We start from the raw sequence: 71,177 nt of genomic DNA, 5'->3' as shown, positions 1-71,177 counted from the left end.
ATCTAAATAAGAATATTAATTATGATTATAAGGAGTAATTAATTAGTTAATTGTGTGTGTTATAGCTGATGGAGCATGCCTGCCTGCCATTACAATAGCAAGTAGAGGTTGATATTTCTTTTGCTCGCATCATGGTAGAGTTTACTGACACCTTTTTAAATGATTTCAATCGCTCATCTACCATCCATAATTGCGTTTTTAAGTTTGCTGACAAGCATTTTAATTAGTGCTGCATCTTGTCTGTATACAATGAACCAAGCTTTATCATCAATGATCTGGTCTTCAAATTAATCTATCTGTTAGATGCTCCATGCTTCTTCCATTGCCGTCAACATCAAGAGTTTGGCTTCGTTTGAGGATGCTCTAGAAGTCGAAGCAAAGTATAGAGCTAGAGAAATTAATGGCTTGTGATCATATATATATATAGAGAGAGAGAGAGAGAGAGAGAGAGAGAGCTTGAGCATATAAATAAACTCTCAAGTAATATATATTACTAATAAGCTTGGAGCTTAGGTTTTTGATTATCCGAGGATAACACCCACTTCATCAAGTTATGTAACGTTATTAGAGCATCATCCCTCCCTCCAACTCCTTGAGATCTTGGGGGTGAATGTGAGGTAAATGAGAAGTTGGGGATTGAAATGCACATATTAAAAACATTAGTGACTTGAATACAAAATTCGTCAAAATATATCTTCAAGTATCGAGAATCACAAGCTTTAACTGCTGATTGAACAGATGCTTTATTTTATGGCAGAGGTGATTATTTTTTATTTGATTCGGTTTTTATTTAAAAATATAATTAAATTGAAGTATTTTTTTAAGAACTTGAAATGGTTCAAACTAATTGTTTTTAGTTTGGTTATTTTAGAATAAAAATCAAAACCCAACCAATCGGTTTTGGTTCGGTTATTTTATATTAAAAACAAAAAATTATATTGTTTTTTCGGGTTTTTCCTTGTAATTTCTAATGGGTTTGGTTTCGGGTTGACTCAGTTTTTTGGTTCAGTTTTTTTATTAATGATTTTTTAGTTTCAGACTTATGAAATCAAACCGATCGGTTTTTTTAATATTCTAATTGGTTTAATCAGTTTTTTTCATGGTTCGGTTTTTGAGTTTTTTTTCCAGGTTTTCCTAGTTTTTTTAGTTTTTTTTGCTCACTTCTACTCCCTTGAAAACACTGAACCCTCATCCTTTCGAACCAAAAAAACTCCTCATATTTTAAAATTATAGTTTAATTAATTAAATTTTAAATTTATTTTCTAGAAGTTATTAATTTCAGTAACATAAATTTCATCACCATTAAAAATTTATCTCATTGTTAACTTTAAAATTTCAAGAATTAGTTAGTGGGCCTAGTTTGAACATCCATAATTATATATATATAAAAAAAAACCCTTCCCATCGCCAGGGAACTGGACCTTTAGACGGCCTTCCACGACTCCAATATAAAAACCCAATTTCATTTTCCTTAATAAAGCACATCAAACGTCAGAATATACCTTTCACACTGCCCTTGGATAATTAAGTATGCGTCCTTCTTTATCTCTTTTCTTTTCTTAAGCATGCATCTACATAACATAGTTTTAAAATCTGAGCTAAAATTCATCATGTAACAAGGCTGAAGTTATGGGTGAGGAGAGTTGATCTACTTTTTAAAAAAAAAAAATTAAAACAATATCATGACTATTTTTTTTTTAAAAAGTTAATGGATTAATAACCGGGATTTGACCATATTAATCCGGGATTGACTAAATTATTATTTTTACAAAATTAATCAGATTTCTTTCTATTTTTTTTTAATGTATATCAATCTAGACCTTGGATTAGCCTCTACTAGCAAAACACAATGCAAATTAATATTGTAAGATTAATTCGCCAATCCCATGTGTTTTGAAGCAAAGGCTCTTCGTTCGTTAATTTGGGATTGGTCTTTTCGAAGTAACGAACTGACCCAAAGCTCCATTTTCCTCAATTCAATATTGTAAGACTACTTGAAACAGAGAAAAGATCACAGAGCCTAAAACCAGAACTCCAATGTTGTAAGATTGACTAGTTTTTTATTTTCTTAAGCATGCGTGATAATATCTGTTTTTTAAATAAATTTTCAATTTTTTTAATAATTTTAATATACTTATATCAAAAATAAAAAACTATTATTTTAACATATTTTTATTTGAAAAACACAGACATCACATTACTAAATACAGTCAAATTCATTCCCCTTCGAAGGATCTAAGATGACAAGTTGTAATATTGTAATTCGTGGAAGCACTAACAGGTCACTAAAAGCCATAGTTTATTTTTTTAATTTTATTGTTTCAGAAACCTCCCTAACATAAACTAAAAACACTTCCAACGTCAGAGATTAATTCTCCATCTAGATTCCGTTCACACCCTTTTTTTTTTTTAAAAAAAAACCATGTAAACCTTCCTATATAGGAGAAGATTATGGCCCTCCCAATTCCCATCAATTTTTACTTGAAAGAGACCTCTCTTTTTCAAGGAATGGATAGGATGGATGATCCAACTGGAAACCCTTTAGCAGCACAGACTAATTTTCAGTTTCAGTTGCAAGATTTCATTGATGAAGCCAACTTCGATCGATACATTGATCTAATTCGAGGAGAGAATGAAATCACTGCTTTCGATTGTGATCTTATCAATGGCTTTTTGGTCGATAACCAATTTGGTCTGTCCACAGGAGATAAATTTGATTGTGATCTCATCAACCATGTTCCTACACACACTTCTAGTGCAATGGAACAGGATCCCAATTACGTCCCCATTGCATTGCCGAGTTTTGACGGGGACATGGGATTAGAGGCTGAAGAAGATACTGATGAGGAAGACTCTTCTGGAACCGCCACAACGACTAAGAAGACGAAGAAGGATCGATCAAGGACATTGATTTCGGAGCGAAGGAGGAGGGGTAGGATGAAGGAGAAGCTCTATGCTTTGCGGTCCTTGGTTCCTAATATAACTAAGGTATGTATTCCTATTTATGTGATCCTGACCTAACTTTAACTTTGACATTACCATTAATGCCAGACAAGCTCGAATGCTCAAGCTCATTATAAGTTAAAAGATTATCAGTTTTCGATTCCGAGCAAGAAATATTTACTTTGTTAAATGTATTCAGGACTGCATTTGCTATTTAAATTGCTGTACTGTAACAGTAGGGATATTCCCAGGTGAATATATATATATATATATATATATATATATATATATATATATATATATATATATATATATATATATATATCATGACACTAATCCTTGGAGAACTACAGATGGACAAGGCCTCCATAATTGGGGATGCCGTATTATTTGTGCAAGAGCTGCAAATGCAAGCCAATAAGCTAAAAGCTGATATTGCCAGCCTTGAATCATCCTTAATAGGATCAGATAGATATCAAGGGTCAAATAGAAATCCAAAGAATCTTCAAAATACAAGTAACAACCATCCAATTCGCAAGAAGATCATCAAGGTTTGTTTAATTATGATACTTTATTTTGACTAGCACAACAAGTAATTATACTATTGAAACTTGTTTAACTTTGCATCTGGGGTTTTAGATGGATGTGTTTCAAGTGGAAGAAAGAGGGTTTTACGTGAGATTGGTGTGCAACAAGGGAGAAGGCGTTGCACCCTCGCTCTATAGGGCTCTCGAGTCCCTTACAAGCTTCAGTGTTCAAAACTCAAACTTGGCTACAACTTCTGAGGGGTTTGTATTAACATTTACTTTAAATGTGAGTTTTCTTCACTATCTTCATTAAGCTTTCTTTGATTACTTCATGCTGTTTATTCATGGATTGATATATAAATTATTATTGCCAAAACAGGTTAAAGAAAGTGAGCAGGACATGAACTTGCCAAATTTGAAGCTATGGGTTACTGGGGCTCTTTTGAATCAAGGATTTGAACTGTTAACGGCTTAATCCATCTGTTTAGCCCTGCCTCTACCCTCTCTCGAGCATATGAAGAGTTAAAAATGAGATTAAGACAATAATCATCATGCTTATTATTTAGAAGCCATGAATCTTGAGACATTTTGTACTTATGGATGGCTTTTAATTTGTTTCTTTGTCCAAGAAACGCAACTCCAATATGAAATATACTAATTTCCCAAGACCTGTATCGTTTAGCCGCAAACAGAATAAAAGTCAAGAACAATTTCAGTTTTTTCTACTCTCTACATGAAGGTGCTGAAAGTCAGCTCATTTAATTTATTAATAAGTTGGTACTTAATTATTTGAGCAACCTTAGAGCCACTGACTTGTCTAAAGAGGCATTATTATATCTGGCCTGGAGATGAATAATCCCATTTTTCAAGAAAAAGAGTTTAATTCTTGTTGTTTATCGTAATCAACTAACTACTTATTATAGTATTAAAAATAATTAAATAGTTATTTGACGAGCATTCACCATTTGCAATTTGGATCCTCTTTTTCCAAAATTATCATCTTTATAAATAGACACATTTTATATAATGATTCTAGATAGTTGTTTCTTAAAATGAGAATTAAATAATAAAAACAAGAATTGATAGAGTGTTTTTTTTTAATCTAAATTGAAAAAATAAAACAATTGAAATAGAAAATGTTGTGCTGGGTTTGAAAGAACATAATTGTAAATTAAGAACAACTTAGAATAATAAATCCTATCTAAATTTTCTAGGCAAGTTCATGGTAGTCCGGGCTTTTTTGGGTGAATGTGACTTGCTTCAAAATAATTTCCTACCTTTTCTACTTATTCTCCCCTCCTATTTATTAACTAAATCTTAGAATTTGAATTTCAAAAAGAAACTGTCTGGCGAGAGTCCTAGGCTGATTTGTATGTTGATCACTTCTCCTATATAAATGGTGTCATTGCTTCGGTTTTGAGGGAAACAAAAATCCTTGCCACATGTCAACCAGAGATGGAAGAGTCTCTTCTAGCCTTCCACGTAAGTCTCCAAATCCATCCAGACCATACACGTGCTAATCTCTTTTATTTCTTGCAAGTTTGCTTGTCTCCCTGCCACTATCTTTTTCATTTTAGAGCATAATGGAGAAAAAAACCTTGCCCTCAAAGTGAGGGTAAACACCTTTTAGTCAGGCCTTTTCAACCAATACTGCATCTTCTCTAGGTTGTCATTCCCACCTTAACAACACCTCTTCTATCATCTTGGCTTCTTTTGTCAAGGATCTCTGTAGGTTTGGGTTAAGTCTTTTGTTTGGGATAAAAAATTGATAGCCTTGGTTCAAGAATGGTACCTTTCCGACCCATTTTTTTAGCAGTAAGACATGAAATGTACTGTGAATATGAGCTTCTTCTAGAAGATCTAACTGGTAAGCCATCTCTCTTACTTTCTTCAAGATTTTGAATGGCCCGAAATATTTATATGCTAATTTTTTATTCTTGCTTCTTGGCATGTTGGATTGTTTGAATGGCTGTAGTTGGTGGTAAACCCATTCGCCCTCTTTAAATTGGATCTCTTTTCTTCCATTGTCTGTCTGTCTCTTTTGCCTCTCTTGTGCCTTAGTTAAGTTGTACTTGATTTCTGCAATTTGTTTTATCCTCTATTGCAATTGTTCCTCTACAACTTGATTGTTGGTAGACCCTGGAATATAATCCGTAAGGCTTGGGGGTAGGTAGCCATAGGTTGCTTTAAATAGGGTGGATTCAAGGGAAATATTATAACTGGTATTATAGTAGTACTCAACCATGGTCAACCAGTTTGACCAAGTCTTGGGATTATCCCTAACAGAACACCTCAAGTAACCTTCCAATGTTTTATTAGTTGCCTCTGACTGACCATCGGTTTGTGGGTGGTACATCGTAGACATCAATAGATTAACCCCTTGAACTTGGAACAACTCTTCCCAGAATTTACTAGTAAAGGTAGGATCCCTGTCAGATACTATATTGTCTGGTAGTCCATGATGTTTCATTACATGCTGTGAAAATAAATTGGCTATTTTTATAGCACTGTAAGGATGAGACACAAAAATAAAGTGAGCATATTTGGTAAACCTATCCACAACCACCAAGATTACTGAATACTAGTATGATTTCAGTAAACCTTCTATGAAATCCATGGATATGGAGGACTATAACCTGGTGGGTATAGGTAAAGGTTGTAAGAGCCTAGAAGGTTTAATATTTTCTCCTTTGGCTCTTTGATAAATTTCACAATGCCTAAAATAAGTCTATATGTTTGTCTTTATTCCCACCCAAAAGAAATCATTCCTTGCCCTTTTAAGTGTTCTCTCAAAACCCGTGTGTCTAAACACTAAGCTATCATGGATATTGTCATAACCCAATTTTTGACCATTTTATTTTAATAATTATTATTTTATTTAATGAAAAGAATAAAAAAATAATAATGATGAGAAAACAAGTAAAATAAAATAAATGAAGAATGAATTAAAATTTGGGTTAAAGGCAACATAATTGGAGAATTGATAAGTTTTGAGACTTAATTGAGCTTGGAATTAATTTAATTAATCCAATTAAGGGTTTAATTGGAGAATTGATAAGTTTTGAGACTTAATTGGACTTGGATTTAATTAAATTAATGAAATCAGGGACTTAATTGAAAAATTATCAAAGTATAGGGCTGATTCTTGTCACATTTGAAAGAAATTAAAACCCAAGGACCAATGTGTAAATGGCGCTGAGATGCAGGGGTTCAATTACAATTTACCCAAGGACTGGACTGCAAAAATTCAAAATGTGAAGGATCAAAACACAAAAAAACGGTGCCGTTTCTCAACACTGTTCATCTTCTTCGGCGCCTCAGCTGCCCACCGCCACCATTACTCCTGCAATAACAGTCGATTTATTACCTGGTAACGGTGGAATTCTGTGGCTATAAAGCCAGAGAAAACAAAGAACGCGAGGAGGAAAAAGACAGAAAAAGACTGGGGGGGAATCACAGAACCGGGAAAAAACCCAGGGAAAAGAACGAAAAAACCAGGGGAACACGAAAAAAGACTGGGAGAGAAACAGAACCAGGGGAAAATTTTGGTCCATCAACCAGCAGCACCTCGTGCTTTTACCACCCTTGTCTTCGTCTTGAACGGAGAAGACTGGACAGAGAAGAACTAAGAAAAACAAAAGCACAGAGACAGAAAGAATAAGAAATAAACACGGAAGAGACAGGGCAGAGAGGAGGTAGTGTCGGCCAGCCAGAGCTCCACCATCGTTTTCATCGCCTCCAGTAGACTAGGTAAGTTCTTCCTTCACCTCGCAGCTGCACGTAAGTTTGCACCTTTCCTTCTCTTCCCATCTTTAATTACATAGGCACCGTGCTGCTATTTTAATTACGAGAGTGTGTCCTTGGCCCAGCCGGGTCACTGGCTTGGGCCAGTGACCGGGCCGGGCTGGCTGGGTCTAGCCCAGCCCATGTGGGCTGAGCTGGGCCCAGCCCAAAAAATAAAAAAATAAAAAAACAGAAAAGTAAAAAAGGAAAAAATAAAAAATGTGTATGCATGAATAAAAATAATGTAAATTTATTGGTTTATTCACTGACGCCAGAGTCAGGATTAAAAATACCGGTTTAAATTTATATTATTTTTATCGGTGTATTTTATTTAGCTAGAAAACTAAAAAATATACGCATGTGTAAAAATCAATTTATTTTTATTTATTTATTCACTGGCGCTAGAGTAGGGAATAAAAAATATTGATCTAATTTTAATTTTCGTAGCTACGAATTTTTACCAACGCCAGAGTTGGAATTATTCGAGCTCGAATATTCACTGGCGCCAGAGTCAGGAATATTATAAACAAATCATCATGGCATAAGCGAATAAATGTTTAGCAATTTAAGACAAAACCAGCAATGCAGTCTGCCTCAGGCAGAACGTTTAAGAGGTGATAATATCTTCCTTTTTACGTAACCAATCCCGAGTCATAGAATCTCTGTTGACCAGTTAGGGTTCCTAGTGACCATAATACTAGGTGGCGACTCCTCAAACAAGATTTTTTCCCCTTAAAGAACCAGATGCTAGAAATTTGTTCTTTTTCCCTAATCAAGAATTACTTTGTGGGCCGCCGCGATGTCGGGTGCGACAGATATAATTCATGATGGCCTTTTTTATAGGGTTGAATTTACTTATGTAGACTCTCTCTTTGTAATACAAGACCCCTCCTCTAAGTTGATATTTAAAGGAGACTATAGTCTCCTTATCTAGTAGTTGTTACAGGATTTCTTGAATTTCAGAGTTAGTTTTATAATTATCCTTTAATTGATCGATCCAATTAACTAGCGGTTTAGAAATAGCCCATAGTGTACTTTAGGCTCTATTGATCTATCTTAACCTTAAAAGCTTGGCCCAATAGGTAAGGCCTCCACTTCTAAACAGTAGTGACTAGCGCTAAAAATTCCTTCTCATAAGTAGATAATGATAATTCCCTACCTTTGAGACTGTTTTTTTTTTTTGAAATAGGAAATAGGTCTACCTCCTTGCATTAATACAACACCAAAACCTGAACCTAAAGCATCACATTCCACTATGAAAGTTTGATTGAAATCTGGTAGGGCTAGGACTGGTGGGGTAGAAACAACCTTCTTTAATGGCTCAAATGCTTGATCTGCTTCAGAATCCCAATTAAATGCCCCCTTCTTCAAAAGTCTAGTTAATGGACCTACAATAGCCTTATAACCCTTGATGAACCCGGTAGTAGCCTGTTAAGCCTAAAAAACCCTTAGTGATTTTAGGGTTTTTGGTTTGGGCTAATTGATCATTGACTTCACCTTACCAGGGTTAGCCCCAACCCCCTAACTCAAGACAATTTGCCCCAAGTAGTTGATCTCACTGCTTGCAAATTTACATTTGGACCATTTTGTAAATAACTTATGTTGCACTAGAGTATCAAAGACCACCCTTAAATGCCTCACATTTTCTTCCTCATTCTGACTGTAGACCAAAATATCAAAAAAAAAAAAAAAACAATATAGACCTTCTGAGATTGGGTCGAAAGATGTCATTCATCAGCCCTTAAAAGGTTGAAGGGGTATTTGTGAGATCGAAAGGCATTACTAGGAATTTGTAGTGCCCTTCATGAGTTATAAAGGCTGTTTTGGAAACATCTTCCTCCTTCATCCTAATTTGATGGAAACCCAACCGCAAGTCTAATTTAGAAAAGATCTGAGAATCATAAAGCTCATCTAATAATTCCTCAACCACTAGTATAAGCAATTTGTCTTTCACTGTCTTCTAGTTGAGTGCACGATAGTCTATACATATTCTCCAGGAGCCATCCGTTTTCTAACTAATAGGACTGGTGATAAAAATGGGCTTTGGTTGGGCCTTACGATACCTATTGCTAGTTTTTCCTTGACAAACTTTTCTATCTCATCTTTTCGGTAATATGGGTACCTGTAAAGTCATACACTTATTGGAGAAGTACCTTCCTTTAGAACTATAGAATGATCATGTGACCTGCTAGGGGGTAACCCCCTTAGCTCTTGGAACACTTCCTCAAACTTCAGCAGCAGGTCTTCAACTTGTTTTGGAATCTCATTTTGAATCGAACACATCTCTCAAATATGTAAAATCAAGCCTTATGCTACCTTTCTCATCTCTTGTAAAAATGTTGGATCATAGTCTACCTTTGACTTCTCAACTCCCATATCCTTAATCTAGATCCTTTTACCACCCTGCTGAAATTCCATTATTAAAACCGAGAAATCTCAAAGAATTGGCCTAAGACTTTTGAGCCACTTGATTCCCAAAACGATATCACACCCTTCCAATTGAATAACATAGACATGTGTGATAAACTGATCACCTTGAATTAATATTAGTTTGATATCTGAACAACTTCCCTCACTCCATAACCTCGAACCATTAGTAATATTCACTATGATGGGCTTATGTTTAGAAACATTTAGCCCTACCCTTCTAACCACTATTGGATGTAGGAAGTTATGTGTGTTCTTTATGTCTATTAAAGCTATAAAATTATGGCCATTCGGTTTAACTTCCACCTTCATAGTTTTAGGATTTGGACTCCCAATGATAGCATGAAGGGATATGTCGACTTCCTCTATGCTGTCCTCCTGAGGATCCTCCAAATCAATGAGATCTCTAGTTAAGGCAGTGATGTCCTCCTCTACTTCCTCTATAAAAAACAACCCTGGACCTCCACACCTATAACCTAAGCCCCACTTGCCATCACATTTAAAAGCAAAGCTCCTTATCTCTTTTTCCTTCACATGTGCTGGAGTGAGCTTTTGTATAAAAACTGGTTTGTTTTCAACCTTGGGCTGGACTAACATTATATTTCAGTTTTGAAATCCAGTAGAACTAGGTTTCCAAGTCCTTCTCATAATAGTCAAGTTTTCCTTTCGCATTCCGGCCAATCCATAAATAGCTACTAAGTTCTAGGGGTTTAACATCCTTACTTCGATCTTGATCTCTTCCTTCAACCCTCATAGGAAACAACTGAGCCGATGAGAGTCAGATAACCCCCTGACCTGATTCAAAAGAATCTTGAATTGGGTTTTGTAGAGCTTTACTATTGAAGTTTGCTTAATGCTTATGAGGGTCTCCATTGGATCATCATAGGATGATGTCCCAAAACAAATTTGGAGGTCTTGTATAAAAGCCTCCCAACTTGTGAGAATCCTTGTTTTCTTAAGTTTTTGATACCACGTTATAGCTTTTCCTTTCATGTGGAAACTGGCTATAAATAGCCTATGTTGGGCTGAGGTATTGTGAAAGTTAAAGAATTGATTGGCCTTGTATACCCATCCAATAGGATCATCTCCATTAAATCGGGGAAATTCCAATCGGATTGATTTGAGCTGAACTTGTTGGATTCCTTCTTGCAGAATTACTTCATTCCTTTAATTCCATTGATAGACCTTGTAGGAGAATTTGGTAGGGAGCCAATGGGCCTTTTTCCTTGGGTTTTAGACATCTGATCCATTATGGATTGTTGTTTTTTAAGATGAGAATTAAATAATAAAAACAAGAATTGATGGAGTGTCTTTTTTTAATCTAAATTGAAAACCTAAAACAATTGAAATAAAAAGTACTTGGTTTGAAAGAACAGAACTGTAAAGAACAACTTGAGATAACAAATCCTAACTAAATTTTCTGGGCATATTCGAGGTAGCCTAGGCTTCTTTGGGTAAATGTGATTTGCTTCAAAGTAATTTCTTGCCTCCTCTGCTCTTCCACCCCTTCTATTTATTAACTAAATCTTAGAATTTGAATTTTGAATTCCAAAAGGAAATTGTCTAACAAGAGTCTCGGGCTGATTTGTGTGTTATCTATTTCTCCTATATAAACAGTGTCGTTGCTTTGATTTTTAGGGAAACAAAATATCCTTGTCACATGTCAACCAGAGATGAAAGAGTCTTTTCCAGCCTTTCACGTAAGTCTCTAAATGCATCCAGACCATACATGTGTTAATCTCCTTTATTTCTTGCAGTTTCGCTTGTCTCCCTACCATTATTTTCTTCATTTCAGAGCATAACAGACCACAACCACCAGGGACCTACTGGACCACTACATTTTATCTTTTTTATATTTTTCAAAAAGAATAAAATTAATTGCAAAATAACAATTAAGTTGATAAGACGACCAAATTATAAGACTATTTAAAAATTATAAGTCCACCACAACATAAATCAAGCAAGGTGTTGGGCATAATACGTCCCATCTAATTGACACTTTCATAAATAGTCAATGTTGCTTTCCGAGCTTCCTGTACCAAGTAATTATTCTATATACATACATTAAAAATCAATTGGTAGTCATCATCCACAATAAAATTATTATGTTATTTAATAAATGTAAAATAATATTGCATACCAATTGATTATGTCTCGGATACTGGGAGGTATAGTGCATTGGTTTATGTGGATGTCTTTGGAAACACCACCAGGTTAGTGTAATGAAACGGTGTATAATGGACATATATCATGCCGTGTAAGTATCTATAACAATCATAGGTTGCCGCTCCTTAAAAACACGATCTCTCCTAGCATCCTAGAGATGAAGGTAAGATGCATGAATTATCAACCAATTCTCCTAGCACTTACCATGACAACTAATATTGTGCAGCTTCTCTCTGGTATCAACATAATCCGGTATATGCTGAGATAGTCCAAATTGTCGCATTACCCGATCTAGATTATGCATCTCAACAATGTCAAAGCAATGTAGAGGGACTTGTGCTAACCAAATGTCAAATCCCTCACGGCATATAAGCGAAGCTGAAAGTATCAAGTTTTCTGTATATGACATACATATAACCTATCATAACATATAAACAATTATCTCAAATAATCAATTAAAATTAAATAATTAACCTTAAAATAACAAAAAATTAAATACATTTGTAATATATACCTAATACGGCTACTGTGCATCCAACTCATCCCAATAAAACTCATGGACATGAGTGGCATTTACTGTGAAATGTCTAGCCCCACACCATCTAACAAGACAAGCCATAAAGTTAATATATTTTTTTACATTCAGTTTATATAAATAATATGTTAACTACAATCAATTATATTTTATTATTATCTGAAACTAATAGAGAGTGGTTTCTGAGTGACAGTGTCAAACATGTTATTACCCCAGCTCTCTGAACGATCGATATGAATATGCTCTCATGACCAGAGCTAAATTAATTAACATTGAAAATTATAATTTATTATTTAAAATTTCATTAATTCTAGTAATCAAATAATTTAAAATACATGTACATAAAGAAATAAAAGACACCCTTGTAACTTGTCTTCTCTTTTTTAGACATGTTTTGCATAGTTGCCGGTATAGATATGCAAGCATGGCTCCCCCCAACTATAATTTGAAATGACCCAAAAATCATTAAGTACCGTTATAAAGTGCAACGAAACTGCATTGCCGGCAATACTCATGAAAGTAAGTCCTCTAAACATGTGAAACATATATACCTAAGCATATATAATCAGCTAGTCTGCTGTCACATCTATTGGGGGTATTAAAATTAGCATCTAACCATGTCAACTTGAATGTAAATCGCCCCTATAAGCTATGGTTGGAGGCATCAATCCTAATAAAAATTCACATAACGAATATCTATCAATCAAGCCTCCACTACTAGTTACAAGTGTCTCATCTATCAAAATATTAGTCAATATTGTCATATCATAGAGTGTTGGTGTCATCTCACCAACACGTAGATGGAAAGTATGGGTTTCAAGCTTTCATCGCCCTACCAATGCTACAACCAATGTATGGTTAAGATTTATGTGATGTACATGACTGATCTCACCACCTCGCACGTAAATACCATCTACAAACCGGTTCCTAAACATACTACAACTGAACATAAGACTTTGTTGAACGATGGACCTAGGATTGCAAATAATTCTTTATATGCCATTGTTTTACTGCATTAACACATTCAGATTCGTCTCTGAATCTTTTCACAACCTCTAATTCATCAACTAATAAGCCTAAATGCCTACAACTGAACATAAGACTTTGTTGAACGATGGACCTTGGATTGCAAATAATTCTTTATATGCCATTGTTTTCTGCATTAACACATTCAGATTCGTCTCTGAATCTTTTCACAACCTCTAATTCATCAACTAATAAGCCTAAATGCCTACAACTATTAGTCCAATCATTGCATTCATATTGGTCATCCACACTAACAACCTTAAATTTAGGAGCTGGAGGTTTCATGTATTCACTAACAGGCTCAACTAATTTAGCATCCCCATTGTTATTACCCATTTTTTACCCTATAAAAAATCAAGAAAAAATAGAAAAAATAGAAAAAAAAATCCAAACTACAAGAGGATATACATGAAGAAAGTCTAGACTATTGCCTAATTTGGTGGTGAAGGACCAAAGTGACAAGCAAAAAAGTTGGAGGACCAAAATGTATAAAATTAGCAAAATTGGCAACCTAATTCTATTTGACAAAAGGCCCCAAGAAAAGAAAGAGAAAAAAATAGAAGAAAAAAAAATCCAAACTATTAAAGGATATACATGAAGAAGGCCTAGAAGATTGCCCAAGTTGGTAGTGAAGGACCAAAGTGACAAGCAAAAAATTTGAAGGACCAAAATGTATAAAATTAGCAACCCAATTCTGATTGACAAAAGGCCCTATTGGTGAAAATATTTTTTATTTGAGGTAAATAAATACAAATTTGAATAGGTAAGAACTCAATGAGTATTTTGGGAGGCTTAATTAATTTTATTGAGGATTTAATTGCAAGAAAAATTGATTTTTGAAGTCAATTTAGGTTTTAATTGAAAGAAATTAAAGTCTGGGGGTTGAATTGCAATTTTAAAGAGTTAATTTTTTCAAATCAGGGGCTTAATTGCATAAATATTAAAGTTTGATGGACAATTAGAGACTTCATTGAAGAAATCCAAAACCAAAGACCAAGCTGAAAAAGGCACGTGATTGTAGAGGCTAAAATTGACCGAATCATTGGTTAAATTGAAGAAAATTGAATGTGTGATGGTCAATTAAGGGTCCATGTGCATAAATCAAAAACCAATGGCCAAGATGAAAATGGCGTTGAACTTTGGGGCTGATAATTGAGTTTGGCAGGGGTAAAATTGCATGAAATTAAAAGTTTAGGAGGTCATTACGGGTGCAATTAAAAACAATTGGAAAAAAATGGACTAAAGTGAAATTTATCAAGTCCCAAATTAAAAACCATAATTTTTAGGGTTTAGCTTAGACAATGCGTCATTCAACCACTGTTTAGCTTCTTCTTCAGCAATTTTAGCTGATCGAGTAGACACTTTCAAGCGAATGAATATGACATTTTCAATCATCTTTGGAGCTGTAACCACCACCATTCAACTGAGAAAGACCTCTCTACAAAGATCGGTTACATTTATTAAACATTCACATCCTATTTTCTTTATAAAAACTTAATAACATCTAGCCCCCGATCAGTCATCACTGTATTTTCTGATTCTAGACTGATTGAGTTGGCACTTTCAAATGAATGAATGTAGAGCAACAGACCTCCTAATTGAGTATAGTTTTAGATCATGATATTAAGTTCCTTAGCTATTTTTGGAAGACATTGTAGGGTAAATAAGGAACTAAATTTTTATTTTCGACAACCTGTCATCCTCATACAGATGAACAAACTTAGATAATGAATAGAACTTTATCACAACTTTTGCGTGTTGTTATTCAAAATAATCTAAAAAGTTGGGAAGAAGGTTTGCCTTTTATTAAGTTTGCTTATAATAGAACTATACATTCGACCAATGACATCTCTCCTTTTGAAATTGTTTATGGGTTTAATTCATTAACACATATAGACTTAATTCCTTTGCTTTTAAAAGAAATGGTAATTTTAGATGGTGAGAAGAAGGCAAAGATGGTAAGACAAATCCAAGAGGGATTTCAACTGCAAATAGAGAAAAGAAACATATTATACATTTCTAAAGCAAAGAAGGGGTGTAAACAGGTTATTTTCCAACCCAGTGATTGGGTTTGGGTGCACATGCATAAGAAATAATTTCCTAACCATAGAAAATCAAAGTTATAGCCTCGTGGTGATTGTTCATTCCAAGTTTTAGAGAGGATCAATGGCAATACCTACAAAGTTGATCTTTCAGGTGAGTATGATGTTAGTGTCACCCTTAATGTTGTTGATCTTACTTTATTTGACACAAGTTTTCATTTGAGGCTGAATCATTTAGAGAAGAGCGAGGATGATGTGGATCATCCTATGAACACCAAGGACCCATTACACGTCCCAAATGGGCCCTTCACAAGGTTCAAAGTGAAGGCATTGAAAGAAGAATTGAATGGACTGATTGTGCAAGTTTTAGCCTAGGCTAAACTTGGGGATCCTTTGGAGCATCAAAAGAAGGCCTTAGTATATTTAATCCATGTGCAAGAGTGGCTCAATCCACCCTTATTTGGACCATGAAGTTTCAACAACAAGACTGTCAATTTTGTATCAGTTTCAGCCAACCTTATTATATGATATTTCCATGTAAGGGGAAAACACAACAAAAAAAACAAAGGAATCCAAGCTGACAAACACATGTGGCGGCAAAGTTTCCTTGTTGTGCAAATAGAATAATTCAACAACTTAATTGTGTTTTCAAGTATTGAAAGGATACCAAAAGGTGACAAAAAGAAGCATTAAAGGCAGCATCTTTTTCCTTCCAAAACAAGGATAATTACAAGGTTGAGATTATAATCTTATTCTAACATGGAAACCAAAGGGGTAACAAGTTCTCATTTAGTTCCTAAGATTATTAGGCAACATTATAAGCTATAAAAGTATTGTATCGAACCTGCAATGTTTTTTTTTCTTCTTCTCTTCTCACGACTGATAAAGACTTAGGACATTTGAGCTTTATTTTATTTTGTAAGCTACAACCTAAGGCTTGTTTAGGCTTAATTAATACTTTGTTTTTAGTTAGGATCCAAGGCTTGTTTGGATTAGGGTTTGGGTTTACTAGTAAAGATTTTGGGCCAGTTTTTGTAAGTAATTCAGCCCACAAGAGTAGATCCATTAGGGTTAATTTCTTAAAACTATTTAAACACATGTAAGCCTAAATTTTGGCACCTTTAATGAATAATACTTCTGAAATTTTCAGTTTAACGTGTGAGAGAGATTCTTGCATTATGTGATTCTTGAACAAACTGAATCTGACTTATCGAAGATTAACTGGTTTCGTGGCATCATTTAATTTCATTCCAATAATACTGGTGTCTTGGGATAAGTTTACACTGTGTCACACTCCTATCAGATCTCTTTTGGCTTTCTAGGATCAAATATCAATCTTGATTGTGAGTTGTGTGATCACGTGATCATAAGGTTCGCATCAAGACCGATAGTTATGGTAATAATAGGTGGTGCATAGTAAGTTAGGTGACCGGTACCTGTGAAAGTTCCTCTTTGATGTACGTGGAACTCTCCAATGGTAAAGGCATTAACTTTGTAGAGAGAGAAAATGCAATGATATTTTAGAGAGATAGACTTTAAAAATATATAAGCTAAAAATGTTAAGAATGAAGAGATTGTGAACCTTTGACTAGTAGGATTCATGGCGTATTTATAACCTATGAATTTTGTCCTTTTGTGGAGAGAAGGGGTTGAAGTGTAATTTTACCCTTGTGATATTTTGAATTGTATTCTATTTAAAATAATATATATTAGATCAATATAAAATATTTAGGGACCCGCGTGGGAACCTAGAAAAATCTCTGACAAGTGTTGAGTTTGAGCTCATTAAAGGTGAAAAATACGTTCATCTGCCCATCTTGTTGGGCATGCATCTCAGCACTTTAGATGTTGGTCGTGCCCCCAAAGCCCAGTATAAGAGCTGGTCACCCCAGCACCCCCTGGGCTCAAACACGCACTTGAGCCCAAAGAGGTGCTTGGGTGCCTAACCCCTCTACTAGGCGTTGGGCACACGCCCATATGCCGAGTCTATGCACTTTTTGCTTATTATGAGCTCGGACTATCATGCTCGAACCCATACTTCTTGAGCCCCAGTTGTATATTAACCTCGAGCTATTATGAGTGTTTTTAGAATCTATTTTATAGGGTTTTTTTAGTTAATCAAGAGGCAATAGGCTTCTACTTTTGTTTAATAAAATTCATAATAATGATATTGATAACAAATACTATCATGAAAATAACAAATTAACGAAGAAAAGACAGGATCATATTTAGGGGCGGCCATAGCCTGCAAATATTGCTGGATTCTTGCAATTCAACACAATTATTGACCACAATTTGCTATCAACTACCATTCTACCCAGGCTTGATTAGACATTTTCTCTACCTAAAGCAACACAAAACGACAAAACCAAGGTAGTTAAACCTAAAACATGAGACCATGAAAACACATGACCTTAAAAATAAATTAACCATACAATAATAGTGAGGAGATAATTAACACAACAATACCTCCTACATGCTTGCCCAACAACCAAAACGACCAACTTACAAGACAAGTTGAAGTTCTCACAACAATAATAACAAGGAAAAATTCAACGTAGTCTTAAACAAATTAAACAGAACTTAATTTAAAAAAAAAATCCTCGGATTTAATTAACTAATTAAATATCGATAATAAATAGCAGAGACTGGTGGATCCATGGATTTCTCTCTAATATTCTACAACGGCCAGTGGCTCGTGAGTGTGGCTGATGAAGATTAACTCGTAAACAACCCCGGCAAGCCCGCCTCCGATCAAAGGTCCAGCCCAGTAAACCCAGTGGTGGTGCCAGTTCCAGCTCACCAAAGCCGGTCCGAAAGGCACCGCGGGGTTCAAGGCTGCTCCTTCAAAAGCTCCGCCAGCCAAAATGTTAGCTCCCAGTACAAAGCCAATGGCTAGAGGTGCAATGACTCCCACATCACCTTTCTTTGCATCAATGGCTGTTGCATATACGGTGTAAACTAGGGCAAAAGTCATTACAATCTCAAACACAAATGCGTTCCATACACTCACCCCAGAGGACAGAGTGAATACTGAGACTGTCTGCACAAATTTTTGTTTCCCATCATGATAATTAGCAATATATATAATGTCAAGTTTGGAGATACAAAACAATTGGCAACAACATCTCAAATAAAGCACTTTTCTACTTTTAGTTTTCTTAGTTTATGATGTAGCTACTCACCATGTAATGAGTGGCAAACTTAAGAAGCAAGCAAGCCACGGTTGAACCAAGGAGTTGTGCAATCCAATATAGAATCCCACGGAGGAGAGTAATGTTGCCACCAAGGAAAGCACCAAAAGTAACAGCAGGGTTGCAATGGCCTCCGGAGATGTTGGCACTGGTAGCAACTGCCACAAATAAGCCGAATGCGTGTGCTAGTGCCACGGCAATCAGCCCAGCCGGGGATGTTGGTGCATTTGATGTCAGTTTGTTGTACGCCATCGTAGACCCTTGTCCAGCAAACACAAAAATTAAAGTACTGATGAACTCAGCCAACGCAGCCTTGAATGCATTAGGATGAAAGTCAGCCGCTACAGTTCCGATCGCTATGCGGTCGATCACAATAAGATTAGGCATGGTGGTCAATTTTCAAGATCAAAATGGATGAAGAAAGGTTGGAGAACTATAAATGTTGAGGTAGCTAGGAAGAAGTGATGACACTATCAGGATGTGATGAGTTTTGGTAGATGTGAAAAGTATGTTCCATTATGGTGCTTGTGACCCACTTATATTGATCTTTCAAAGCAATGGGAAACCTGCTATATGCGGTATCCGGTGACCTCTACAATGTTGGGACTTGGGACCTTCATTCTATCTACACCTGTGCCATGGCATGAACAGAAAAGCATCCACCTTCAAAAGAGTATGTAGGAAAGCCAAGTGGACATACTAGATAAGAGCTACGTATCATTTGTGATTGTGCATTCACTGCCAGCTTGATTGTGATGGTAGGGAATAGTGGGTTTGTCTTATTTTGTTTCAGTAACTATCTCGATTGGGCCAACCTTCATTAACAAAAATTAAAGGTTATGGCGTTTTCACTGTTATCAGTTTATTCTCTCATAAATTATTGTGAAATATAGCAGTGAATTTAAAAAAAAAATTAATTTGATACTCAAATTTTTTCTTTGTATGATTAAACTTTTCTAAGTCAAAATTAGCATCTAATTGCATGATTTGTAGGAGAGAATATTGAATTGAAAGATAAGGAACTAAAGTAAAAAAATATGGGTAATATAGGTGGCGCTTCTAAATTTGTTTATGATGTATATTTTAGCCCCTCAGTTTTTTTTGCTATAAGGTGATCAGTCCTTTTAATTTTTAAAAGATACATTTTGATACCAAACTTCATTTTCCTTATTTTTTAATTTTTTTTCACACAAAGAGAGAGAGGTCGCTAAATTCAAGCGAATAGAGAAAAAACTCTTCGTTGATGACAATTTTGACCACCAAACGGGTTAAAATTAGTGTCAATAGGTTTCACTAGGTGAGTGGAGTCTTATGGTGGTTATTTTAAGCCCCAAAGTAGCCTAAAAAACCAGATCTAGATCAAAGGCGCAATACTTGTTTTTTGTTTGATTTAGTGGTTTGGACCATTTTCTGGGTTTAAAGGGTTGATAGGTTGGTTTCTTGATGTTCTAAGGATGTTTGTAGGGTGTTTTGTGGTTGAAATGGGTTGAAAACTGGTTTTTTAGGTAAAAAGACTCGTAAGCTTGATTTTTTAGCTACAATAGTGATGATCGGGATCTGGGCAAATAGATGACACATCGTCTGCCACATGGTGACGTGATGTCTGCCTATTTTTTTTTCAAAAAAATATGGATGGACGACCTATCGTTTTCCCTTTTAAAAAAGGAAAACAAATAGCAAGCCCAAGCGTGCAGACCTGGGCTTTTCCTTTTTCAGTATTTGTTTTTTCAATTCATACCTTATTTATGTCTTTTTTTTAATATTTTTTAAGTTGTTTTTCTAATTAATACCTCTATGTGTCATTGTTTTTGGCTTATGTAGCCTTTTTAAAATAATAATTATTTTTTTATTATAATGAGTGTCTTTAATTTCATCATGCTAGTATGATTCATCTGTAATTTGTTTTTTTATATTTAATATAAATTAAATTTAGTTTTATAAAATAAAAATATTTATTTTTTATGATATTTTTAATTTGTGCAACCTTGCATGAAATTAGCCCTAATTACATCAATTCCTAGCTCATTTATCACAATTCAAAGAAAATCTATAATTTCGATAATTTATCCCAAAATTCAACGCAAAGCATAATTAATCAAAATTATACCTAATTCATGTTATAATTGCACTCGATTGCATGAAATAAATTCTGATCTAATCAATTCCTAGCTAATTTTACAATGCAAATAAGATTCTCATTTCAGCAACTAAACCCAAAATTCAATGCAAAGCCTAAATAATCAAAATTATATGTAATTAATATTATTCTCATACTAAATTGCATAAAATCAAACCTAATTGTATAAATTCCTAGCAATTCATAACAATTCAAATAAAATTTCTAATTTCAACAAGTAAACTCAAAATTCAACGCAAAGCATAATTGATCAAAATTCTACCTAATTCATATTATACTTACACTCAATTGCATAAAATAAACTTTAATTGCATCAATTCTTACCTAATTTATCACAATTCAAACAAAACCTCTAATTACAATAATTTATCCCAAAATTCAATGCAAAGCATAATTGATCAAAATTATACTTTATTCATGTTATTTTCATTCTCAATTGCATTAAATCAACCCAAATTGTAATAACTAAAGCTTGATTTATCTCAAATCAACAAACCCTAATTTCAAACTAAACCCTAAACAATAATCTAGTCAAAACTCAAACAAACACAAATTAAATATGAAACCTATAAAATTAATAGTAATGTAGGATATTTACCTTGATTTATCTAATGGGGAGTGGTGGCAATGTGGTGGTCACGGCTTAGGGAATGGTGGAAGTGTTAGGGGTAGCGATTCTAACAAAAAAAAAAAGCTGAATGGAGGCTTGGAGATGAAAAGAGTGAGTGTTTTTTTGTGTGTGTTTTAAGGCAAAAAAAGAGAGAGACAATCATCGTTTGTTTGAGAGAGAGAGAGAGAGAGAGAGAGAGAGTTCACAATAAACTTAGAGAGAGAGAGAGAGGGTAATTTCTATTTAGGAAAGAGGAAGAGGCTAGGTTTTATTTTATAAGATGTCACGATTTTGAATTGCAACATCTTAAATTACTAGGATTCAGAATCGCAACATTTGATGTTGTGTTTCGTAAAAGTGACATGCACAAATTGTGTTATTTTAACAAAAAAAAATTAGACTATTATTTTACCAATTTTTTTATGAATAGTTCTATATATCTAAATTATGTATAAGATTTATGTAATCATCATTTATGATTTGGACAATTGATCTTGTGGATGTGAAAACATTATGCTCATCCAAAAAGCTTCATAATATATATTATTATCATCCTTTGTGAAAACAAAATCATACCCAAGTAACAATTATTAAACTTGATCCTGCCTACAGGTCATTCAAGACCTAGCCAACCCGTCCTCTAGTCTTGGTGTAAAAAGGAAAAAAATCACCCAAAGTTAACTTGGTTTTGTCAACAATATCAAGATAGGTAGATACAATTATTTATGTATAAATTCATTGTCATGTTTTTTTATTGCATAGAATATACGTGTGTGTGTGTGTGTGTGTGTGTGTCATGATAGTCTTGTTTAAGGATAGAAAGCTAAGAATAGAAATATATAATAGTCTTTCCTAAACTTATTCCTGATTTTTAGTTTTCCTGATTTTTAATATTTGATTACTAAATTGGTTTCTGTCAACACTTCCCCTCAAGTTGGTGCAAAGATATCTCGTATGCCTAACTTGTTGAGAGAGCAATAAAATACTTTATTATACTGTTTTAGTAAGTATATCTGCCAGTTGATCCTTAGATTTAATAAAAGAAAAAATCATAGTCTTTTTATCGAGTTTCTGCTTGATGAAATATTTGTCTGCTTCCACATGTTTAGTTCGGTCATGTTGAACTAAATTATGGGCTATGACAATTGCAGCTTTGTTGTCATAATACATCTTGATTTCAGTATCAATAAGATATCTCAACTCCTTAAGTAACTCTTTTATGCATAGTACTTTACATAATCCTTTGGTCATCCTTCTAAATTATGTTTCAGCACTAGATACATAAACTACCTTTTGCTTTTTACTTTTTCAAGTCACCAAGTTTCCCCCAACAAAGGTAAAGTATCCTGAAGTAAACTTTCTGTCAGTTAAATTCTCGGCCCAGTCTATATCAGTATAACTAATGATGTTAAGGTGATCATTCTTTGAGAAGAGAATTTCTCTTCCCGGAGAAGACTTTAAGTATCTAAGCACTCACAATGTTGCCTCCATATGTGCTTCACTTGGGTTGTGCATGAATTGACTGACTAGATTGACTGCATGTGTGATATCAGGACGTGATAGGTAGATGAGTCTTCCCACCAATTTTTGATATTGTTCTATATTTATGGGAACTTGATCCGAATATTCTGTTAAATGATGATTCTGTACTATTGGTGTATCCATAGGTTTGCAATCCAACATACTTGTCTCAGCTAATTGGTCTAATACATACTTTCTTTGTGATAAGAATATGTCCAGTTTTGATATGTATACTTTCAATTTCCAAAAACTATTTTAACCCACTAAGGTCTTTCATTTCAAATTCACATGCTAGATACTTTTGTAATTTTGTAATTCCTTTTTCATCATTACTTGTGACTATCATGTCATCAATATAAATAATCAAAGCCACTATTTTTCCTCCATTTCTTTTCAGAAATAATGTATGGTTTGAGTTGTTTTGGTTAAATCCATACTTCCACATTGCTAGATTGAATCTTCCGAATCATGCCTTAGAGGACTATTTTAGTCCATAAAGTGATTTTGTAAGCTTGTATACCATATTTGTTGTTCTTCCAATAAAACTATAGGGAACATCCATGTATACTTTCTCCTCTAAATCTCCATGAAAAAAATACATTATTTACATCAAACTGATGTAAAGGCCAATCCAGGCTTGCTACAAGTGATAGGAGTATTCGAATTGTATTCAGTTTGGCTACTAGTGAGAAAGTTTTTTGATAGTCTATGCTATATGTTTGTGTGTATCCCTTAGCCACCAATCTCATTTTGTATCGCTCTACTATCTCATTTGCTTTATACTTCATATAGTAAACACCTATTTACATCCAACTGTCTTTTTTTCATCTGGAAATGTAGTTTATTCCCAAGTATTATTATCCTGAAGAGCTTTTATTTCATCATAAATAACCATCTTTCAATGTTCATCTAACATGGCTTCTTCAATGTTTCGTGGGACCTGTTCTAAAGACACTTTTCATATAAAGACCTTTGTTGCATCAGACATGTTATGGGCTAAGATAAAATTTGCAATGGAGTATCTGGACTTCCTTTCTTCTGTTTCTGATGAGTATTGGTTTGGGGGTATCCCCCAATTATGCCTGTGAGGTAAACTGTACATCATAAAATCAGGTAACGTAGGAGAGTCAGAAGATCTTACCTCAGTTGTAGTGTCGGGAATGTCCTCACGATTCTGATCTTGATCGTGTTGTATGTTAGAGAGGGGGTTATTCAATGTGACCTGAGTAATTAAGTTGGTGTGGTTGGTCTGCTCAGTAATCTCCAGTTCTATTTTAGTGTGTCCCTCAGTATGAACCTAATCCCATATTTGTTGTTCATTTCTATTCTCCCCCTGAAGAATAGAAGAGGATGGTTCATTGAAGAAATATTCAGTCTCAAGAAAGGTTTCATCTATAGTAACATAGATTTTGCGTGAAAAAGGATCATAACATTGGTATCCTTTTGTATGAGAACCATAGCCAAGAAAGACACAACAAATAGCACATGGATCCAACTTGGATCGTTGGTGCTTCAGAACATGTATAAATGCAACACAGCCAAATATTTTTGAAGGTATATAGAGTGTTGAAGGTAGTGTAACATACCATTCCAAATTTTGGAGTGGTGTGTGAAAATTAAGTACTCAAGATGGCATGCGGTTGAGAAGATAAACAGACCCACGACATCAGGTCAGAATTGTTGGGGCATATGAGTTGCTCTTATAATTGTTTGTATTATCCCTAGTATGTGTCTATTTTTTCGTTTAGCAATTCCATTATGCTAAGGAAAATATGGACATGTAGTCTCATGTATGATGCCCTTGCTATCATAAAATTGTCTAAGCCCTTGACTAATATATTCACCTCCATTATCAGATCTAAGAGTTTTAATGCTCATAGAGAATTGAGTTTGTATAAGAGTGATAAATTTCTAAAAAACTGGTAGGACATCTTTCTTATATTTCAACACATAAACCCAACAAACCATTAGATGGTCATCAATAAAAGTGACAAACCATCTAAAGCCAACAGTAGTAGTAACAGGTGCATGACCCCATAAATTATAGTGAATAATCTCAAATGGTGCATTGCATTTATTATAATTGATGGGGTAATTTGTTTGATGACTTTTACCCTGGATACAGTCCTTGTATTTGAGACTAGAGAGCAGTACATTTTCAAATAAAGTAGGGAATAAATGTTGTAAATAGTTGAGTGATGAATGTTTTAATTGGTAATGACATAACCAAATGTCTTGTCTTTGCCGCTATGATGATTAGCATAATGAACTTTACCAAAGTCCAAATAATCTGCATAATATAAGCCCCCCTCTCTTAGTACCACGACAAAAAAATTTCTTGGTGAAAACATCCTAAAACAAACAAAATAAGGAGTACATTAGTACACAACAATTTAAATTTTTTGTTACTTGACCCACTGATAACAATTTAGTGGAGAGTGGAGAAAAAAAAAGTATTAGGAAGAGTGAATGTGGTTGATAATTCCATTGTTTCTCCCCCTGTTACCGGATATATATATAACCATTAGCATTTGATATGGCTTGTCATCGAGGAACTGATTTTGTTTTAAAGTCATTAAGATCATAGGTCATGTGATTTGTCGTCCCTGAGTTAATAATCCAATTGTTTACATGTTCACCATTGGATGCTAAGTTTGTGGAACTAATAGTACCTGGGTCTCGGGTGGTAGACTAAGGTTGACTGTCGAATGACACAAGTGTGTTTGGATTTGTATTGGTAACAAATATTGTGTGGCCATCCCGTTCTTCATTTTTTTACTTTAAGTTTATACCACCACTTTGAATATCTGTGTAGCTGAAAACAAGTATCTTTGGTGTGCTTATTTCCACCACAATGAGTCCACCCACCCTCCTGGGCTTTCGATCTAGCAAAAGATGGCCTTCAGGAATTTAGCCCATGTAGAGCAAGCCTGGGTCGAATGGCCTGCTTATTACATAATGATGGACCAAAAAACTATTTGGAGGAGTTGCCACCAGGTCTAACCAGTTTGTTTGGGCTTGTGAGAGTAAAACCCTTGAAATCAGCCCATCCTTCATTAGCCTTCTTGTAGCTCACTCCAGTCATCATGTTTTTTTCATTAGAATTTTATAGCCCTAGGTTCCTCATGCCTCTCCTTCTTATCTCACCCCAATTCCTAGCATCTCTGCCTTTTATCAATAAACCAAAACTATCTCCATCATCACGGTTCGTTTGGTGTTCTTTTTTTTTATTTGAGCGAAGGCTTGCTCGATCGATGGCAAAGGAATTTGTTGAAAAATATCTCGTTGGGTCTGATCAAATTGATCATTCAAACCATCCAAGAATGTATAAATCCGATCTTCTTAAATTAATTTGTTGTGTTTTTGTATGTCCTCATCACATGTTATAGGATTTGGGTGTCTATAGTCGATTTCTCGCTAGAGAGTTTGTGAGCCAGTGTAGTAGTCTTCTAGAGAACCACTCCCTTGTGTTGTTCGACTGACTTTTCTTTTTAGATCATAAACCTGGACATTATCTCCTCCATCAAAGTAAGTTGTGTCAATGGCGTCCCAAACGCCTTTAGCTGTAGGAAATCTGATAAAATTCCCAATTAAATCTGAGTTTAGGGAATTGATAATCCAACCTTTACTAATGGCATTTTATGTTCTTCATTTATTGTATGTAGGGTCGGTAAGTGCTGGTTATCTAATTTCGTTGGTGATTAATCCAAGTTTGTCTTTGTTGGAGATAAACATCTCCATGATCTGTGATCATAGTTCATAATTATGGCCATTGAGTTTGATTCCAGGGATGGCTACTAGAAGGTCAGAGTTTTGGGTAGGGTTCATATAAGTGTCGGTTCTTGAACTTGGGGTTGTAATCAGGGCATGATTTGGTGGGTTTGATTATGTCATGTTTAAGTTGTTTGTGAATTTAAGACAATAGAAAGAAAAAAAAGGGTTAGATTTGGATCAGTTGCTCTAATATCATGTCAACAATGTCAAGATAGGTAGAGACAATTGTTTATGTATAAATTCATTGTCTTGTTTTTTTTATTGCATGGAACATGTGTGTGTGTGTGTGTGTGTAATGATAGTCCTGTTTAAGGATGGAAAGTTAAGAATATAAATATACAGTAGTCTTTCCTAAACTTATTTATGATTTCTAGTTTTTTTTATTTGTAATATTTGATTGCTAAATTAGTTTCTATCAACAAGTTTGATCTGTTTAACCTGACAGGTCAACTCATTATCCTATTGAATTGATCAATACTTGATTTGACTTGTTAAAAAAATCAAAACGATATTTTTTTTAACTTTAAAAAATTAACATAGCATTATTTTAATTGACCCGAGTTAACCGGCCAGCATGTTTATATTTATTTGTGGTAGTGTGATTCTTGATGACAAGTAATGTATTGATGCAGTGATGAATATTGAAGTCACAATAAATAAGTTGTTGGAGTCCTGGGGCTTAATTTGTTCAGGTTACAGGCCAAGAATTTTGTGAAGAAAATGAAAATCAGATTTCACACAATTGCTTATCTATCTTTAGCATAAGGTCAAGATCTCTTGATCCATTTGACCAGTTGGCTATGAATTCCTACTTTTTCAACTACCGGTCTTATACATCACCAGCCATTCTACTTCAAAAGCCATGGATGGAGATCACTTTTGACGGTTGTCTCGAGAGATTATTCAGTTCATTGTAGAGTACTCCTTTCTCATCTTTGGCTTATTCGGGATTTTCTTTCTTTCTTTTTCTTCCAATGGTGATAGGTATCTGCATGCTGCCTTCATTGTTGAAGACCAGATTTTTTTAAAAACGAATATTAAAGGTATTTACTTTATTCTGTGGTGATGTATTTTAAGAAATAAATTTTTCTGAGTGTTAACTTCAAGATTTTAATTTCATCCCAAACCTATAAATTATTTTTATCAATTAGATCCCAAATGTTTCTTTTATTTCTCCATGGTGTCCGTTTGTCAATTCTTTTTAATGATTTCATTCTTTTTTATTCTTTTATTTCTCCCTGAGTCTTTTTTTTATTTTTTTCTGGATGATTTTAAGGACATCATTTTTGTATTGGCCTAGTTGATTTGAGGGGGGGGAAAATTCTTTGAATGCTTAATAAAAGGCTCAAACTCAAATAATAAAGAGAACAAATCTCCTTGACTACTACTAGATTGTAATAGACACTCCTACTTCGATTAAAAACACAAGAAGTTAGTATTTTATTTTACAAAGAAAAAAAAACAACAATTTAGAAGCAAAGCAATAATAGGAAAGTACAAAATATTTTCTTTTCTTTTCCGTCTAAATCAAGTGGAGTTGATGGATGTTAAAGCACAACACTGCAAGAAACGAAAACGAGTGTCCAAAGAGGAGGAAGTGGTGAAAGATAGACAGCATACTCACTGCATTCAATGTTAATATAGTAGGAAGACGCAGGCATGATTATGGGTTGATATATCAGCATATGGATCTGATGATGATAATCTCAACACTGCAAACAAATCTCAGTATGCAAGCAACCGAACAGCAGATGGTTGTGAAAAACAAATACACAGTGAATTTTATTCCATTTCAAGCAAAATGATTAGTTTAAAATTGGAAGAAAATGGAGCTACTTTTCCTCGACATATCAGTTTATATCACAGCAGAAAAAAGAACCCAGAAAGGGATCAGTCTGTAACACAGCAGGCTCCAGTCTTCGGCCAATGATACTCCCTAGGTTCACACCGTCTCCGAACAGGACCTCAGGATTTCCAGTTGCATCCCTTTCTCCACAAGGGCACTATGAGTGAGGACATGAAATGACAGAACAAAGCCGAGAACAGGATAATTGCTTGTACTCAAGTTGCTAGAGCAATTTTTTCTTAGTAAATATCAGGCCATCATCCTGGTATTTTCATCTTTGGCATGGCAAAACCACCAGCTGTTTTCTACTATTTCTTTCACATATTTGTTCGTCCTCTCAATTTTGTCAACTTAACCTTTAGCATTTTAAAATGAAATCCAGCTCAGTGTCCACATGAGCAGGAACCTTGCCTCCATGTTGCAACAATAATACAGACAGTTCCCAACTGAAGAGTCAAAGGAGAAGAGATAAAATTAAATAAATAAATGCACGCTAGTGAAGGAGAAGGCAACTTCCTAATTGATTGGTCAAAGCAATTTAAATATTTTAAAAGGACACTTGAGAACCCAATTCAGCCCAGGGGAGGAAAGACTTTCATGAGCCACATACAGAAAATTATTGATTGCATCAACAATAACGAGCATTATCAGTATTTGTTAGTTTCCTGGGTACGAATCAATAGAGTTACCTGGGTCATGAACAAGGCACCAATTGCAGTAAACACCAAACAAATTAAAGTCGCACAACAGAACATCATTCTAAGCATGTTTATCTAGTTGTGTGTGAACATCTGGTATAGGAGACTGATGTGCGCACGAGCGTAACACAGCAACATGAATTGACTGCTTGACAGCACCGGCCAGCTTCAGTTATAAGTTCTGCATAAATAAAAAGTATCTCGGTGAATAAAAAACAAATGACAAAGAATGTTGTAGAGTGGGGATAAAGCAAAATACATGGCAATGGTTAAATGCTGTCAACTCCTCAGCTTTCAGGTTGTAGCTCACCAATCACCAAACACAGCTTCAAAAGTCATTCAAATCCTTGCACTGCAAATGCATATCCCAGTTAAGTTTCTAGTTTGACTTGACATAGAGCTTCAACTTCATTGAAGAAAGCCATAATCCCATCCATATGGGTGCAGCTACAGAAAAATCTTCTGTCGCTCAGCTCCAATAATGGCCTTATCATCTATACTCTAAACTCTCTGTTTGTATCATATATTTCCCGAGTCAATCCCAAGTTAGGGGCATTTTTTCCAGTTAACTAGGGGCTAGGACCACATTGTGTGGGTAAGAATATTGGTCTTCTATCACAGGGGTGCAAGGTTCATGCAATAAGATGATAGATTTCAAGCAACCAAAGCTAACACATAGGACTATCTATAAATTCTACCTCCCAGGATGACATGACCCAAATCTGTGAGAATATAACTGGGTAATGCCTTTTGATATTTTTCAAGGTCATCGAGGTTTAATTTACATCAGATAAGGTCAAATTGAGGAGTTCAGGAAAAAATATATTACGTCAATACAGATACATAGGAAAGAAGTTCAAGAAAGGAAAAGAAAAAAATATAAAAAGGATAAAAAAACAAGTCCTGAATATTCATCTTTAGCAAAAATTAAAACATAAACAAGAAAATTCTGAGAATTGTATAAATTGCTAAACATTCACCTGAGTATAGGTAAAGTAGGTCAATCAAATCTGCTTCCATGAACTCACAAAATCCATAGGTCAATGCAATGTCCAAATTACAAGGTTTCGAAATTCTGACTACTTCTGGTGTCCCTCCCTGAGTTTACTTGCCTTGGAAACAACTTGCAGGGCTGTGCCCCTCATAATCCAGGCTGTCATTTCTGGTTGACATTCAAAAGCATTAAGAGGAACTGGATTTCCATCCACTAGTTGTACACCATACACAAATGGGAGTTTGAGAGTAAGGAAACTCTCTGGTGGTAGGACTACTTGACATCCGAGGCTGAACTGCAGCTTTTGCTCACGGTCCGACACTGATGACGGGAGGCACGATGCCTGCAAACAACACAATGCTAAAACATGAATTCCAAACTAAAAAGAGTTTACAAGCTCTGGTGAACTCAAATGACAAAATGAACAACACTAATAATAAATGCTTAATATTTGCAATAAAAGAAAGGAGTTCGCAAGCAAAGAAACAATGAAAACCACAATAATATTCCAAGACAGCTCTTGTGAACTCCAGTTCATGAAGGTGACTGGATGCACTTCTACAATCATATAAATACAATGTTGATGTATGTACTCTAAAGATAAAGGCTGGCCTACCGCAAATTGTATAACTGGGCATGTGGCCAACACAACTGGAAATGGAGGCGTTACCTGCAAGCAGATTCTAAACATTAGGTATTTGATAACTGAAGACAATATTATATCTTTCACAATTACAAAAAAAAAAAAAAAAAAAAATTTGGTGGATATGGTGTATTTCTGTGTTTCATCACTTAAACAACATAATTCTTCAGGTTCACAGAGATCAAGAAAATGTATGAAAAGGCTAGCATCATTGTGTACCAGAAAAATCCTCTGCAACTGTGATAATGTGCCAGCAAACTTGACCTTTGGTGGATCCTTCTTGTTCTTGGAGAGTTGGCAGTAAGGGCAATTCATATATATTGGTAAATTTCTATTCAAAATGGAGAAAGCACTTCCACCATCATCAAGGCTAATAGAAAGAAAGTCCGCTTCTAGACATTTCATAAAATTGGGGCGTGTTGGAACATTGAGAGAAGTCTGTTTCTGTTCCTTCCCTGAACCAGAGAACTTTACCAGCCCATTAATAGATGGATTCCAATTTGCCCCCATCTCCTTTGACTTATCTGCATTTCTCAACTTATTTGCAGTAGCAACAGCCATGTCCTTTGATCTTCGATGACCTTTACCAGTGCCACTGTTTCTGCCCGAGTTTGAAGGATCAACCAGACTATTGTCTGAAGTTTCCACAGTAGGTACACGAGACTCTTCAGGCAAAGAATACAAAGGTCCTAGTTCATTGAGATGATCTAAACTTAATAAGAATCGGTGGCCATGGGGGCACTCATGCTCAAAACCAACATAAACTATTGCATGCTTGGAAGATTTCACTACTTCAGCACCATTAATATTCACAGGGACAACATTGCTTCCTATTCGTAGGAAAGGATCACCATCTAGGCCACCATTAGAAGCCATTCCATTTAAAGTTTCTTGAACAGGTGACATATCTTCAGATTTGTGAGATCCTTGAACAACTTTAGGATGAACCTGTTCTACAATCCTATCTCTCGCCCAGTTTTTCCTGGAACCTTTCTCAGAAATTGATGGGTGCTGTTTCCTCTGCTGTAGGGGAGGAAATCCAGAATCTGTAGCTGATGATCCGGCTACAACCTCAGAAAAAGGCTTTCTCATTGTAAAATTTGGAATATTTCTACCAAAACTGATTTTTTTGTCATCTAATTTGCTATTTACTGAAAGTTTTCTTTGATTTTCCACCCCCGTCTCCATATCTGCAGAGTAAAACACAGTTTTCTTTCTATCTACGTCACCATTAAATTCAACCTGGGGATCTGAACTTGACCTAATTACAGAACCTTGCAGCAAATTTGAAGCTGGTAGGCCATTTAGGTTTGTCGGTTTCTCTAGAAATATTGTCCCTTTTGAAAGAAATTTATGAGTAGAAGAGAACCCGCTCTGCAGGAGGCCCTTAGAAGGTTCATAGTACCTTGTGCCCGCAACACGGATCAAACTCCATGAAGATGATTGAATCGGTCCTATATTGCTGCCCTCAGGTAATTGGATGGCAGGAAGGAGTTTGTCACAGTCTGTGAAGCAATTAGAGGATACATTTGCTGATTCAAAATCAAAAGGGTCAGACAGTAGTTGACGTGATCGACCACAGGCACAAGCATGAAGGAAAAAGTATCCACTTGAATGTGGCTTGGCTGCAGCATCATTATGCGGCTCACCAGTATCGACATTGTGTCTCTGGTGCATGCACGGTTTCCCCGTCAAACTAACAGCATCACATAGCTGCCTCCCAGATTTCCAGATGGATGTGCATTCATCCTCCAGCTTTTTAGCAAACAGTTGAACTGCAGGTCCCCTGACCATGGACAGGAAAGCACGCAATGCTTTTTCTAAATGGGCCTCATGCTGTGCAGTGGCATAACAAGCAGGCAAATCCTTCAAATACTCATTCTTTGCAGTTGGAAGAGCTTTTTCACACCACGAAGTCGAAAATTTTGTGTTAAGTCCTCTGCTATTTTCCAGCAAATATACTGCAACATCTAGAGGATCCATAACCCTTGAAGTTCCTTCAACTTGAGCTAAACCAGTGTTTCGTTGACGAGGTTTCCTTTTAACAACTTCAGTTTCATCAATACAACTGCGTTTTGCAGAAAGAATTCCATTTAGAATAAGTTGACTGGATGATAACCATATTTCCAAACTTGGAAGTTCAGGAGTAGTCAATGTCTTTCCAGACCCAGCTGAAGCTGAAGCTGCAGCTGCAGCTGCAGCAACTGCAACCATGCCAACACCAGCTGCAGAGCCACTGTTTGTGCCAGTAACCAACCCCCCTTTTCCTCTCAAAATATCAGACTGCCTGTAAATGAACTCCTTTATGGATAAAATGTCCTCTTTGTTTGCATTCTGACTATGCCTTTCAAGCAAAAGAGAATCAGGGGTTGCTTTTCCATTCAAAATATCTTCCACGAGATCAGTAGCAAACTCCAACGATTCACCCCTCAGATTAGCAGACCTGTCAAGCAACACAACAGATCTTGATGCGTCAAGTGAAAACAAGGGTGCAGAACTTGAAACAGCCCCACTTCTCGAACCAGTATGACCACTTTCAGAACCTGATAGTGTTCGGCATTTCTTTATCAGAAAACGAATCTGTGCTTCAAGAGATGACTGCAGTTTCTTCCTGAAACCACCTTCTGATTTACTTACAGGGCGTGCTAGCACAACAACTGAACCAGAACCTTTTGCAGGTGCATTTGACCTAGCCACACTACTCAAACCAGAAGATTGATTGAATGAGGAACTATCAGTTGACTCCTCCACACTAGAACCAGAATTCAGCACATCCAAGAAATCATCGACGAATACAAAGAGCATCACTGGAGTACAATATCCTGGAAACAACGACACATAGGAACCTAAACCAGACATAATAGAAACAGCTGAAGAATTGCGACTCGTGAAACTACCACTTCTAACCGGAGAAGAACCAGTCGAAGAAGCCAGCCTAGATGAAGACAACGAAGAATGAGGCCTAGATGACAGTGGCGGGATAGTTCTCGATCTCACATATGGAGTTAGTGCATGCTTAGATGCTTGTAAAAGCCTAAACTTTTGCAAAACATGAGTGTCAAAACGTGAACCCTCCTGTATATATAGTATCACATGGCAAACCTGCATTGCTAATTGAAATATTTATTAGATAAATCACACGCATACCATCCAAGCTCACAAACCAAAAGCACCAACCTAATCATAGATTTTCTTTATTATCACAATGCTATAAGCCCATCTAAATATAATGCAAATTTAACGAAAAAAATAACAGAATTAACCAAAAAAACAAGCCCATTAAAAAGAATTACATAAAAGAAAATTAAGCTTGGAAATTTAAAGCAAACCCAAAGTTCATGAAAACGACTTACAGAGAACATGAAGAGCAAACCCTGAAGTTCTTCAAACTCCAGCTCTTCCAAACCCGAATTCGAGAACCCATGAATAATGGGGCAGCGGATCGAGCAAAACTGCAAGAACAAGAGTCCTTTCTCTTCTTCATGGTAATAACTGATTTTCCTCTTCTTAAACCAATCCTTAACTTCCTCTTTATCCACAAACAATGTTTTGTCGAGATGACCCGAACCGAATGCGTTGGAGTCAAGGATCCGATTGATAAGGTGTGTAGAGTGGTCGGGGCTCCGGGAAAGGAACCCAACCACCACTACACCTTCCAGGGAGCGAGGATGGGACTGGGATGATGGTTGGGGATCTGGAGAGGAAGAGGAAGTGGGTGTGGGTCCAGGTGCAGGTGTGGGTGTGGGGGGTCGGGTTAGGACCCGCATGCAAGGTGGGTTCGGGTTGCGAGAGTCCATGGAGAAAGAGAAGGGAAAGGGGGTGAGTTCAAGAGACAGGGTGTCATTGAGTTTGGAGGTTCATCGGAGTGTCTTCGCCTCTTTGAAATTGTGACGGTATCATTTAGTTACTGTCTTCTCAAGAAAAACTATTATAGATTTATTTTTATTTTTATTTTTACATTTCTGTTTTCAATCTCGAATTATATATTTTTTTTTATCTTTTTATATCTATTTTTTTATTATAAGATAATAATTAAACATAACTTTATTTATGTATTTTTGTTTAATTTATTTTCTCAAAATAAGGACAATTTTGATTATATCTTCAAGTCTTTCCTTATACGTTCATATGGTTTCCATTAACATAATTATTAAATATTCACATAATTTATCTTATTTAAAATTGTTGTGATTTAAGAATTATCATTAAGATTATTTAAAAAACAAATCTCTTACAAAAATCATGGTGGTTCCCCTAAAAAAATCAATGAGCAGTGTTATGTGTTTTTTTTTATTCTTTAAACTTTTTTTTTTATTTTCATTACCAATTTCTTTTTAATCTTATCATTGTAAACCGTGTTATTTTAAATTTGAGTTTAAAAATTATTTTTATTAACTTTTTATTTGGTTCTTGGGGTGTTGAAACTCTTAGTTCATACTCAATTTTAACAAAAAAAAAAATTATTACTTGAAAAATATTAAAAATACATGACCCAATTTAACGTTATATAGATAAAGGGTTTCTTTTTATACTATTCACATCACCTTTTCTTTTATATTTTTGCTTTCATGATTGTTTTGCTTTTCATATTGGTATCTTTAGTTTTGTAATTTTTGTTTTTGGTCCAAAATTATATTTTATTTATTTTTAGGTATATAATTTTAAAAAATAAAAGAGAAAATCACCAAAAAAAAATAATATTTTTTATGGTTGGCCAAATTAGATGATGAAACAAGTTGTTCTTAGTATAAACAAGTTTTACTTGATAAAAACAATTTCATTTAGGTGTTTTATATCTTTTATCTTGTTGGAAAAGGTATATTAAGTTGACAAAAGTGTTTTTTTTAATCAAATTGATCTTGTGTTGTTTGTCCAATTTGAATTATTAAAATATTGAATGGCTGAGATATTTTTGAGTTTTTTAATTTATTAAATGTTAAAAATGTGATTTTTTTCTAAAAAATAATTTATAACACGTTATTAAAAAAAATAATGGCTGAGCATTTTTAATGTTTCCTTATTTCCTAAACATTTTTAAAAAAGTTAAGTGCCTTAATTTTTATTCTCAAGAGTTTGACATGAAAAGGGAGGCGGTCATCATTTTTAAAGTTTTGAATTGTGAAACAATTAATTTATTGAAAAAAAATTAAAACAATTCATAGATATTTAATATATTAATAACTATGAACATTATCTATGATTATATATAGAAACACGAACTTTATGTCAAAGCAATTTATTCGATAAAAATAATCTTAAATTTTAAGAATTAGTATAGGTATAAAGTGGAGTTTATTAATAAATACCAAATGTAATGGCTTATCATAAGAAATTCTACATGGAAAAATTAAAAAAAAAAAACTTCTACTCTATATATAAAACAATTTATTATTTTTTTACATCACAATACAAAATATATATCAATTCTTTTGATTGTTAAACTTTATCTTGACTATTAAAACTCTAAATATTTCCAAAAAAACTGGTTAATAAAAGATCATAATTAAAATATAAAGAATAATAAGAATTCATCAAGATTTTTTTATAGTCAACCCTTCGTTATTTTCTACTAAAAATATTTATTTTGATAAACCCTACTAACATTAAAAAAAACTCATTGTTCAAGAGATAAAATAAAATTTCTTATATTAAAATGTGTCCAAAACTCTTGAACGATTGATCTAAGAGTAAATAGTCTCAATTCTAATTTTGATCTTGATTACGTATCTATCCAAATTAAAGCTGTTTTAATATTAGAAAAAAAAAGGAGTTTTTTCAAGGAGAAATAATAAGTTGGTTTTAAAATTAATTTTTTAAAAATAAAAAAATATTATTTTAATATATTTTAAAATAAAAAATATATCTTCAACCACATTTCCAACTATATTCCCAGACAAGTTTAAAAAATGCTAAGCTTAATATTCACCTTACATGAAATTAATTTGATCATCACAATAAGAATAAGAATAAGAATGAGAGACTCCTAATCTTACATGAAATGTAAATAATAAACTCAATGTTTTTAATTTTGTCAAAAAATAATAATTTCAGCATACCTCTATTATTTGCTCTAAAAACACGTTGCTTATTGGACCAATTTTGTACAAGGGAAAGTTTCCACTGCTTTTTTTTAAAAAAAGTTAAAAGATAGGGCCAGGCTATAAGATTTATTAAAAAAATCATCTCATAAAACCTCAGTATGCCGTTATATTCTTCTTTTCTTCTTCTTAAAAATTAATTCATATACACTAAAACAAGCGGAAAACACTGTATTTTTTTTTTCTTAAAACAAAGTAGATTGATATAGTGTCTCATTTATTGTTTTTTTTTTTTCCTGAACATATGTTTTTTTTTCCTTTTTCTTTTGTTTTTCTTCATTATAATTTTTTTTAAAATCTTTTTTTTATGGTTTACGAGTTTGTCAAGATAACTCAGACTACTCTAATTGCCAAGGACGGAGTTAGGATTATTTAATGGGAGGGCCAAAATAATATAAAAGGATATATTTAATCAATGCAGGTTCTTCATAAACTGAAGCACATTGGGGTTGTTCAACCATAACTTCAACATTACATACTGGAGTTGATTTACTAGGCTGTGAGTTATCAATATTTTTTCTCTTTTTCTTGAAAATGGAATCAATTCTTCTTATTTTGTTCATGTTCAACCTAAAATCAAAACATCATAAATTTTTATTGTTTCCTGTTTTAAAAATAAATACAAATAGCGATGTGTTGAAGCAATAATCAGAATCAAAAATAAATTTTTACATGTAAACCACACTGACATATGAAAGCAAAATTAACATATTAAAAAAAGAAATTGATATATAAAAGCATATCTAACATAAAAAAAAAAGGATTATTGGTTCTTAAAAAAAAAAACTTACACTGAATCAAAGTTGAGTATATGCTTTTCAAAGAACTCAATTTAACTATAAAGATCGTATCTAATTATATATTGGACCTGGTGATAGTAAGGTGCACGTGAGAAAAAATTGATAATTTTGGTGGCTCTGCTAAAAACAAAACATAAAAAAATTCAAGCATAATCGAAACAAACCCATAAAATATATCCAATTAATTAGAAAAAACAACATTCACTATAACAAGAAATAAAAAATGGTAAAACTAGTAGATTTGAAAAAAAAATAGCAGAATTATATATATATATATATATTCATCAAATTTTTAACAAACATAAAAAAAAAAAAATTAGTCACCAATCACCTTATTTTGATGAAAAAAGTAGCAGCTTTGCTTTAACCTATTGCTTTGTATTATTAGATTTTTCAGTTAGGGTTTGAGAAGAAAGAGAGAGAGACAATAATAGGAAAGGAAAGGAATTAAATTGAAAAGTAAAGGAAGGGAATTGAATTGAAAAGCTTATTACAAGGAGGTATAGTTTTAAAATCAAATATAACTAATAAAATAATAATTTATTATTATTAATTATTATATTTAAAAACTAAAAAAAAAGTTTTGTAGGGGCCCGGGCCCCTGTTGGCCTCCCCTTAGTTCCGCCGCTGCTAATTGCCCCAGTTCATGAGTTTGATGGAGTTTTTTTTTAATTGAACTTGGCTTTTTTATAGTCTTTTTTTTTTCTCATATAGTTAAAAAAAATAGTTTTGAAGAAAATCATGTTATTAAACTTTATAAATTAACAAAAAATAAAGGGTGTGAAGAAACCACTATTCACCCATACACATTGCACTGTGAATAACAATAGTAATCTACAATGTTTTGTTTTTTTTTTTTTTGTATTTGAATTTTTGTTATGATTTTTTTTCAAATTTGTTTTTTTTATTTTACCTTTTTATAAAGTTAGCATGGTTTGCAGGTTTGTCAAGGTAACCCGGTTTGCCCTGGCTTACAAGTTTGGTGGAGTGTCTTTTTTTTTTTAATTGAACTTGACTTTTTTATCATCCATTTTTTCTCATATACTTAAAATAAAAATAGTTTCAGAGAAAAGTCATGCTATTAAACTTTATAAAATCCATGAACCTATTCACAGGTTTGGTTGGGTGACTTGGTTCGCAAGTCTTACAAGTTTAACTTTTTTTAATTAGTTTTTTTTTTATTTCATCCTTAGATACTAGGTGTCGCTCGTGGACGCGAGGTGTCAGAGGGTCGTGGGAGTCACCACCTAGTGTTTGGTTCAAGATCGCTAGCAAACTCGGGTATACTAATTTTATTAGAGATTCTAAGGGTAAGAGACTGATTGTGGCTAGGGAAGATATTAGTATCCCTAACACACCCTATCTGAGGTAAGCTGCATTGTGTGGTTTTGAATATAGTTTAAAGATTTTGATAGGTTCCTAACCAGTAGTATGTCTATGGCTTAGGATGAAGATTTATTCATGTGAATAAACCGGGCGTTTAGAATTTTATTATGAGATCGTGTGCCCAAATAACTTCTTATTGAATGGATCCATATAGGTGTCTTGACAGGGTCCACCTATCCTGGAAGACAAATGAGTTTTCCACAACTCGTGTGTTATGGTGAAAAATATTTCCAATTAAAATTGGTGAATATTTAGAATAACTTTGAGAATTTTCTGGTTAACTCCTGATATTTAAATATCAACCTCACTTGTAGGTCCAATATTTATACCAGAATATTAACCATTAATTCTCATGAATTAAAATTTTAGCGATTATTTGAATATTGACTAAATTCTCATAGATTCAATAAACTGATTATTAAATTCAAAATACATGCTTAAAATAAAATATACCATGTATTTTATTTTTTAAACAAGATGTAATTTTTTGTATTTTTTAGAGACTAGGCCGTATGCAATGAAAAACATTTTATTCTTTTTGTCTTTTTTATTTTAAACATTTAAAAACCTATACGAAAATACAAACACACACATACACACATTTGTTTTACTATATTTTGCTCACGCACCCTACAATTACATTTTTGCAAATCACCGAAATTAAAAATAATTCAAACAACAAATTAAACATTTACAATTTACAAAATAAACCTCCCAATATCCACAAATTAATCTAGAGAAATTACTAGAAATCCATGAACGATGTTGGGAAGCTTCTAAGTTGCAGGAATAGTGGTGGTGTGTCTGCTCCACACACCCTGCCACTAGTGATGCGTGAGTTCACGCACCGTCACTAGTGAAGATAACAAAATGGTGGATCTGGAATGATTTCTTTCCTTCTTTCTCCTAGTATCAATGGTGAACTTGATCTTTACCTGTAAAACAAAGAAAAAAACCACGCAAGCAATCAATTTTAATTTTCTTCTTCTTGGTTTTGTTTTATTATGATTTGATCTAAAAGTTGTTATCATTACATTGAAGGTTGCTTAGAGGTGGATTGGAGCTGGGTTTTAGTTGGTGGTCACGATTTGGTCTTAATAGTAAAAAGGGGGGGACTACAGTTGGGTCACAGTGTGTAGTTGTTTCAGTCATTGGATCTTTTATGAGGACACGCTGTGAAGGATGACGTTGTTGGGAAAAGGGGACAACGTTGTTGTGGCTAATGGTGAAGGAATTGATTGTTGGGTCCGTGGGTGCTGACCTTAGACAATGAAGGAGAAATGGGTGAAGGCTTCGATTTTGTTTATGTGGGTTTCGGGTAAAAGAGAGATTGATGGTTTTCTTTTGTTTTGGAAAGGGAGAGGCTGGTCATGGGTTATAGAGGTTGAAGTGTCTATCGGTCATTGGAGAGAAAAAGACCGGATGGCTAGAGGAAAGAGATGGTAATGATGGTTTGTGGGTGACTGGGTCTTCTCGCGATGGTGAAGGACCAAAGCCAATCATGGGTGGCGGCTGCGTAGGAGAGTGAGTGAGGAGAGAGAAAGCCCCTTGGTGTTGTGGTCACTAACATAGGGTTGGGTTCGGTTTTAGGTGTTTAGTTACCGGTGGGTCTATTGTAGGTCTTGAGAAGAGACGAAACCATTATAACTGGCGTTGTGGCAAGTAAAATGGAGGAGTTGGCCATATTGACAGTGAAAAGGAGGAGATTAAGAGGCAATTAAGATAGATAAAATGTATGGTAGCCGGCGATGAGGAAGAGAAAATGAGAGTAAGGCTTTGTTGAGTGGGGAATGGGTTTGCCTTTTTGTTTTTTTTTTCTTGGGGCTGGCGACTGCTTAGGGATAATAGGTTTAGGGTTTTTTTTTTCTCTCTGTGTTGTGTGGGTGTAGGGAGAGTATGTGGGAATAATTTATTTTTGTAATGGCCCCCTTTTTTGTATGTGTTAGATACCTATTTGTAGGTAAAAAAGTTTATTATTTTTAATTGTTTGGTCTCCAAGCAAACTTGGGGACCAAGTAATTCAAAAACAATTTGCTCCCTTAACTTCTTTTTTATTCTTCACATTTGATCCCTTTGTAAATTTTGATTTTTCTTGTATTTTAATTTTTTTCACAAAAAGTAACATTAATGTCGAAAAAGGCGTGTTAACAACCGAACGCATAGAAAAAAAACATTGTAAGTGACACAAAGACATCAAGAACATACTTTTTTGGGTTTTTGTTGTTTTTAGCTTTTTTTTTGAAATTCTTTCAAAAAATAAGGTAAAAATTGGGTAGCAATACTAGGTTAATTGAGAATTCAGTTTCATAATTGGTTTTGTTTCGCTTTTTATGAGGTTATCGCTATCTAAAAAAATATCTCGGTATTGGGTTGGTGTTTGATTTCACAATCGTTTATTTTTATTATCATATAGTTAAATAAAAAATAATTGTTTAAAAAAAAATTATAATCCCTGTGGAGTCTATAACCCAGTTCACAGGTTTGACATACTAGCCCGGCTTACTCGATTCACAGGTTTGACGAGTTTACCCATTGACAGGATATTCTTTTTTTTTTTTTATCTTTTAATTGTTTTTAATTTTTTTTTTTGATTTCATCATTTAATATTGGATTGGTTGAGAAATAGATTGCATTATGAATTTTTGTTTGCTTTCTATAAGAATAATTGTCTCAAATAAATGTTTATTTTTTAGGTTGGTGTTCAATTTTTATCATATAATTAAATAAAAAAAGTTTATAAAAAAGTTATTGAACCTAATAGAGTCTATTACTCAGGTCGCGGGGGATCGAGATCGATCTAATATGTTATTGTTGTAATATGTTTTAAAAAATTATCATCTTAAAGTTTTTTTAAAAGTTAAGTCATGATTTTATTGATAATCAAAGTTGCATTTCAACTTATGAAATCAATTTATTTAAATCGAGTTAGCTCCTATACGGTTTAATTGAAAACTGAGTTAGGTTAAGAACTGAGTTGAGAGGTTTCAAAATTAATCCACTTGATCAAGATTAATAACATAATTAAAAAATTCTTTGTGTTTTTAATTTTTTTTACATTAAAATATGAATCCAACCCGCAGTAGAGTAAAAACCAATATATTAGTATTATGCTAAAAAAAAAAAAATCCTTCCTTATCTCGATAGTCTTAACCATTTCCTTTTTTTTATCAATAAAAATTTACTTTCTACCATACAAAACAATAAATATTCTTACAAAAATAACTCTCACACAGTTAATTATTATCTTTTTTTTTTTATAATAATTACAGTTCAATTTCACTCCCATTTTTAAATTTAGAAATGAAATGAATGTTTCGAGAAGAAGTAATCCAATCAATTAGATCATCAAAAGAGAAAATTAATTTTGATTGATGAGAAAATTGTCTCGAAGATATCTTATTGTCCATTAAAAAAAAATTGATCCAGGTAGATTATTTTTAAATATTTTCACAACCTTATTAAACTTTTTTTATTTTTCAAACCTCTACAACCTGTTTAAAAAAGTTTACTTCCTTTGTAAATATATCCAAATAACAATAAAATTACAGTTTTTTAATTGGCCAGTGAATTTTTTTTATATCATCATTTAGGTCTTGATAGCAAGGTGAAGAAAATTCATATGAATGCATCAATTTATATATATATATATATATATATTATTTTTAAATATTTTCACAACCTTATTAAACTTTTTTTATTTTTCAAACCTCTACAACCTGTTTAAAAAAGTTTACTTCCTTTGTAAATATATCCAAATAACAATAAAATTACAGTTTTTTAATTGGCCAGTGAATTTTTTTTATATCATCATTTAGGTCTTGATAGCAAGGTGAAGAAAATTCATATGAATGCATCAATTTATATATATATATATATATATATACTTTGGTGTGCATAAACTATTCCGAGCATTATTGGGCCAATTGCACTCTATTAGAAATTACAAGAGGCTATTTAAAAACAAAATAATACTTTTATTTTTTGGAAATTAAAGTTAAAAAATTGGAATTTTATATTAAATATAATATTTTTCCATCTAGAAAAGTGAAAAATTAACTTTCTATTTTTTCAAAATTAAATTTAACAAACATATTTTAGAGATTCAAGTTTTTCTTTTATTGTTTTCTAAATAGTGAGAAAAACATGAAAAATACAATTGTTTTCTTTTATATATAAGCAGTTTTCAACAAATTAAGATTATTTTTTTATATTTAGTTAGTTTTATAAATTTAATTTTTATTATGAATATAATATAAAGATCTTTTTTAAGTTAACAATATAATATTTCAATGATAGTTTTTAATTTAAATGAAATAAATTAATACTTTATAATACAAAATATTAAGATGACTATGGTTTTGATGTTTTTTTTTTATATAAAAAATAGCTGTTATCTCAATGTATTTATTTTATTATAGGAAAATTCATATTTATTTTCAATAACTAAAAATATTTTCTAATTTATTATTAAAAAAGAAAAACTATAAAAGAAAAAAATTGAAAAAAAGGAAAATTATTTTATATTAATGTACATACCTTAAAAAATCCGAATCTGAACTCTGGAACAACACATTACCCAGGTCATTGAACATTATCATTTTATCTACAGGAGAAATGCAAGCAGCTGCAATAGCAGCCATGGCAGCCCACGCAATCCTCACAGCCATGCCACCAATTCTTCACCTCCCTCTCTCTCCACTTCCTCCTAATCATTCCTCTTTCCATGGCGTCTCCCTTAAACCCCCACGCCAATCTTTTTCCCTCTCTCTCGCTGCCAAGAAGCAACCACCTCTTTTTGTTGTTGCTTCTGCTACCAAGAAAGCTGTTGCTGTCCTTAAAGGCACTTCTAATGTTGAAGGCGTCGTCATTTTGACCCAGGAAGCCGATGGTCTGTCACTCTTGCCTCTCTCTCTCTTCTTTTTAATGTTTTGTTTTGAATGTTGTTGTTGGTTGAGGTTGACTTCTTGATTCTTTGTTGGGTGATAAGAAATTAGAGAAAAGAGTAAATGGGTATGCTTGGTTTTTGTTTTTGGGAAATGGGTTTCTTTTTTTTTTACCGAGAAAGAATTTTTTGATTAATTGAAGTTGTTTCTTGATGGTTGTGCTAACCGCATTATCATTTTTCCTTGTTAAGTTTATATTTGATGATGCTTTTTTTTTTTGTTGTCTAATTCAGATTATAGTTGAAGTTGTTGATTCTGAAATTAGTCAGCAAGCAGGGACAATGAGGCTGGAGCTTGGAACTAGATATGCAATGTTAAAAATTCTTTGTTCCAGATATGTTGTCATTTGATTTCTGCTTTTTAAAACATAAAATTTGAAAAAAGTTATTTCAAAAATTATACATGACAAAGTTATTTCAATTACCCTCTATTTTTTTTTTTTTCACAGACTGTCTGGTTGATGGTTTAATTTTTTTAACCTGTTTTGAGGTTTGGTTTTTATTCTTTGATGTTTAATTTTGAAAAGTAGTTAAAAATGTTGTTTCCGAAAGGAGTTATACTGTCTTGTCGAAGTTTTTGAATTTCAAATCTGGAAATAGGAGATGCCTGCAATCCTGAGACTTGAATTAGCTAATTGACAGGGTTTTTGTTCTTTCCATCACTGAAAAGCTTGAATATTCAACTATCCCTAGTCAGATAACCACTGTGGTTTAAGTTGAGTGGAGGTTAATGTGGAGAGTCATAATAATTGGAGCCCTGATTGTGATTTACATATTATTTGCATTTTGCTTTCGATAGGTCCTACAACTGTGAATGCTCGTATTACTGGGCTTACTCCAGGGCCTCATGGATTCCACCTGGTGAATGTTCCTGGCTTCAGTTTTTATCATCTTTGGACATGGATGTACTTTACTTTCCAAATCTTAATGTCCGTCTTTTTTTCTTTTCAAATTACCTTTTTTAGCATCAATATGGTGACACAACAAATGGATGCGTGTCAACAGGTAGGACATGAAACAACTGCATTGTCAATAAACTGTTTCAATCTTGTATTGTTTCAATTAATGCATGGATAATCCTGATTCTTTATTTGTGTTAATATAATTTCCCTTTTCAAATTCAAATAACAGGAGCACATTTTAATCCTAACAATTTGACACATGGTGCTCCTGAGGATGAAATCCGTCATGCGGGTGACCTGGGAAACATAGTTGCTACTGCTGATGGTAAGATCATTCTTCATTTTCATTTGTTTTTTATGGGCTTCCCTGAACCAATTAACTTATCCTTGTAATTTTGAAAATACAGGGGTGGCAGAGGCAATAATAGTGGATAACCAGGTAATTTTTGTGAACTGAAGCATAATGTTTTATTTATTTTTTATTTTTTAACAGCCATTGAGTGTACTTTTTTTCTTTGCTTATGGGTTGACACATGGTTTATGTTCTTATTTTAGACATTTCTGCTTTATTGATATGCATTTACTCAGTTTTGGAGTTTTGAAAAAAAAAAAAAGTGCAGATACCACTGAGTGGTCCTAACACGGTGATTGGAAGAGCACTTGTGGTTCATGAGCTCGAGGATGACCTTGGAAAGGGTAAGTTCTTATTCAGGTATCCTGGGTGCAAACCTTGGCAACATTAATTTTGTTACCTGGCAAACTTAGCTGAATATAAATTATTGCTTGCGCATGTGTTTTTATACCTTTATGTTTGTTGCAACCATGAGAAACAATGTCTTTTGTGTGAGGAGGGAGGGCATAGGAGACAGGATCAGACTTTTAAATGCCTGTGAACTTGTTTGTTGCTATTTTGTTACTGTTATTCGACTATGAATATAAAGTCTTAAGGAATGAAGGCATGGATCACTTTGATGACCTTTGCTTTCTTGACGTTCTTAACGATTCTTCTCCATCCTTGTTGGTTTTCGCATCTATAGGCAGGCATGAACTCAGCTCAACCACTGGGAATGCAGGTGGAAGATTGGCATGTGGTATGTATGAAGAATTTTTTCTTTTTTTCCTTAAGTGCAGCTGTTGCATTTATCTAGTAGCTAGATGGTCATGACTTGGTTGATCCATTCCTTGATTAAGTTGTATTTGATTGCCAGTTAAGATTTTGAAAATTATGGTTATTGATTTCTATAGATAGACCTGCAAAACTTCTGATGGCATTCTTAGCTCCACACTCGTGCATGCAATGTTCATAGCTGTGCGCACGTGCCTGTGCACACGTGCATAATGTGTAATCTCCTTATTGTTTGCCTGTTTTGTATATGATCATGTGATAAGGTTATTGACAACTTGCATTTTGGTACTGTGGTACTTTTGGGAATGATCTGAATGTAGAAATCACATGGTAGAGTAGCAGTTCATACCTTAGATGCATTATGTGATTGTGATCATGTTGGAGTGCTAGATGTAAAAATTGAAAGCATGAAGCAAGGCATCTTAAACAGCTTTTAAGTTTTGCAGTCTTTGTGAGGGTCGGATTTGATATTAATTTTTTTTCTAACTCAATTTAATATTAATTCCAGAACTAGGATTTTACTGCATTCAGGAGCTAGGTTCTTTTGACCGACTCTGTAAAAGAAAATAAAATTCTTTTTGACCACATATCTTGATGGAATTCCTGCATTGAGTGGTATATCCATGTCCCCGACATGATTTCTCACAAGCTCGCAGTTACTATGCTGTGTATATTCCATTCCAACTTATGAAGGCATGTCACCTAATACATGGAGGAATACATTCCTGATTGCCTGCTTTTTTCTTTCATGGTCGCATGAATGGCAATTTTTTTTTAAAATCAGCATAGTGTGGTAAATATTCATGTTACATTTTCACGGGTTCTTGTTAGGATGAGTGTTGGTTCCCTCAATACAAATTTGCAGAAATCATTTGACCATGCATTTCTGGCTTTACAAGCATTGTTACGTTGCTGAAGTCTTGTGAACACACTCTAGTCTCTTATGCCACAAGCACCAATTATTTGACTGATAACTATATCAGTACAATGAGCAGAACACACTTCCTTTCTGTTTTTTCTTCCATATTATTTGAGGCCTTTTCTTCCAATTTCTTGTGTAACTATTTTCATTACAGCTTCCAGTGCATCTCTCTGTAAAATCTTCATTAAACACTTGCATTCTTATTCCCATCCCTTTGTGCCATGTGTGTGCAGGAGTTGTTGGTTTGACTCCAGTATAATGGCATCTGTTGTTCGAATCAGTCTGGTGTCAGCGTTTGCTGCTTGCTTTCACCACTTTCTCATATAGAGCCCACTGTTAATTTTCTCAGTGTGTAAAGTAATACTATCAGGACAGCAAGTATCAAGTCATGATCTTAGACAGGTTTGCTACCTGAATAAACTTTGCTGTCAATGCATGCCTTGTCAATGCCCAGAATTTGATATATCAGCAATTGATTTCATCAAATTTGGATTGGTAACTTCTCTATATTCCTCAAGAACTTCATAATGTTTCTATAACGCCTATTGTAGATCATTCCAGGACAACTTTTACAACGCCATACATATGGTTAACCGGGAAATCTCTCCAATCTCCTGCCCTTGCCTCCCTCAGGTTGAAAAGAAAGTGCATGAGTTGGTGGAACAGGGCATGGTTATGGTCCATGTTTAAATCTAGATGTCATGTCATCACCCGCATCATAGTTCTACTGGGGTTTGATTTCAATATGATGCAAGCGAAAGACAACAAACAATCACAAAAATTGATGAACAAAAAAGGTTATAGACATGAAAGTTAAATTTGTAGTTTTACTCTATGAAATATAGTCTATCTTCTTAAGAGTTATATAAAGAAAACTGACTTGTATTATATAATAAAATTAGAATTTTAAAATATAAAGAAAAAAAACATAAAATTTAAAATTAAATATAAGAAAAATTAAATTAAATTAAATTAATAAAATTAACCCAAACAAGATTTTTGGAGCTGAATTTGAAGATTTTTGTGCAGTGAATGGACCAGTAAAGTGGGTTATTCATAAAATTAAGCTTTAAAAATCTCTAGATAAAAAATTGAGTTTGATTCAACAGCTGTATTAAAAGTTATGATTTTTTTAAAATATTATGTTGGTTTGGCACGACGAGACTCTTTTTTAGACCTAATCCTATTTTTGTGGTCCATAAAAATTTTTGTTAGGCCATCTCTATATGGGAGTGTTTGAGAGTGCTTCTGCTTATTTTTCGGGTGCTTTTGGCTTGAAAATCATCAAAATGATGTTTTAGTGCTTTTTGATAGTTTTGATATGCTGAAATAAAAAAAATAAGAAAATTTATTTTAATATATTTTCAAGCAAAATACTATTTAAAAAAATATTTTTTACCACAATTTCAAACTACAGTAAGTTGATTAATTTAGTGAAGTAACGTGAATAAGATATGTGATTCGACTTATGACTTATAACACAGTTTATTAATCTAAATCATTTTCATTAGCAAAACCAGCCAGAAATCTTGACAAGAATGGAACATGTGTGCTTCCTAAAATATAAAATCTTGTACTAGCATTTGGTGGATGGCTCAATTCTTATGACATCATGATATGGATTAGCACACGAATACCAAGGACCATTATATATTCCAAATGAGCTCATCACAAGGTCCAAAGCGAAGGCATTAAGAAGCAATGAATGGTCTGGTTGTGCAAGTTTTGGTCAAGGCTAAACTTGAGAATCTTTTAGAGCATTAAGAGAAGGCTTTAGTACATTTAATTCATGTGCAGAGGGATCCAATCCACCTTTATTTGGACCATGAAGTTTCGACAACAAGGTTGTCAATTTTGTATTAGTTTCGGCTAACCTTGTTTTATGATGTTTCCATATGTTTTATGGATTCCTAAGTAGTTTTGGATTTTTTTTATTATGTGTGGGAACATTAATTATTACCTTTTAAAATTAGTATTTATTATTTTATTTTCATTATTAGGTGAGGAAAAAAAAACAACGAAGGAAACAAAAGAAACAAAGGAATCCAAGTTGACTTAGGAAACACATGTAGGGACAAAGAGGAGCATTAAAGACAGCATCTTTTTCCTTCCAAAAGAAGGATAAATACAAGGCTAAGATCAGAATTCTATTCTAACTTGGAAACCAAAGGGGTGACAACTTCTCTTTTAGTTGTTAGGATTATTGAGCAATAATATAGGCTATAAATAAGTCTGTTATTCGATCTAAACTGTTTTCTTTTCTTCTTCTCTTCTCACGGTATAATAAGACTGACCTATGAGCTTTATTTTTATTTTGCTAGTTACAACTCAAAGCTTGTTTGAGCTTAATTAAATTTGTTTTTTTAACTAGGATCCAAGGCTTGTTTGGATTATGGTTTTAGTTTACTAGTAAAGGTTTTGAGTTAGTTTTTATAAGTGAGTCAATTTAGCCTACAAGAGTAGATCCATTAGGGTTAATTTCTCAGAACTATTTATTTAAACACATGTAAAGTTTAAATTTCTGCACCTTTGATGAATAATACTTCTGAACTTTTCAGTTTAACATGTGAGAGAGACTAAATCTGACTTATCAAAGATTAATTGGCTTTGTGACATCATTTGACTTTATTCTAATAGTGCTGGTTGACACGATCAAAAGATTAATGTCCTATCTCAAGTGCAGGAGTGTCGAAGTAATAAATAACCCGGCAAGACCGGGGTCGAACCACATGGAAGTGAACTATATAAAATTATAAACAACAAATAAAAAGGAGTTGAAGAGAACTTTTGAGATGTGATATTGATGTAAAGATTAAATAAGGATAAAATAATTGTCAAGGTTAGAGGATCCACTAATAGTATTTCAAATACGTATAGTATAAACTCTTTTTATTATTCAACTGGAAGCCACACACAAATGAGGTTCCAATCGGATTATAAATTATTAACATGATTATATTAATTATCTTATTTGAGTAATGCCAATACTTGTAAATATGGTCAGGTATTCATGGTAATAACTTATGTTAACAACAAATCAAGTTCCTTTCATAGCACAAGTGTCGGTTATACCATACAGTAGGCTATGAAAGTGCCAAGTATTTGTTTTGCCAAGTATTCAAGGGTTGTACAACACAAATCTAAATTAACTATTTAACAAGCAAGGTATTAAGAGTGAATAAGATAACAAATACAAAACATGTTAGTATCAAACATTAAAGTCCATGTTGAGTTTATATTATACTTATTCTTACACCATTAATGTACCATTTTCACCTTGATAAAATTAACTTAGCTAAACATCATGAAGAAGAAAAACATAAATAAACAATATAAGAACATAAACATGATATAAGTTAACTAAGTATAGTAAGAGAAATGAAAAGCATAAACAAGAGATTAATAAAACTTGAACATTACAAAATACAAAGAGAGAGAGTAAGAGCAAGATCTTGATCTGAACACCAAGATGTCTAAATATATGGCAAATGCCTCCTTTTATAGGCTAAAATTCATAACTATTGATTTGATGACTAATTATTGAGTGGGTTGCCACCTCTTGACTTGGTGACAACCATTATCTTATTGTCTGAACAAAACGTCATTGCTAACATCATAATTTGAACAGATAGTCTTCATGAAAGTTCTGGGCATTTGTCTCAGATTTTCAAAAATACAAGAATGAGCTCATTTGGACTTCTAGAACTCGAGATATGAGCTGAACACTAAACAATGTCTGAGCTGCAGGATAGATTCCGACTTCTCTTTTGTTGCTACAATTTAAACTTGAAAACGACCCTTTTAAATATTGAACTCTTCATGAAAGTTTTAGGCCCATGTCTTAGCTTTCCATCCATATATACCAGACCTAAATCCAAGTTCTACAACTCCATTTATGATTCAATTAATGAATGGTGTTCCAGTTTGAATTGAACCAACATCTCTTCTTTAAGCTTAGCCCTCTCTTTGTTTTTTCACTTTCAATAGTTAAACATATCAATCAATCCTTTAAATTGTGAGATATGCCTGCATTCAAAATGAGCATTTACCATAAATTAAAGATATCTTATGTTATCAGACTTGTTATTATAAAACATGCTTAAGTTAGGGAATTTAATGATACTTTAAGTGCAATATGATTGTCGCACGTCAAAATCCGCGCGGCGTCCGCTGGCGATTTTTTTTATTTGTGTTTTGCTTGGTTCGTTGGAGTCGCCACCTAGTATTATGGTCACTAGGAACCTATGGTCTGCGAGAGTCTGAGTAAGGGACTGGTTGTGCAAGGGGAAGACGCATCACCCCCAGTGCACCCTACCTAAGGTAAGCTGCATTGTTGTTTGATTATTCTTTCTAGGTCGAGGTTCTATTCGTTGGTCTTTTCTAAGGTTCAAGGCAGATCTCCCTTCATGAGGGAGTCTTTACCTTATTGGGTTAAATCCTAACCATTCTAAAGTCTGAATTTTAAAATTGCTTTTATTTACACCTTGTATCTTTAATACCCGAGAGTGTACTTTATCGTGTAATTTTACACCCCACAAATATTAAAGTCTACATCTGAATCCTAGAAAAAAAGTTGAAATAAAAGTTTTTGACATTTTGGCCAAACCCTAACAGATGATCATAAACTAGTTATGATATCCATTTTTTTGGATTTTTAAAACGTGAGAAAGATGCAATTTTTTTATTTTGAAAAGAAAACATGCTTGGAAAATTCTTTAGGACTTGGCCGTATGCAATAAATTTTTTTTGAATATTTCAGAGAAAACCGGGCATTTTAATACCGGACTTGTATCTTATCATGTAAGTATACAACCCAATATTAAGCAAACTTGGTAGGAAAATATTTAAGAAAATCACAAATTTTTTTGAAATGATTTTTTGAAATTGTTTTTGAATTTTTTTTGATTTTTTTTTGATTTTTTAATACATAATAATTAATTAAATTTATTAAATCTATGGGCCGGTCCGGCCCAAACAGTTGGTCCGGTCCAGGACCCTTGGGTTGGGCCGGTCTCGGCTCAACAGATCCTTCTCTTTTTTTTCCGGGCCGGGCCAGAACCGGCCCGACCCCTTGGGCTGGGCCAGAACCGGCCCGGCCCAAGCAAGTGGCTAATTAATTAGCCCCTGCATGCAGAAACGAATTTTGCATGCAGCCACGGTGAACAGAAAAGGAAGGCGTAGCAGGGGAGGGGCGAGTTACCTGGCGTGGAGAGAGTCGGCGGCCTAGCTGGTGGTGCACGGTGTAACTGAAGGTGGTGAGGCCGGCGGCTTGCACTGTTCACGGCTGGAAGAAGAAGGAGCAGATTCCTGCAGAGGAGAAGGAAAGCTCACGGCTGGAGCTGTTGGTGTGACTGAGGAAAGAGCTGCTACCCCGGCTGCCTTTGGGAAGGAAGAGAGCTTCTGGGCAAGGTGGTGGCTGCTGGCTCTGCTGTCGCCGCCGCTGCTGGAGTCACGGTGGCAGAGGAGAAGATTTTTACAGAGAAGAGAGGGAGAGAAATGGTGCAACTGTCACTTGAGATCGTTTTATGGCTACTGGAGGTGGGGATGATGGTGAGAAGTCAGGTGATGAAGGTGATGGTGGCTGAAGGCCACGGTGAAGAGAGAAAGCAGAAAAAATGATTGTTTGCAGAAAAATGGATACAGAAGGCTGGTTTTTGGCCAACTTTGAGCTCGGTTTTTTTTTTTTTTCTGAGCATGAAATTGGCTCCTATTTATAGGGCTGGAAAGAGGGTAATCTTGTCTTCAACGGGAAAAAGTCTCAGCCCTTGATTCGACTCGAGGAATCCAATCTGTTGGTTCAAAGTGTGCACCTCGAATTGCCAAATTTGGCAATCCAAGGCTACAGACTGAACGAGGTGGCCACTTTGGGCCAATAAACGAAGCCGTTTCAAAGTTTTTCTACCCGACCGGACCATTCTCGAGGATAAAGGGGTTTCAGGTGGACATTTTGGTGCATGCGTTGTCGGATTTGGAGGCCACACGAGGTAGAAAACGCGCCTGGAAAGCTGCTACTCGGGCAGCCTTGTGGGGAAGAAGATGAACAGTGACCAGGCGACGCGTCGCCTGGTCCCTTCCCCCTCTTTGTTTTTTCTTAAACACCAAAAACGGCGCCGTTTTGGATAAAAAATTAGGGATTTTTGCCGATTTTCAATTGAGTCCTCCAGCTTTCATTTTCTTCAATTTGACCCCCGGCTTTTGTCAATTAGACCCCTATAGTTTGGCGCCTTTTGCAGATTGGCCCTTGGCTTTGGATTTTGTCAATTTAACCCCTAATTGGCCCCAAAACTTCAATTTTCTTGCAATTTGACCCCTGATTTCAATCAATTAACTTGGTAAAAATTAAATTTGGTCTCTTAAAATTCCAATCTTCTCCATTAAGCCCAAATTAGGCTCCCAAACTTAATTTTTCACCAATTAAGCCCCAAATAAAATTAATTTGACCCATTTAAAGTATAATTAAGTACTTGCACTTAATTAAATCCTTCATTTGGATCTAAATTAATTCTTAAACATAACTAAAATTTAATTTGACCCATGATTAAATCAAATTGGCCTATTAAAAATTTAATTATGTTATTGGACTTAATTTTTATGCAAATTTGTCCAATAATCATTTAATTTGACCTTGAATTTGCATTTTTTCTCCGATTTTGGGCACAATGGGGCGCCGAAAGGCCTTGAATTTCCTCCGAAAATTGCAAATTGATTTTTGCCTATTTTGCCTATTTTTCTTGATCAGCTTTCTCCACATTGCCAGCTTTTATTTTATTTTATTTTTTTTGTTTTTATTTTAAAAAAAGTGAATTTTGGGGAATAACCTAGAATTGGGTTATGACAGTTGCCCCCCTCTTTACAATGCTTATGATAGAAAGTTTCGTAAGAGACTTTAGATAGTAAGCATTGTAAAGAAGAAAAACAAGGATGAGATATGATTGACTCATCTTGTTGAGGAATGATGAATCCTCTTGAGGGTTAGAAAGCGCACTCGAAAGGAGGTAGGGTTAGAAAGACACACTACCTAAAAGGTTAGGACTCGAAGGAGCTCTTAAAAAGAGGCAGGGTTGGACAACGCACTACCTAAGAGGTGAGGGCTCGAAGGCACATTCAAAAGAGGAGGCAGGGTTAGAAAACACACTACCTAAGGTGGTTAATGGCCCTAAGGCACACTTAAAAAGAGGCAGGGTTGGAAAACACACTACCTAAGGTGGTTGATGGCTCTAAGGCGCACTAAAGAAGGAGGCAGGGTTGGAAAACACACTACCTAAGGTGGTTGATGGCTCTAAGGCGCACTAAAGAAGGAGGCAGGGTTGGAAAACACACTACCTAAGGTGGTTGATGGCTCTAAGGCGCACTAAAAAGGAAGAAGATAGGGCTAGAAAGCATACTATCTGAATGATGGGGCTCAATGCCCGCTCAAAAAGGAGGTGATGGTAAGACACCGATACGTCGAGGATGCATCGTGATCAATATGCATGTATACTTACCTGAGAAATATAGGTCCCCTCTTCTTCATGGTGCCTTTCTTTTCTCAAGAGTTGGAGTGTCTGATAGTAAGCTTTGATGTCTCTTTTCGCTCTTGCTTACTCGAGTCACATCTTGTGATCTTGACTCTCGGGCAGGATATGACATCAACATACATCTTATCCCTCAAACCTTTATCTGAAGAGATTTCCAGCTTAACCCAACATTTCCTATTTTCTTAGAAGGGGAATCATGGAGCCAACCCTATGTGTTTTGGTGAATTGCTCTCCAGCTTGATCATGCCCCCAAGTATTCAGATCAGGTTTGAGGATGAGGCTAGGTGAAGGAAGGTCTGGTTTTTGACAAGGAGTTGTTTTCTTGCAGAGTTTTTGGAATTTCAAAGCTATTCCAGACACAGAAATCATTTTGACATCGATTCAAAGCAAACTTATTCTGAAGAAATTCAAGTGATTCCTATGGAGAGTTTTTCAGATGTGATGAAAACTTTTGTTTCGATTTTGGTGAAAATGTGAAGTGACATTTGGTTGGTCATAAAAGGTTGAAATTTCAATTTGAGGGTTAATGAGAACCGTGTTCAAAGCATTCATTTTATTTGCATGAATAATGATTTGGTTCGCATGAGAAAGCACTGCCTACCGATCCAGATTGCTTGCCTTTGATCAGAAAGGGCTTGATTAGGCATGTAATGTAGGCTTGGGCTCTTGGCTAAGAAGAAAAGGATATTTGTAGGCTCAAAAGGTGTTTAAGGGACTTTAAGACTAAGGATCACTAATGCTTGTATCCCAAATGTTTTTGCTCATACATTTCTGGACCTTGGATTTGATTTGTAAAATGGTCCACGATGCCTCCCAGTGTTGGTCTTGGGCTCTTTCTCTTTGTTTTTGTTTTTTTCTTTTGATTTTGAGCATCATTGCCTTGGCTTCTTTCTTTCTTTCTTTCTTTGTTTTTTTTTGGGTCAAATTTTTGGATCCTTTGGATTTTTCTTTATGCCCCCAGCTTTGTATGGGCACCTTCAGCGATTGAGAATTTTCTCTTATGCCCCCCAGTATTGTTTGGGCACTTTCATCGTTGAAGACTTTTTATGCCCCCCAGTATTGTTTGGGCACTTTTAATCATTAAGGATTTTTTTTTGGCACTTGCCCCCCAGTGTAGGGTGTGATCCTAGTCAAGGTTATTTCAAAAAAAAAAACACTACCAGGCTCAAAAGGGGACTGCAAGAGATTTTTTTAGAATTTGTGAAAGAGTTATCAAAGATGGCCTTTCTTCATCTCAAATGCATGCAATTAGGATCGGTAAGCCTTGCGTTCATGCGAGTATGCAGAGTGATTTCTCATTATTCATGCAAATAAAACTCAGCTTTAGAGTCACTTCATGGTGCTTGGGTTGTCTTTCAGGTTTTTTCGAGTGTCAGGATGTCATTTGAATTCTCAGAACTTATTTGTTTGAACAAACATCAATTTGACTCTAGTTTTGTACTAACACTTTGAATTCCCAAAAATCTTTATTGAAACATGAGATCATGCATAAATTTTTTAGGGGGAACACACTAAAGAAATCTTGGCCAAACTTCAATTTTATTGATTGATATAGGTAAGTACATCAGGCATAGTACTTCTTTACAACATCTGAGTTTACGGGCCTTGGTAGATCCCTTCCATCCATATTGGTCAGAATTAAAGCCCCTCCAGAAAAGTCCTTTTTCACCACATATGGCCCTTCGTAGTTTGGTGCCCACTTACTTTGATCTTCTCCTGACGTTAGTGAGATCTTCCTTAACACCAGATCTCCTTCCTCGAACACCCTCGGTTTGACCTTCTTGTTGTAAGCTTTGGCTATCCTGCTTTGGTATAACTGGTGATGGCAAATAGCTGCTAGTCTTCTCTCATCGATCAAGTTTAGCTGCTCAAATCTTGACCTTGCCCATTCTGATTCGTCCAGTCCTGCATCCTTCAGGATCCGCAGTGATGGGATTTCTATTTCCAAGGGCACAACCGCCTCCATTCCATATACTAAAGAGTATGGGGTGGCATTTGTCGAAGTTCTAACAGTGGTACGGTACGCATGAAGTGCATATGGGAGCATCTCATGCCAATCTTTGTAGGTGATCACCATTTTCTGGATAATCTTCTTGAGATTCTTGTTAGCTGCTTCGACTGCCCCATTCATCTTTGGTCTATAAGGGGAAGAGTTGAGGTGCTTAATCTTCCATTTGGTGCACAATTCGTCAATCAGCTTCCCATTAAAGTTCTGGGCGTTGTCGGTTACCAATCTTGCCGGCAGACCATAACGACAGACCAAATCCTTTTCAATAAATCTCTTGACTACTTTCTGTGTTACATGGGCATAAGAGCTGGCTTCTACCCATTTGGTGAAGTAGTCGATGGCCACCAAAATGAATCTATGCCCATTGCTCGCTTTGGGGTTGATTGGCCCTATAACATCCAAACCCCACATATCAAAAGGCCAAGGCGAGATCATATTGAACAGAGGTGCCGGAGGCGCATTTATCTTGTCGCCATATATTTGACACTTATGGCATTTTCTCACATAGTCTACACAATCTCTCTCCATGGTCAACCAGAAGTATCCAGCCTTTTGAATTTGTTTCGCCATTGTATGCCCATTAGCATGTGTAGCACAGATCCCCTCATGGACTTCTTTTAATGCTTGTTCAATCTCATTTTCATTCAAACATCTGAGCAGAGTCCCATCAAATGACCTTTTATATAAGATTTCCCCATCCAAGTAAAAACCCACAGTCATTCTTCTCAAAGTCTTTTCATCTGTTTTGGAAATCCCTTCAGGATATTCTCGATGCTGGAGAAACTCTTTGATATCATTGTACCATGGTTTCCCATCTGGAGATTCTTCAATGAAGTAACAATGGGCTTGAAAGCTTCTGGCCTCGATATTTATTGGTTGTATCCTGCTTTTAGCATTAACTTGTGTCATCGAAGCTAAGGTTGCTAAGGCATCAGCAAACTGATTCTTATCTCTGCTTACATGGGTGAATTTGATTTCTTCAAATTCATCGGCTAACTTCAAGAGATAACTTTGATACAACTTCAACTTCTCATCCTTGGTTTGCCACTCACCTTTGACTTGGCAGATGATTAGTAAGGAATCTCCAAAGACCTCAAGCTTCTTGGCTTCAAGTTCTAGAGCAGCCTCCAAGCCAGTGATGCAGGCTTCATACTCGGCAGTATTATTGGTACATTCAAACAGTAACCTTGTTGAAACGGGATACTGCTTATTTTCTGGGGAAATCACCACAGCTCCGGCTCCATTCCCCGATACATTTACTGCCCCATCAAAGTAGAGGGTCCACTGATCGCTTTCCCCACTTTCACTCTCTACTACTATCACATCTTCATCTGGGAGGTCAAAGTTTAGCGGCTCGTAGTTCTCCATGGCATGATCTGCAAGATGATCGGCAATTATGCTTCCTTTTACAGCTTTTCTTGTCATAAAGACAATATCATATTCTGCCAACAACACTTGCCACCTTGCTATTTTACTTGACAGGTAAGGCTTTTCACAAATATACTTGAGCGGATCTAATTTTGAAATCAACTAGGTTGTGTAGTATAGCATATACTGCCGGAGTCTTTTTGCACTCCAAACCAAGGCACAACACAACCTCTCAATTGTTGTATATCTCGACTCACAGTCATTGAATTTTTTACTCAAGTAGTAGATAGCTTGCTCTTTCCTTCCTGACTCATCATGTTGTCCCAACACGCAGCCCATAGCTGTTTCTGTTACTGTCAAGTACAGGATCAAAGGCCTCCCTGGTGTTGGCGGTACTAGTAATGGTGGGTTTTGCAAGTACCTCTTTATTTTATCGAAGGCTTCTTGACAATCGTCATCCCATACTCCAGGATTTTTCTTTCTGAGCAAACGAAAGATTGGTTCACAAGTCACCGTCAACTGGGATATAAATCGAGCTATGTAATTCAGGCGCCCGAGAAAACTTCGTACTTCCTTTTCTGTTCTAGGAGCAGGCATCTCCTGGATAGCTTTAGCTTTATCAGGATCAACTTCTATTCCTCGACCACTCACAATGAAGCCCAATAATTTTCCTGTCTTCACCCCGAATGAGCATTTTGCAGGGTTCAACTTTAGCTGGAATTTTCGAAGCCTTTCAAATAGTCTTCTTAACACTTGCACATGATCTTCCTCTTTCTTTGATTTTGCAAGTATGTCATCCACATAAACTTCCACTTCTTGGTGCATCAAATCGTGGAATAGGGTAACCATTGCTCTTTGATATGTGGCTCCAGCATTCTTCAATCCGAATGGCATTACTTTATAGCAAAACGTTCCCCATGGTGTGACAAAAGTGGTCTTCTCTTTATCTTCTTCAGCCATTCTAATTTGATTATAACCGGAGAATCCATCCATAAAAGAATATGTAGCATTTCTTGCAGCATTATCAACGAGAATGTCTATATGGGGCAAAGGAAAATCATCTTTTGGGCTCGCCTTGTTCAAATCTCTATAGTCCACACACACCCGAATCTTCCCATCCTTTTTTGGGACTACGACCACATTAGCTACCCATTGTGGATATTGGACTACATCTAGAAACCCTGCATCCCATTGTTTTCGTATCTCGGACTTTACCTTGAGTAACATGTCCGGGCGCATTCGTCTGGTTTTCTGCTTAATTGGCTTGCTCCTTTCGATTAAAGGAATCTTATGTACAACTATGTCAGTATCTAGACCAGGCATGTCGGCATAAGTCCAGGCAAAAACATCTACATACTTGTGTAATAGAGAGACTAGTGTATTTCTTTCTTCAGTTGTGACAAGAGTGCCAATCTTTAATTCCTTATTATCTTGTTCATCTCCGACGTTAATGACTTCTAGTTTCTCACTGGCCGGTTCCCAGGCTTTTTCTGAATTTTCTACCAGCCTAGTAAACTCTTTTAGATCTTCCTCTTCCCATTCTTCATCATCCATTGCATTCTTAGTGCAATGATTTTGTGGATCGATGGAACTTTCAGAATTCCTGAAAGTGTAAGGCGTGCTCGTGTAAGAGTGATTTGTGAAAAGATAAAAAAAATGCAAGCACGCGATTGGACACAAGAAAATGCATGATCTCATTAAAACAAAAGTGCTTGGTTAACATAGAAAATTCTTGTGGTATCATGAGCTAAAAATACCAGCAAGATCAGCACAAGTCAAAACAAGGCAAACAAGTCCGAGCATTATCAAACAAGAACAATTACTTTTTAAACACAATAGGAGCAGGCTCCATCTTCCAGTTCTGGTACACCTCTTCTTCAGCCAATCTTCGCACGAAAAATCTGGCAGGAGGTTGATCAATGGTGTGAATGGAGAGTTGTGGCAAAACCTCATCCTTTATCTCCAGATCCGCTTCCTCTATTCGTTTTTCTTCTTGGCTCTCCAAGGTATTGATGTGAAGATCCACTATGCCAGATCTAATCACTTCTGCAGCCTTTGGGAAAGACACTTGGAGTGGTGGGATGACAAGTCCCTCTTCTTCTGGCTCTCTTCCTTCAATCCTCGCCATTCTTGCTTCTCTTTTAACCTGAGTGACCCGCTTGTAATCGTCTTTCTTGGGCTTATATCCAAGCCCAAATCTTTGATTTGCACAGTTTGGCTTGATCAGGCTAGGCATTCTGGTCTCAGGATTACATTGAAAAGGAGCCTCATGCTTTAAAAAGCATTTGGCAGCCATCTTCGTCGTTTCTGGGATTTTAGGCTTTCTCAGCACTGTGCCTTCAGGAACCCATTCTGCATTCACAATTTCAAAAGCATGAATATTCCCATCTCTACAATCTTCTGCTTCAATAAAAGGTATGGTCACATTTCTTATCATGGAAACTGTCTCTTCGGATTTGACAGTTATAAGCATTCCGTTCATGATATACTTCAAGCATTGGTGCAATGAAGAAGCCACTGCTCCAGCTGCATGAATCCATGGCCTTCCTAATAGTATGCTGTAAGATGGATGAATGTCCATTACTTGTAATGTTATCAAGAACATTTGTGGCCCCATATATAGCTCTATTTCTAGGGTCCCAATTATCGGCCTTGGCGAACCATCATATGCTCTCGCCATCAAGGTGCTAGGCTTCATGTGTGACTCATCGACATGCATTTCTTTCAACATATGCATTGGTAGGACGTTCAATGCAGAACCATTGTCAATGAGCACCTTTCCGATCAGAATATCCTTGCAACGCACCGTAATGTATAACGGCTTGTTGTGCCCAGTACCATCAGGACTCAATTCATCTTCAGTGAAGTATATATAATTTGAGGCCTGGATTCTTCCCACTAAATGTTCCATGGTTTCTTGATTGATGTCTTGAGGAACATATGCTTCATTCAGTACTTTTTGTAAAGCCTTTCTATGTGGCTCAGAGCTTAGAATCAGAGAAAATAACGATATTCTGGCTGGTGTTTTCTTGAGCTGTTCAACAACACTATATTCACTGTGTTTCATCAGCTTTAGGAATTCGTTGGTTTCCTCTTCCGTGACAGGTTTGTTTATTTCTTCAGTTACATCAGCCCCTTCTTTTCCCTTAGCTTTTCTTTGTTTTTCCAACTCTTCTGGGGTGAAACATCTGCCACTACGGGTCAAACCCCCAATTTCTGCTTGAAAGATAGGTGGTTGTGGAGTGCTTTTAAAAGAGTACCCATAGTCGTGAGGTAAAGCACTATAGTTCCCTTTATGTTCCACTACTGGTTTGGACAAGACCAATCTGGGTGGCTTTCCGGTAGTGAATTGCACTCGACACACCTCTTTCTTTGGTGCCTCCATCATGAACACCTCTTCATTTGTTGCTTTCTCAATTCGCAGCATCCCTCGACTCATCATTTGCATCACTTTTTTATGAAAGCCCTCGCAATGGCTGATCACGTGGCCTTTTTCATTATGAAGTTCACAACATTTCTCGCTACCCTCTTCATACCTTGCATCTACCATCATTTGGTAGATCCTATCCATTGACACCTTTAAGATTTTTGAGTGTCCCTCTTCTAACATGTTTACAGACCCACTACCCGAAGCATGATTGGGTAGAGGGTTTGCATTGACATTAGGGGCATCTTCAAATACTATCCATCCTGCTTTGATCAGTTGCAGAAGTTTTCTCCTGAAGGCATTGCAAGTATGGATGTTGTGTCCATCTATACCGGCATGGTATTCGCAAGTGAGATCCGGCTTATACCAGCTGGGGTAAGGTTGTTGGAGGGGTATCAAAGGCACAGGGACTACCTGCCCAATACTTAGCAGCTTTTGGTACATCTCATTTAGGGGTAACAGTAATGGAGGCAATTGTTCTGAGGTTCTTTGGTAGTTTCTTTTGGGGAAACTTTCAGCTTGGTTTTTTACTTGGTGGCTTTGGGGTTCAAGTTTTCTAGCTGGACTTGGAAAGTTGAAGTTGGTGTTGGCAACTTGGGGTGAAGAGGATTGAGGGTTATATGTTTGGAAAGGGCCTTTCTTGCTTCTGTAACTACTTTCGACATGGTCGATCTCTCTCTTCTTCACTCCGAAACCTCTTTTCTCCACAGGTGCAGAGATTATTCCACTCTTTACTCCTTGTTCTATTCGTTCAGCCACGGCCACAGAATCCATGAATTGTTGGGCCGAACTACCTATCACGTGTTCATAGTATGACGCTTTTAGTGTGTTAGCAAACAGAGCAACCATTTCCTTTTCCAAGAGAGGGGGGTGGACTTGTGCTGCCAAATCTCTCCATCTTTGAGCATACTCTCTTATGCTTTCTTTATCTCCTTTCTCCAAGTTAGACAAACTGGTTCTGTCAGGAGCAATATCCATGTTGTATTTATATTGCTTGATGAAAGCATCCACGAGGTCCTTCCATGTATGGATCCTGGTATTATCTAACCTCATATACCAACTCAATGCCGCTCCACTCAAGCTGTCTTGGAAGAAATGCATTAGTAGTTTTTCATCGTGAACTACTTCTGCCATTTTGTTGCAATAAGATTTGAGATGGGTAACAGGGCATTGAGTGCCGGTGTATTTGATAAATTCCGGAACTCGAAATTTCTTTGGTACCACCACATTAGGGACTAGACACATTTCTACAGCTCGCACAGGGTTATATAAGTCTATTCCCTCAATGGCCCTAATCCTGGCCTCTAGTGCTGCCATCTTGTCTTGATCAACATCCTCAGATGGCTTAGTTTTGTGGGACTCATTAACGAATACATCCATGACAATTGGTACTGGTGTTGGTACAGGTGGTACGGGTGGTACGGGTGTTGGTGACTGCATGAAAACTGGATTGTGTTGGGGTTCCTGCGCATGTTCTCCCATTACCTCTTCAGGTTGGTTTGTTGGGAGAGGAGCAGGCCTAGTTGAAGGACCTTCACCCGAGGTATTCCTTAGTACTTGCTCGAGTAAGCCGGTGAGGCGAGCCACACTGTCCTTTAAAGAGTCCAACTCTTCTTGGAAATGAGCCTCACGGTAAGCACGTGCTTCATCTTCCATGTTCCTTGCTCGAAGTCGGGTGTGGTAAGTTCTTTGGGGACCTATATTTTGACCTGGCGTATGCATGTGTGTTATAATGAATGAATGTATAAACATGAATGCAAATGCATGTATATGGATTTAAAGAGCTAATCCATGACTTCCTTTGCCAAATACAGGTAACATCCGAAATCTGATACTCACAAAGAGGTTTTACCCAATTCCATTGATTGATTGAATTTCGTACACATTATGAAAGTTCCAAAAGTAGACATAGCACAAAGTGGTTCATACAAAGTGTCTTTATTCAAATGATATCCCTCTATTGGCCACAATCCTGATGAAAGAGGAAACTTCATTCAAATATTCCTCGTATCTATGGCGGTTGTTGGCAATCCTGGTAGCCTTTGCTCGTAGCTCATTTGCCTTTCTAGCCACCATGTCGATTAACCTGTCAGTTTGTTCAATCTTGTAATGGAACACGGTGTTATCTTGAAGCAATGTTCCATTGCTGGCGGCTAATGTTTCATTGTTTGTCTCCAAAATTCGAACCATCTTTTCCAACTGTTGAATCTGATTTCTGGCCCTTTGCAATTCTTCCTTCTCTATATCAAGCTCGGCTACCTTAGTGTTTAGTTGTGCATCAAAACTGATGATATAGTCTTGCCACTCCTCAAACTGCTCTTGCATTTCCTTTGCTTCTTCCTCTCGGGACTCAAGCTCGGCTTGTATCACAGACACTCGGCTTCTCATACCATTTATCTTATCCAGGTATCCCTTCATCTCTATCTCAGCTACCTTTCTTGCTTCTCTCTCATCTTCAGCCTGCATCTGATATCGAGTCCTTACCCTTTTTTCTTCTTCAATGGTGAGATCAGCCAATCTGTTCTTCTCTTTTTCAGCCTCCCATTTTAATTTATACTGGTCCCTTTCTTTCTTCAGAAAAGCTATTGTTTCTTTGTCGGCAGACTTTCTACTTTCCGAGGCCTTTTTTAGACTCGCCAATTCATGCTCCACCATTACATGCTTTTTTACCAACTCGTCATCCTTTTTTTACCAACTCGTCATCCTTTTTTTACCAACTCGTCATTCTTGGCCTTCCCCTCATTCAGTTGCTGATTTGCTTCATGCTGGCTCTTCTTTAGCTTAACAATCTGCTCATCTCTTTCCTTCAACTGCTGATCCAGAGAGGCCTTCATCTCTTCTTCTTTCAAAAGTTGGTCTTCCAGGAATCTTTGATGATTTTTACTATTACCGAGCTCAATCCTCAGCTTATCCAACTCTTCTCAGAGGTCTTCCTCATTGTTGACCCTTTTTCTTTTCAGCTCCAACGTCACAGATGACTTATCTTGGGCTTTTCTTTGCTTTTTTGCTTTTTGAAGTATCTTAGATGAACTGCCACTCCTCCATATTGAATATGCAGGGCTAACAGAGAACTCTTTTTTATGCTCTTCCTTAGAGACCAAAACAGGCTGCTTCCAGTCATTTCTGATGGCGTCTAACATATCCAAAGAGCTAGCTTCTTTAAACAGACCGGTATATTCGGCCACCGCCCAAGTTCTTGGCACGTGTTGTACTCCTCCAAACTGTCTAGCTACTAATGAGGGTGAGTAGCTGATATATCCAGTTAAGCCAATCAAAGGAACCCATGCCTTGTCGCCACAACTCATGAGGTAAGATGAACCACTTACCCAAGGAGCTTTCCATCTGAAATTAGTTTGGGGAAGTTCTCGGTATTTTTCTACCCATGCCTTTTCATCCAAATCATTCCATTCTTCAGCTAGCACCAACTCAAGAGGCCTCATGTTAAACCACCAGAAATTATTGAAGACTTCTTTTGATGCTTCCAAATGGCTTATTATCCACATGAATAAGAGAGGGATACAGCATCGCATCGCCCCTTTCCCATGCAATCTGCAATGGTTTAGAGATAGGAAGGTTTCAGCTAAGATAGCTGAAGTAGGGTTATTCTTTACCTCTTCAAATTCGAGGAAGGCATTTAGCAGCTTCAATGCTAATAATTCCGGCGGCTTCTGAAGGAAGCAGAACCAACCCAAAGATGGCAAAAGCAATTATCTGATATCTTTCTTCTCCTAACTTCCCTTCTTCCTTATCTGTCTTCAATTTATTCTCGATCATCTTCCACTTGAAACCTCCATTGGGTATCCTGTACCGATCAACTTGATCCAAATGTAGAAGTTTGGCAACCGCTGTAACTGTATTCTCAATTCTTTGTCTGAAGTATACTTTGTAGGGGCTATTAGGAAAACTTAAGATCTGAGCATACTCCTCAAGAGTAGGAGTCATATCAATATCCCTGAAGGTGAAACATCTGTAGCTTGGATCCCAGAAATGCATCAAGGCTTTGACCGCTGAAATCTGAACAGGCATTCTTATTAGATGAGCAATTCTTCCATACTTCTTCTCAAACAGATTCTCATCAATATATCCCAGAAGAGAGGCCAACTTCTTTATGGTGTCTACGGAATAATGCACTTTGGTTATGTGTGGTAATTTCTCAACCTTGGTTCTTGGGCAATCCCCTTCAATTAGTTATATCATCTCAGATCTTTCCCCATATTCCGAAAAGGTAAGGGAAGTCATGGTCTTAGCAAAAAAAATCCTGTAAAGTTTAGAAAAAAATCTAGGTTATTATATGAGGGATATGTTTTCTAGCTGGTCTCAAAAAGGTCTATGAACTGCCCAGTGACCACCTCACGTGAAGGCAGTATAGGGGTTTACAAGGGAAGGTTCGGGCACTATGTGTCCACTATCACCAAGTAAACACTCAGCTCATAGTTGGATGTTTCACGAATCTGAACCCCGACTGAAAGTCATGGGGCAGACCGCTACTCCCCTCCTATCCTAGTGTTGGGTTATCTTGCAAGAATTTAAAAATGCATGAACACATTATTTATGTATGAGCAAGAAATAAAAGTGCTGAAACAATACATTTAAACAGACCAAAATAGATAATTAAACAAACAAACAAACAAAGCTTAGTCCGACCAAACAAGGCGTCCCCAGTGGAGTCGCCATTCTGTCGCACGTCAAAATCCGCGCGGCGTCCGCTGGCGATTTTTTTTATTTGTGTTTTGCTTGGTTCGTTGGAGTCGCCACCTAGTATTATGATCACTAGGAACCTATGGTCTACGAGAGTCTGAGTAAGGGACTGGTTGTGCAAGGGGAATACGCATCACCCCCAGTGCACCCTACCTAAGGTAAGCTGCATTGTTGTTTGATTATTCTTTCTAGGTCAAGGTTCTATTCGTTGGTCTTTTCTAAGGTTCAAGGCAGATCTCTCTTCATGAGGGAGTCTCTACCTTATTGGGTTAAATCCTAACCATTCTAAAGTCTGAATTTTAAAATTGCTTTTATTTACACCTTGTATCTTTAATACCCGAGAGTGTACTTTATCGTGTAATTTTACACCCCACAAATATTAAAGTCTACATCTGAATCCTATAAAAAAAGTTGAAATAAAAGTTTTTGACATTTTGGCCAAACCCTAACAGATGATCATAAACTAGTTATGATATCCATTTTTTTGGATTTTTAAAACGTGAGAAAGATGCAATTTTTTTATTTTGAAAAGAAAACATGCTTGGAAAATTCTTTAGGACTTGGCCGTATGCAATAATTTTTTTTTGAATATTTCAGAGAAAACCGGGCATTTTAATACCGGACTTGTATCTTATCATGTAAGTATACAACCCAATATTAAGCAAACTTGGTAGGAAAATATTTAAGAAAATCACAAATTTTTTTGAAATGATTTTCTGAAATTTTTTTTGAATTTTTTTTAATTTTTTTTGATTTTTTTAATACATAATAATTAATTAAATTTATTAAATCTGTGGGCCGGTCCGGCCCAAATAGTTGGTCCGGTCCAGGACCTTTGGGTTGGGCCGGTCTCGGCTCAACAGATCCTTCTCTTTTTTTTTCGGGCCGGGCCAGAACCGGCCCGGCCCAAGCAAATGGCTAATTAATTAGCCGCTGCATGCAGAAACGAATTCTGCATGCAGCCACGGTGAACAGAAAAGGAAGGCGTAACAGGGGAGGGGCGAGTTACCTGGCGTGGAGAGAGTCGGCGGCCTAGCTGGTGGTGCACGGTGTAACTGAAGGTGGTGAGGCCGGCGGCTTGCACTGTTCACGGCTGGAAGAAGAAGGAGCAGATTCCTGCAGAGGAGAAGGAAAGCTCACGGCTGGAGCTGTTGGTGTGACTGAGGAAAGAGCTGCTACCCCGGCTGCCTTTGGGAAGGAAGAGAGCTTCTGGGCAAGGTGGTGGCTGCTGGCTCTGCTGTCGCCGCCGCTGCTGGAGTCACGGTGGCAGAGGAGAAGATTTTTACAGAGAAGAGAGGGAGAGAAATGGTGCAACTGTCACTTGAGATCGTTTTATGGCTACTGGAGGTGGGGATGATGGTGAGAAGTCAGGTGATGAAGGTGATGGTGGCTGAAGGCCACGGTGAAGAGAGAAAGCAGAAAAAATGATTGTTTGCAGAAAAATGGATACAGAAGGCTGGTTTTCGGCCAACTTTGAGCTCGGTTTTTTTTTTTCTGAGCATGAAATTGGCTCCTATTTATAGGGCTGGAAAGAGGGTAATCTTGTCTTCAACGGGAAAAAGTCTCAGCCCTTGATTCGACTCGAGGAATCCAATCTGTTGGTTCAAAGTGTGCACCTCGAATTGCCAAATTTGGCAATCCAAGGCTACAGACTGAACGAGGTGGCCACTTTGGGCCAATAAACGAAGCCGTTTCAAAGTTTTTCTACCCGACCGGACCATTCTCGAGGATAAAGAGGTTTCAGGTGGACATTTTGGTGCATGCGTTGTCGGATTTGGAGGCCACACGAGGTAGAAAACGCGCCTGGAAAGCTGCTACTCGGGCAGCCTTGTGGGGAAGAAGATGAACAGTGACCAGGCGACGCGTCGCCTGGTCCCTTCCCCCTCTTTGTTTTTTCTTAAACACCAAAAACGGCGCCGTTTTGGATAAAAAATTAGGGATTTTTGCCGATTTTCAATTGAGTCCTCCAGCTTTCAATTTCTTCAATTTGACCCCCGGCTTTTGTCAATTAGACCCCTATAGTTTGGCGCCTTTTGCAGATTGGCCCTTGGCTTTGGATTTTGTCAATTTAACCCCTAATTGGCCCCAAAACTTCAATTTTCTTGCAATTTGACCCCTGATTTCAATCAATTAACTTGGTAAAAATTAAATTTGGTCTCTTAAAATTCCAATCTTCTCCATTAAGCCCAAATTAGGCTCCCAAACTTAATTTTTCACCAATTAAGCCCCAAATAAAATTAATTTGACCCATTTAAAGTATAATTAAGTACTTGCACTTAATTAAATCCTTCATTTGGACCTAAATTAATTCTTAAACATAACTAAAATTTAATTTGACCCATGATTAAATCAAATTGGCCTATTAAAAATTTAATTATGTTATTGGACTTAATTTTTATGCAAATTTGTCCAATAATCATTTAATTTGACCTTGAATTTGCATTTTTTCTCCGATTTTGGGCACAATGGGGCGCCGAAAGGCCTTGAATTTCCTCCGAAAATTGCAGATTGATTTTTGCCTATTTTGCCTATTTTTCTTGATCAGCTTTCTCCACATTGCCAGCTTTTATTTTATTTTATTTTTTTTGTTTTTATTTTAAAAAAAGTGAATTTTGGGGAATAACCCAGAATTGGGTTATGACAATGATGATATAAAACCTTAATGAAAATGCACTTTTAAGTACTAATCACTGGTGCCTTGGTGCAGGTTTCTATTTTGTCACACTCTTATAAGATCTCTTTTGGCTTTACAGGATCATATCTCAATCAAGATTGTGGGTTGTATGACCACGTGATTACGAGATTCGTATTAGGTTGTATCATAACAAGGCTCCAAGAACAGGTTATATCCTTCTGAGATTTTTATTTTCCTAGTGTTCGTTAAGTTTTTTCAGTGTTTACATCAATTTTCTTCTTCTTCTTTGTTTATGCGGTATACTAGTAAAAAAAATTAATATTTTGTTTTTTTACTGTCTCTAAACATATTAGTATGCATGGGTTTCAATACCTAGGTATAAGAGAACAATTTATAAATTGAGATCTGTATATTTTTGGGTATTAGGATAATACATATTGAATTTCAGGTCATTCCAAAATCGTTAGGTATGTGTTTCAATTCTACTGCTATAAAATTGTGTAACAATCCAAATTTACGTCAAGTTTCAAAATGTGTTTGTCTATTATTTGTTTCAACCAAATCAGTTTGTTTTTATTATATTTGGGTTATTTAGGAGTCAAATAAGTGTCTTCATTAATTTTCAAATTTGTTTTATTTTGAGTCTTCATTTCGCCCACAATTTGTACGAATTTGTATTGCTACTCGTGAAATCATAATCGTAGTTTTGTTTTGCTTGTTTTTAGTATATTTATTGATTATTGAGTCTATATTCATAATTTGAGTACGTTGTGAAAGCCTCTAACGTTGATTGGCTGGATTTTCAGTTTTGAAATAACCGAAAAAAAGCAAGTTGTGAGGTAAAAGGCGTAGTGAGTTTATTATAGTGAAAAACCTTGATTTTGTCTGAAACATGAGAGGTGTAAGGATATATTTTGTGCTACTTACCAAATTTTTGCAAATTTCAAAGGGTGTTTGAAAACAACAAATCAACGACACCAAAAACCAAATTATCTTTCCAAATGCGAGCTATGGGCTAACAAATTGAACTCTTGACTACGGTGACCAAAGAGCTGAAGGTTGAAATGGAATCAATGAAGCAACATATTAGTAATGTCCGAAAGGCTGTACGGAGTGATAGAACTGATTTTGATGAGTTTGTTGATGCGCGCAGATGAGGGTGATGATGACTATAAGTTTGCATCTGTGGGCCAAGGAAATAGATTTAGGATGAATAGAGTAAGAAGGAATGTAAGCTTTGAACATGGTGGAGTTTTTGATATGAGAGAGAATTCCTGAGATTTTAGGCATCATGACGATTCAAGTGTAACAGGCATGCCGAAAGCTATTCCGGTAATAGGATCTCCTTTGGTAGAGTTATTATGTGGAAGTGCTAGTGTAGGACAATCCACTTTGACTCGTTTTTATAGTTTACACACTTTTGTATTACCTCTTTTTACTGCCGTATTTATGTTAATGCATTTTCCAATGATATGTAATCAAGGTATTTCGGGTCCTTTATAACTTTATTCCTTTTATTCTGCTGTGCCTGGGCATGAGTAGACTGCTTTCCTTATCTGTATTCGGTACATTTTTTTGTTTAAGATAGAAGGTCTTCCCTCATCACCTGTCCTATTTGACAATTATTTCAAGAGTGTATGAGCAGGAAGAGGTTTAGGAGGTTTTCAAGCAAGAAAGGCAAGTCTTGGTTACGATAGGGCTATGATTCCCATAGAGAAAGAAGAGTTTATAACTACCGACACCGACTCGAACTAATAAGAGCTACCTCACCACTACCTACTAGTGCCTTCTTGGTCTGGATCCTGTTGCCGAAGCTTATAATTCCGACTTTCTGCATGAGATCCTTGTAGGTCTCTGACCCTTCTATTCTAGGTTTGAAGGAAAGTAACGGGTAGTGTTCCGGGGGATAAAAGGGTCTCATTCTTTGACTTGCTAATCAAAAGAACTCCTACTCTTACTTGTACGTGTCAAAGGCACACCCCTACCTTACACAGGATGGAGCTCGAATCCCATCATTTTCCAAAAGACCCGAACCTAATCTCAAAAAGCTCTAAGCATGCCGGCATAGGTTATTTCTATAAATAGGACTGGTTATCCTACGTTCTATTGAGTGGGGACTTCACAACTCGCTGGTTGATCATCATTGAGAGGTTTCTCTAGACATAGAGGCTAGGAACATTCTTCTCTTAACAGATGAAAGGGGGAAACTTGGATCTTTTTAATAAGAAAAAAAGAAGTGATTCTCTTTTGATAGCCTCTGTCTTCTTCAATCCTGAAGCTGTAGGCTAGGGTTTGATGGCAGGTGAATTTCCCACTGTTTTGGTCTTGGAGCTTGGATGAGGACCCTTGCTTTAGTCAAGCCAGGCTTTCCCATTCCATTTCATTCATTAATGATCACTGTTTGCCCTAGAAGTAGCTATTACCGAAATTCTAGTTATCTGAGTTCCCGCTTCCTGAGTTGGAGTTGAGGGTGAAAGAAGCT

General features: G+C 35.7%; 6 protein-coding genes across 10 annotated transcripts; 2 read left to right on the top strand and 4 right to left on the bottom strand.

The window, feature by feature from the left end:
* Positions 1-2,466: 2,466 nt before the first annotated feature.
* Positions 2,467-4,189, top strand: LOC7491172 (transcription factor FER-LIKE IRON DEFICIENCY-INDUCED TRANSCRIPTION FACTOR). Its single transcript, XM_002313505.4, has 4 exons — positions 2,467-2,988; positions 3,297-3,494; positions 3,583-3,756; positions 3,850-4,189. The coding sequence occupies exons 1-4, from the start codon at positions 2,509-2,511 to the stop codon at positions 3,943-3,945; spliced, it is 948 nt and encodes a 315-aa protein (XP_002313541.3). The 5' UTR covers positions 2,467-2,508; the 3' UTR covers positions 3,946-4,189.
* Positions 4,190-17,826: 13,637 nt separating this feature from the next.
* Positions 17,827-19,211, bottom strand: LOC7463322 (aquaporin TIP1-1). Its single transcript, XM_002314269.4, has 2 exons — positions 18,635-19,211; positions 17,827-18,492 (listed from the first exon to the last, which is right to left on the bottom strand). Exons 1-2 carry the CDS (start codon positions 19,028-19,030, stop codon positions 18,121-18,123), a joined length of 768 nt encoding a protein of 255 aa, XP_002314305.2. The 5' UTR covers positions 19,031-19,211; the 3' UTR covers positions 17,827-18,120.
* Positions 19,212-28,440: 9,229 nt separating this feature from the next.
* LOC7491173 (uncharacterized) lies at positions 28,441-34,758 on the bottom strand. 3 transcript variants are annotated; one of them, XM_024608529.2, is made up of 7 exons: positions 34,220-34,758; positions 31,086-33,968; positions 30,840-30,893; positions 30,210-30,566; positions 29,489-29,581; positions 29,221-29,410; positions 28,441-28,977 (listed from the first exon to the last, which is right to left on the bottom strand). In XM_024608529.2, the coding sequence occupies exons 1-4, from the start codon at positions 34,661-34,663 to the stop codon at positions 30,309-30,311; spliced, it is 3,639 nt and encodes a 1,212-aa protein (XP_024464297.2). In that variant the 5' UTR covers positions 34,664-34,758; the 3' UTR covers positions 28,441-28,977; positions 29,221-29,410; positions 29,489-29,581; positions 30,210-30,308. The 3 variants fall into 3 exon arrangements, with proteins under 3 accessions (XP_024464297.2, XP_024464299.1, XP_024464298.2); XM_024608531.2 differs by having other exon boundaries at positions 31,086-33,976; positions 34,220-34,368; XM_024608530.2 differs by lacking the exon at positions 29,489-29,581.
* Positions 34,759-43,689: 8,931 nt separating this feature from the next.
* LOC7491174 (superoxide dismutase [Cu-Zn], chloroplastic) lies at positions 43,690-47,917 on the top strand. Of its 3 annotated transcripts, none has more exons than XR_008060175.1 (9): positions 43,690-44,038; positions 44,892-44,953; positions 45,058-45,097; positions 45,224-45,319; positions 45,402-45,433; positions 45,615-45,690; positions 46,032-46,085; positions 47,276-47,444; positions 47,594-47,917. XR_008060175.1 is itself a non-coding variant. In XM_006378876.3 (8 exons), exons 1-8 carry the CDS (start codon positions 43,765-43,767, stop codon positions 47,299-47,301), a joined length of 660 nt encoding a protein of 219 aa, XP_006378938.2. In that variant the 5' UTR covers positions 43,690-43,764; the 3' UTR covers positions 47,302-47,541. The 3 variants fall into 3 exon arrangements, 1 of the variants encoding a protein (XP_006378938.2); XR_008060176.1 differs by lacking the exon at positions 47,594-47,917 and adding an exon at positions 47,446-47,541 and having other exon boundaries at positions 47,276-47,413; XM_006378876.3 differs by lacking the exon at positions 47,594-47,917 and having other exon boundaries at positions 47,276-47,541.
* An 8,206-nt stretch (positions 47,918-56,123) lies between these two features.
* LOC127905765 (uncharacterized) lies at positions 56,124-63,018 on the bottom strand. The gene is given in 2 exon segments (XM_052455788.1): positions 56,124-59,538; positions 59,759-63,018. Coding segments are annotated over 2 exon segments (6,675 nt in total).
* Positions 63,019-63,300: 282 nt separating this feature from the next.
* On the bottom strand, positions 63,301-64,196 carry LOC127905764 (uncharacterized). The gene is made up of 2 exons (XM_052455787.1): positions 64,077-64,196; positions 63,301-63,822 (listed from the first exon to the last, which is right to left on the bottom strand). The coding sequence occupies exons 1-2, from the start codon at positions 64,194-64,196 to the stop codon at positions 63,301-63,303; spliced, it is 642 nt and encodes a 213-aa protein (XP_052311747.1).
* Between the last annotated feature and the right edge of the window lie 6,981 nt (positions 64,197-71,177).

This window comes from Populus trichocarpa, chromosome 9 (genome assembly GCF_000002775.5).
Source record: "Populus trichocarpa isolate Nisqually-1 chromosome 9, P.trichocarpa_v4.1, whole genome shotgun sequence".
NCBI lineage: Eukaryota > Viridiplantae > Streptophyta > Magnoliopsida > Malpighiales > Salicaceae > Populus > Populus trichocarpa.
The sequence above is the reverse complement of the archived record's forward strand: the minus strand, read 5'-3'. Positions and strand labels throughout refer to the sequence as shown.

Bases quoted from the DNA above. Each gene is read 5' to 3' on its own strand.
- LOC7491172 (XM_002313505.4), top strand. From the start codon at position 2,509: ATGGATAGGATGGATGATCCAACTGGAAACCCTTTAGCAGCACAGACT. The intron at 3,495-3,582 runs GTTTGTTTAATT...CTGGGGTTTTAG, and splicing joins TTCGCAAGAAGATCATCAAG to ATGGATGTGTTTCAAGTGGA. The intron at 3,757-3,849 runs GTGAGTTTTCTT...TTGCCAAAACAG, and splicing joins TATTAACATTTACTTTAAAT to GTTAAAGAAAGTGAGCAGGA.
- LOC127905764 (XM_052455787.1), bottom strand. From the start codon at position 64,196: ATGAAGGCCTCTCTGGATCAGCAGTTGAAGGAAAGAGATGAGCAGATT. The intron at 63,823-64,076 runs GTAAAAAAAGGA...TATCAGATGCAG, and splicing joins AGGCCAAGAATGACGAGTTG to GCTGAAGATGAGAGAGAAGC.
- LOC7463322 (XM_002314269.4), bottom strand. From the start codon at position 19,030: ATGCCTAATCTTATTGTGATCGACCGCATAGCGATCGGAACTGTAGCG. The intron at 18,493-18,634 runs GTGAGTAGCTAC...AAATTTGTGCAG, and splicing joins AGTTTGCCACTCATTACATG to ACAGTCTCAGTATTCACTCT.
- LOC7491174 (XM_006378876.3), top strand. From the start codon at position 43,765: ATGCAAGCAGCTGCAATAGCAGCCATGGCAGCCCACGCAATCCTCACA. The intron at 44,039-44,891 runs GTCTGTCACTCT...TGCTTTCGATAG, and splicing joins TTTGACCCAGGAAGCCGATG to GTCCTACAACTGTGAATGCT. The intron at 45,434-45,614 runs GTAATTTTTGTG...AAAAAAGTGCAG, and splicing joins CAATAATAGTGGATAACCAG to ATACCACTGAGTGGTCCTAA.
- LOC7491173 (XM_024608529.2), bottom strand. From the start codon at position 34,663: ATGGACTCTCGCAACCCGAACCCACCTTGCATGCGGGTCCTAACCCGA. The intron at 33,969-34,219 runs GTAAGTCGTTTT...TTAGCAATGCAG, and splicing joins GTTTGCTCTTCATGTTCTCT to GTTTGCCATGTGATACTATA. The intron at 30,894-31,085 runs GTACACAATGAT...ATCTGCTTGCAG, and splicing joins AGTTGCAGAGGATTTTTCTG to GTAACGCCTCCATTTCCAGT.